This window comes from Podarcis muralis, chromosome 1 (assembly GCF_964188315.1).
Source record: "Podarcis muralis chromosome 1, rPodMur119.hap1.1, whole genome shotgun sequence".
Lineage (NCBI taxonomy): Eukaryota > Metazoa > Chordata > Lepidosauria > Squamata > Lacertidae > Podarcis > Podarcis muralis.
In genome coordinates this window covers 46821929-46880357 of record NC_135655.1, presented here as the reverse complement: position 1 = coordinate 46880357, position 58429 = coordinate 46821929, and the positions used below count along the sequence as shown (strand labels likewise).

General features: G+C 46.2%; 1 protein-coding gene and 1 long non-coding RNA gene across 2 annotated transcripts; one reads left to right on the top strand and one right to left on the bottom strand.

Moving 5' to 3' along the window:
- Nucleotides 1-4414: 4414 nt before the first annotated feature.
- Nucleotides 4415-54389, bottom strand: LOC114594860 (deubiquitinase DESI2-like). The gene is made up of 5 exons (XM_028725049.2): nt 53955-54389; nt 15244-15316; nt 14383-14476; nt 12642-12783; nt 4415-5359 (listed from the first exon to the last, which is right to left on the bottom strand). Exons 1-5 carry the CDS (start codon nt 53991-53993, stop codon nt 5117-5119), a joined length of 591 nt encoding a protein of 196 aa, XP_028580882.1. The 5' UTR covers nt 53994-54389; the 3' UTR covers nt 4415-5116.
- An 809-nt stretch (nt 54390-55198) lies between these two features.
- Nucleotides 55199-56872, top strand: LOC114594879 (uncharacterized). The gene is made up of 2 exons (XR_003706103.2): nt 55199-55304; nt 56565-56872. It is a non-coding gene; the product is annotated as an uncharacterized LOC114594879 (long non-coding RNA).
- The last annotated feature ends 1557 nt before the right edge of the window (nt 56873-58429 follow it).

The following is a 58429-nucleotide window of genomic DNA, read 5'->3' as shown; positions in this document are numbered from 1 at the left end:
TTCCGAAGCCGGGCGGCGGCGGGAGGTGTTCCCGCCCCGCCGCCCGGCTTCGGAGGAGCCTTCCGAAGCCGGGCGGCGACGGGAGGTGTTCCTGCCCCGCTGCCCGGCTTCAGAGCATCCTTCTGAAGCCGAGCGGCGGGAGGAGGCGTTCCTGCCCCGCCGCCCGGCTTCGGAGGAGGTCCGAGGACAGTGGGGAAGACGCACTGCGCTTCCCCGCTGTCCTGGAGATTTCCCTATGGGCTTTCGTCTTGCGAAGGAAGCCCATAGGGAAATTCGTTTTGCGAAGCGCCTCCAAAACGGAAAACCCTTTCGTCTAGCGGGCTTTCCGTCTTGCGAGGCGTTCGTCTTGCGGGGCACCACTGTATATGCATTTTTGCTTGGAGAACTGCATTACAAAATTTGGAGAAGTGTGAATTTCAAAGCACACTTGCGCTTTTGTTTGTGTGTTGATTCAAAGTATGCTAATTAGGTGGTTGCTCATCAAAATGCAAACAAAATCAAATTTCCACTCCATCCCTACTTATGAGTAAGTTATACTGCAACACTGCCAAGATCAGGCTACGGGAGTTGAAGCCCATGAGCACGTGAATTTCCACCTATCTCCAGAACCGACTTCCTGGAAATTCTTCCTGGGACCAATTTAAGGTGTTTATGTTGACATTTAAGGCCCTAAATGACTTGGTCCTCAAATATCTGAAAGAATGGCTCCTTCTAGACCAGACATCCCCAACCTTTGGCCCTCCAAATGTTTTGGACTACAATTCCCATCATCCCTGCTCACTGGTCCTGTTAGCTAGGGATCATGGGAGTTGTAGGCCAAAAACCTGGAGGGCCGCAGGTTGGGGGTACCTGTTCTAGACCAACCTGCCCAGAGACCTCCAGGGAAAGCCCTGAAAGTGGTTCCTGCATGTAATGAGGTTTGTGGTGAAGGCCTGCTGGTGAATTTTCTTTGCAGTGACCTTTGGAGCGGCCTCCCTCTGAGGAGTGCCTCATCCCCACAATGATTTTCATTTGGCACCCAGTGAGGACGCACCTCTTTGCCCAGGTTCTTTGGGCAGGGTTGCGGTGAATTGGGCATGCTTATGTTTTTGCCGCCACTATTATATTTCATTTATCTTTTGAACTGTGCCTTCTTGTTGTTTTACGTTTTCAGTTTTTGAAGTTAGTGGCATCAATGAGTCCCATTAGCAGAAGCTCTGTGGAAGGACTTCTACTTGCACTTCAGGGTTCCCCCCCCCTTCTCCTCCCACTCTGTGCCCCACAAAATCCATAGAATCCTAGAATTGTAGAGTTGCAAAGGACCCTGAGGGTCATCTAGTCCAACCCCTTCAATGCAGGAATCTCATCTAAAGCATCAATGACAGATGACCATCCAACCTCTACTGAAAAACCCTCCGATGGTTCAAGGGGATCAGGAAAGCCCCCAGAACAGGACTTAAGAGGCAGAAGAGGGGGATTGTTCCATCAGGCCAGCTGAAATGTTTCTTTCTCACAAGTTGAAAAGCCTAACAGTGTGTGTGTGTGTGTGTGTGTGTGTGTGTGTGTGTGTGTGTGTGTGTATTTCCACTTCGGAACCTGTGGTTGGATTAAAAGTATTAAAAATATTTTTTTCAATTAAAAAATCCCAGTCCGCCATCAAGATTCATCTGTCATTTTTTTGACACACCTCGTACTACAAAGAGAAGCTTTAGGATTTATGAACATAGGAAGCTGTGTTATACCGAGGCAGATCACCTAAGCTCAGTTCAGTGGTTCCTTGGGTTACGAACTTAATTCGTTCCGGAGGTCCGTTCTTAAACTGAAACCGTTCTTAACCTGAGGCGCGCTTTCGCTAATGGGGCCTCCCGCTGCCGCCACCATGCCGCCGTGTGATTTCCATTCTCATCCTGGGGCAAAGTTTGCAACCTGGAGCAACTACTTTGGGGTTAGCGGAGTTTGTAACCCACAGCGTTTGTAACCCACAGCATTTGTAACCCAAGGTACTACTGTATTGTCTACACTGTCAGTGGCTCTCCAGGTTTCAGACAGGATGTCTCTCTCAGCCCTACCTGGAGATGCCAGAGATTGAACCTGGGACCTTGTATGGAATGCATATGCCCCAGGGCTGAGCAATGGCCCTTTTCTAAGCATCAGAACCTGAGCAATAACTGATGTCTGCACTCAGGGGCTAGTGTGCACTCAGGCTGAAACCCCTTTATTGGGTTGCCATATTTCAAAAAGTAATAATAATAATAATAAAACCATCATGAATTTCTTAAGGAAATTCACCAAAATCTACACTTTCGACATAGGTTGCGATTTTCACCAGGACATGTTTCCAATGGGAAATTCTGGACATATGGAAACCCTACCTTTACCACTAGGAAAGAAAATGAAGCTTGTACAGGCTTGTATTTAATGCAGCAGCACTGAGTAAGAACCCTGTCAGTGCACGAATTTACGCTGGAGCAATTAGACTTCTCTGCATCCTGCCCCCTCCCCAGATTTAGGGGAGCGTGACCATTTCATCCTCACTGGGTATCAAGCTAAGAGGGCACTGCAAGGAGTGCTGCAACAATGAAAAACCACAGAAGATGAAAGGCGGCTGGAGGGTAGGATTTGGTGTTGCACAGGGTGCCGCTGAAATTAAAAAACCCAAGGTCTGCCACTGCCCCACACATGCAGAGGAAGATGAACTGATGCAAGGCAGCTTACTTTGTTCCTATCTAGCCTGGGCTGCCTTGGACCAATCTTGCCACTCCTCCACTGCATCTCAACCTATGGGCTCTTGTTAGCATTTGAAGATTTAATTTGGGGGGGGGGGAAATGGGAGTCTTCACATAAGACGTCTCAGTGGTGTAACTAGCAGTGGAGACCAAGAGGTCTTGCCCACAGAGCTGCTACATAGACGGCATTTTCTCTCGCTTAAAGCACTTTGCCAAAGAACGAGATATTGGGGGGGGGTCACAGTACAAAGCTCACGGAAAAGGACATTTTGGAATGCTGGGAATGAACAAAAACCATGCTAGGTATGATTAGGGAAAGGATTGGAAGGAAGGAACCAACACGTCATTATATAAATCAGGGGTGGGGAGCCTTCGGCTTGGGGGCTAAATGTGGCCTTCTAGGTCTGTCTGTTCAGCTCTCAGGGCCCTCCCCAGGAGCCATGCTGCACACTCTCTTCAAGGGCTTTTGCCTGGCTGGAATGTGCCCTGGAACTGTGATGCTGCCTCTTCCTTCCTGGATGGAGGGTGGTGATGCATGCATGAGTGCATATACCGGTATATATGAAACCTATGGCTTTTGCATGACTGGCAGGTAACCTGCTGTAGAAGAAGAAGAGTTTGGATTTGATATCCCGCTTTATCACAACCCTAAGGAGTCTCAAAGCAGCTAACATTCTCCTTTCCCTTCCTCCCCCACAACAAACACTCTGTGAGGTGAGTGAGGCTGAGAGACTTCAGAGAAGTGTGACTGGCCCAAGGTCAGCTGCATGTGGAGGAGCGGAGACGCGAACCCGGTTCCCCAGATTACAAGTCCACCGCTCTTAACCACTACACCACACTGGCTCTCTGTACACAGGCACTGCCCACCTTTGCCTCTGGAATGTACAGTTCCATTTGCCTTACCTTTTTTTTAAAAAAAAAAGCCAAACCTAACCTATTTTCAGCTGCTTTCAGCCCATTGGTATAGCCACCTCAGTACAGTGGTACCTTGGTTGTCGAACAGCTTGAGTGTCAAACAAATCAGCTCCCGAACGCAGCAAAACCGGAAGTGAGTGTTCCAGTTTGCGAACGTTTTTTGGAAGCCGAACGTCTGGCGTGGCTTCCACAGCTTCCGCTTGAGTGCAGGAAGCTCCTGCAGCCAATCGGAAGCCGCACCTTGGTTTTCAAACTGTTCCGGGAGTCGAATGGACTCCCGAAACGAAATAAGTTCGACAACTAAGGTACCACTGTATAGTGTATTCTGACTGCCAGTCTTAGACAGAGGTCTTTACTAAATGGATATGCCAGGGATTGAATTTTGGACCTGATTGTGTGGGGAGTGCAGATGGAGCAACATTTCCCTATGAAGACAGTCTTAAGAAGTGGTGCTTTTGTTCTGTTGTGAGCACCGGCCTCCGCTTAGGTACGTATTCAGGACAGCTCTATGCTGGGCGCAGGCTGAAGGCTTCATGAGAGCCTATCTCAGAAGTTACTATATTGCAGTCATCCTCAGTCGGAGGCTTAAATAGGAGCTGTGACTCTGTTTTGGTAGCTAGCTCTGCACTGGCAGTTATAATCCAGCCACAGATAGAGGGACACAGGTTCCTGGATTAATGACCTGAGATTAAACCCCTGGATTTAAAGGCCTGAGAACCTCTGCTCAGAAAGGAGTTACAAACTTGACAATTTTTTGTCCTCTCACTTGCTCTAATAAATAAATAAAAAGTCAGACTCACACATTCTTTTTTTTTTTTTAGATTAATTTTGCTATTGTAGTTGAAGGGTAACAAGTCCTTCGGTCTCTTATACAATATTCTAACTCACAAAATAATCATAATAATCATAATCATAATCTGTGGCGGTAGAAGGGCAGCACCTTTCATTTATCCTTCAGATGGTTTTTAGAACCTAGTGATGACAAAAAGAAAGAAAACTGAGGAGATAAGAGAATTAACTGGAGCTTGTTGCTGGTCTTGGGGTGAGAAAGGTAAGCTCTGATTTTGGTACTTAAAAGAGGTGCACTATGGGTAAGTTGCCACCTCAGAAAAACAGGAGAGAAGGTGTTTTTGTGGTCACTGCTGGAGGAGGCAGGGGATTAAAAGAGTCCCAGGTAAGGGACTTCTCCGTGTGGCTTCCCTTCAGGCCTGCTGTGCCACATCCCCATGATTCCAGCAGTTTTTGTTTTGTTTTGTGTATTTAAAATCAAAGAGTACCACCTAGCCTCAGGAGCCTAAACCCCACACTCTTTGACGGAGTTCTGGAGTGACGCGGCTGAGAAAGAAGCTGTCCTTTAAAAAAGAGGCAAGGGTGTTCATCTTCTCCTTGAGAGGCAAGACTGTCCAGTGTCCTTGGAGAAGGATGTCAATGGCAAGTGACCAGGCAATGGGGCAGCAGAGGCAGAGGCTCAGCAGGGCAGCTCAGCCAGGCACAGTTCAGACTCTTGTGTGTCTGCAGGTCCGTGAAGGGCCTGAGGCGGAGGCCGCTGCGGAAGTGGATGGGGATTCCTCGTCGGTGGTGTCTCCCTGCTCTTCCTTGTGGAGGCCGAGGCTGATGTGGCTCTGCAGGGCTGCTGGAGTCAGCCATTCCTTGGGCAGGCAGCTTTGCAGGAAGGGAATACAGGAGCTGAAGTAGGCCAGGCGGTTCACCCAGCGGGGGATTTCCTTCCCACACAGGATCTGGGGGAAATGGACAGAACAACAACAACATCAACAACAACAACAACAACAACAACAACAACAACAGGTAACCGTTATATCATAGGTGCCTGGTGAAAGGTGATTGCTCCTCACATGGTTACCACGCCATGCCTGTTCATGTTTCCAGGGGTGGGGAGCATAGCTGTCAACTTTTCCCTTTTCTTGCAAGGAATCCTGTTCAGAATAAGGGAATTTCCCTTAAAAAAAGGAAAACGTTGACAGCTATGGTGGGGAGGCGGGAGAGAAATGATGCCACGTATCACTGCAATGTTCTATTGTGGCAGTGAAGCACACAGACCACGCGGAAGGTCACATAAACCCCGAAAGCAAAGGGAAAAACACTTGGCAAGTTGGCATTTGTGATTGGGGGTGCAGTCAGGTAATTTGAGACTTTGGACTTAATGGTTTCATGGGGGGCACTCTTTAGATCAGGAGATCTAACCTTTGATTTGTGAGTCTCCCCCACTCATAAGATTTTTTTTCTGGACACCCCCCCCCCCACCGCAAGACCCTGCTGACTTTGGCGACAGCAACTGCAAAAAGATTTTAACGAAAGCAGACGCTGTGCTGGAGTGAGTGGGATGCAGCAACCTGATGAGCATACAGCTTACCCTTCCTGGTCATTAGATAGATCACGTCATGAGCAGAGCGAAGGTAATAACCATAACCCCCTCCTCAGCGTAGCTGCATGCTTCAGTTGAGGAATGGGTGGCTGTCTGTCTGTCTCTGTGTGTGTGCATGTGAGGGTGATTGTGCCATAGCTGCCAACTTACAGATTTGAAAATAGGGGACCAGCAGCCTCGAAAATAAGGGATCAGCAGCCCAAATAAGGGATCTTCCGGGCACAGGTATGTTCAACTTCTGAGCCCCTCCAAGCCAAAGGCAGAAAGCCCAGCCAGCAGCCAAATGAAGCCTCATCAATAAGGGACAGCAGCGGGACATGGCACTGGGATAAGGGACTGTCCCGCCAAATAAGGGACACTTGACAGCTATGGCTTGTGCAAGAGTTCTATGTCCACCCTTGCAACTGGCATGTGGACTCCCGAAGGTTGGCCAAAGGTGAAAGTGGCCTTCAGGCCAGGAAAGGTTCAGTACTCCTGTTTGGGAGTGTGTGTACTGCTTCTCTTATTTTAAATGGGCACTGCTTGCCCTGTTGTGTTAGGGGGCCTTCCTGCTCAGTTTGCTGAGCAGGGCTCTGGACTTTACAGTTTTGTCCTCGCAAAACCAAAACTGTGTAATCCCCTTATATGGAAGATTCCCGAGAAATAAAGCGTATTCATCACTTTGTTGAAATATGAACATGCCCACATACCACCAGAATACAGGTCTAAAGCTGGATTTGTTCTACATCTACTGCAGGCAGTGGGGTCAAGGAAGGGAAGACCATGCACTTCCCTGAAGAGGGAAACAGAAGGCCTACAAGAAGCAGCAAAACAAACTAGGCAAGTGGCAACAGGCCATAAAATCCATTCTACACACAAGCTCTAGGGACAGAACGGCCTTCATCTTGCAGCGCTGGGAGAGCCTAGATGAGCATGGCAAATGAGCAGGAGTGGAGAGGCAAGCCCTGCAGTGCCTGCTGTGAAACAAGATCCCACGGCGAGAAAGGGAGAACTAGAAAGCTTCTGAAACCAAGCCAACAGTAGCTGGCCTAGAGACCTCTGCAGTCATCTGACTTTCTGCTTGGAAGTTGATCTAAAGAAGGTAACATCTCTGCCTGTTCTAGGACTGTGATTTTGTGGAACTAACGTAGGCGTGCCAGATCACCTCCTGGCTGGGGCTTCAGTTTCTATAGAACAGGCCTGAACAACTTCTTAACCAAAGCTAAAGCATCTGACCAGTCATGCCTTGTGGTCTGTGTGACACAGAACATAGGTCAGAAGCAGAAATACTTCTGAATACTAGTTGTTGGAAACCATGGCAGAGAAGAGAGTCCTCTTGGGCTCAGGGTCTGCATATGGATTTCCCACAGGCATCTGGTTGGCTGGCTGCTGTGAGACCAGGATAGTGGACTACATGGGCTATTGGCCTGATCCAGCAGGCTCTTATGTTCTTATTGTGAGGTGTCATACACCAAACCAGACCATTTCTCCATTGAGCTCAGTATTTTCTTCAATGACAAGTAGTGGCTCTCCAAAGTTCCAGACAGAGGCCTAACTTGGCCCTCTCTGGAGATTCCACAGATTTAACTTGGGACATTTAGCGGGAAAAGCATGTGCAACAACATGTCTCAAACATGCCGCCTGGTAAGCTATGGGGGGCTTTGTAGGGCAAATGTTGTGAAGGCCTAGTCTAGATTGTAAGAAGAAGCGCTAAATGGCTTAGAACCAGGTTACCTCAAAAACTGCCTGCTCCCCTACAAAACCAGACTTGGAGACCTTGCTCTCTGTCCCATCCACACAGGAGGGTGGATACAAGAGGCAGAGCCTTCTCAGCAGTGGCCCCACTCAGCAGCAATTCACTAGGCTCCCTCCCTGTCTTTCCGCACTTTGAAGGGGAGCCAGCTTTTAATAGGTGATCGCTGTTTTCTTTGGATGTTTGATGATGTTCTTGCTGAAGTTTTAATGTTATTGCTTTAATGATTGCTGTTTTTATGTGTATTTCCCCCCCCCTTACCTTGTTTTTTCACTGTAAGTTTCTTCGATTATTAGTTTTTAAAAGTAGAATGGGTATAAATTCAAGTAGACTGCTGTGGTGAGTCAAAGTTCTTCAGGCTCTGGGCTCCAAAAATTTAAACCTGCCCCTCTGAATAGAGCAGGGAAGCTCACCAATGTGAATAACTGCAGCTTAACCCAACCTTCCTCAGCCTGGTGTCCTCCAGATGTTTTAGACTACAACTCCCATCACCCCGGAGCATTGGCCATGTTGGCTGGGACTGATGGGAGCTGGAATTCAAAACACCTTGAAGACACCAGGCTGGGGAAGGCTAGTCTAGCCAATAAGGGCTCAGAGAAGCAAGCCTGACACCCTTGCAATATGTATGAGTCCCAACATTTCTGCGATCCAAAGAGCTTCGTTCTTTGGTTGAAATGCAGTTCTGCTTTTTAATGCATGAAAGTCCTTGAGATGAAGATTTTTAAGTACAGGGAGCAGCTGCAGGATGACAGGGAAAGTAACAAGTGGCTCTCTGGGGAAGGCTTGGTTATAATTAAGACTAAGATTACTGGTGACACTTGAGAATAATGGCTTTCACTCTGAATGGATGAACAACGGTAAGTCATCTTACAGTAAGCTGCAAGTTTACTGCATTGGCAGAAAATGGATTTCCCCCCCCCCCATCCCAGTAGGTGTTGCTACATGGCCACTGTCAGAACAGCCACAATTAATGGCTAAAGGAGTATTATGATTACACTGTGCTAGATATAAGATGTTATGTATTACAGCTCGGTACTGACCTTGAACAAGTGATGTGGGAAAAGCTGATCTGGCACCTATTGGCCTAGTGCTTACCAAACTGTATTAAAAACAAGGCCTGTAACTCTTCTAGATATAATAATGCAGCTGAAGTTCAGAACTGGAGAGTGCAGAATATGAACTTTCCCAGTTTGGAACTTCCAGATAATCCCAAACCCTTCCAACATTCAGGCTTAGTTCATAATTACATTAGCATCAATCACGCTCATTGCTGCAGCTGCCCCCTTCCCTTGGCCACTGAAACTTTGCTGGCAGTGGTGGCAGCAAGACTTCTGTGTCAGCTGTCATTAGGCCACAGCACCATGTTAGGAACCATATCCACAGCAAAGTGCCATTTCCCAGGGCTTCTGATTCCTTTCCTATTGCTGCCACCACCACACCAGTGGGACACAGCACATGATTCCGGGATTGTCCCAGGAATATTGGGCCACTTGGAGAGCATGAGAGGGCCCTCATACAGGATTCGGCTGCAAAAGTGAAACCTCCCAGCTTGTCTTTTAGAGAGACATTGCACAACAAAGTAGGTGGAAATTGGGTACCACAACTTGCATGAGTGAAACTGCTTTCTGCTCATGCAAAACTACTACAGAGTAGTATGGCTAGTGCCCATTGAGACTGGTGGAGCGGAAGGCAAGGAGGCCAACAGTAGGTGGAGCCAGAGCCAATGACAGCAGAGCCAGCTAATTCTAGTTTTTCATAGACCAAAAGCACCATGTAGTCCAACCCCCTGCAATGCAGGAGACATTTGCCCAGCGTGGGGCTTGAACCAACGATCCTGAGATTATGAGTCTATTGACTGAGCTTGTCTCCATCCTCTTCATCGTTGGGTTCTGCAAGGGCAAGTGTGACACTAAGGAAGAGGGAACTGACAGCACTGGCCACCCTCTGGACTGGAAGTAAATAAAAAGGTAGGCATGTGGCTGAGGACAAACTCATGGACCAATCTTCACTGCTATCACAACGGATAAAGTAAAGGTAAAGGGACCCCTGACTCTTAGGTCCAGTCGTGACCGACTCTGGGGTTGCGGTGCTCATCTCACTTTATTGGCTGAGGGAGCCAGCGTACAGCTTCCGGGTCATGTGGCCAGCCTGACTAAGCCGCTTCTGGCGAACCAGAGCAGCACACGGAAACGCCGTTTACCTTCCTGCTGGAAGGTATCTACTTGCACTTTGACGTGCTTTCAAACTGCTAGGTTGGCAGGAGCCAGTGGCGTAGCGTGGGTTGTCAGCACCCAGGGCAAGGCAAGTAATTTGCGCCCCCTAACCCATGGATTTGCGCCCCCTAACCCGTGGATTTGCGCCCCCTAACCTGTGGATTTGCCCTAACCCCAGATTTTGCGCCCGGTGCGGCCGGCCCCCCCTGCACCCCCCACGCTACGCCACTGGCAGGAGCAGGGACTGAGCAACAGGCGCTCACCCTGTCACGGGGATTCGAACCGCCGATCTTCTGATCGGCAAGTCCTAGGCTCTGTGGTTTAACCCACAGCGCCACCCGCGTCCCTATCACAATGGATACAACTCCCAAAATGAGAAAGATGCCAGTGCCATAGGAAGAGAAGTGGCTCTAATTGCTAAGATGCAAATACTTTCCACAAGTCACTCTATCAATCAAATCCGAGAAGACAATGTGGGGGAAAGGAAGCTTCAAAATAATAATTGCACTTGAATCCTGGCCTGAAATATAATCACTTCCAACTTAAAATGCATCTACTTGGTTTGAGAGAGATGATATGGCAATTTATAAAATGCCTCGAGATGCTTAACGTTCTGAATCGACATCCCACAGAGTCCGGGAAGAAAAGAACACATCACACGCCTACACAGCCCATTTCCCCTCTCAAAGACTTTGGAGGAAATGCAGCTCAGGTATACCTGAGTAATTTGACTTATTAAACTACACAGCTAAGCTGCACCCACATGGAATGAAACCCTACCAACCCCTTTTCCACTGCAAAGTGCCTTTGGGGAGGGGACTATGCATCTAGCAGGGAAGCAGGTGATTAACCCTTTCCCCTCTCAGTTGCCTTCCTTCTGCAGCCCTCTCCAGTTGCAGTAACTCTCCAACAGTTTGACTTCACCCCTGAAGGCACACTGTTCCATTGCCTCCTAAGACAGATGGATGCCAGCCAACCCACCAGTGTCCCAAACCTTGTTTGCCTTGCAAGTATGAGTTTAAAACCTCATAGGACTAAAAGTGGGGGGGAGGGGGAGCAGGGAGATACCAGTGGAAAAGTGATGGCAGGAGAAGGGTTAAGCAGAAGGGACCACCAGACTTCATTATTCACAGCTACAGTGTGACAAGCAATATACCCAACTGTCAGAAGTTTTGCAATTCTTTCACCTGTAGCCCTAGAGGCTGCCGAAGAGGTCGGAATGACTGATTCGGCCTTTTCCTCTCTGCCTCTTTCATTATGTTAAAAAAAAATGTAGAACAGTTTTATAGCAGTCAGGAGACACATAAATAGCTCAGGGAATGGGGAGTTGCTGTGTGATAACAGCAGTTTATGACCTTTTCTATGACACCTCATATGGATTGCACATACAAATCTGAAAGATATCACAGTTGAGAGCAGAGCCATGTTGGATTTTTTCCCCCTTTTGAAAGTGGAAAGTACAGTAGCAGTTCTTTTAGTGAGATCAGCTCTACTCTGTGATTTCAAGAAGGATGCCTTTCAAACAAAGCAAGTTTGTGGCTCCTAATCAATTTCCTAATTATGGACACTTCATCTCAAGGATGCATTGCCAAGGAGAGCAGCTGGGAGCAGCAATCAGGAGGAACTGATGAGTAATCAGCGTTAATTTGTGCAACTACAAAAGGGAGCAGGGGAAACATCAGCTGATCGCCAAGTGCCTTTCTGGTCAAAGGTCTTGTGCCGAGGGGTTTCGGGTTTCATTCCTAGTGCAAAGGAGGAATACCGAAGGATTTGCATGGTGAAGACTGGGGCCCCAAATGGCATATCCATTCTGGAGCAGAGCAGCCATGAAAAAAGCTGAGCCTGTGCTGCTGTTTCAAACTTTTCTGGGCTATGGATGACCTGATACTAATGGGAGTCCCCTCCCCTCAAGGCTAATTGCCTCCCCGCCCCCATTCCTAATGGCAGGCCTGTTTTGAGAAGTTTTTAATGTTTGATGCTGTATTTTGTTGTAAGCCACCCAGAGTGACAGGGGCAACCCAGTCAGATGGGCGGGGTATAAGAATTACTACTACTACTACTACTACTACTACTACTACTACTACTACTACGCCAAAGGCCCTATAATGTAATGTAAGGGTACAACTCACTGTTCTCTTGCAAGTCAAGTGAGATCAAGGCACCATTGTGCTGATTGATAGGGTAACCAATGAGAAGTATGGCTATCGTATTTGCAATGCAAACAGGCAGAGAATAGGAAGCAGCGGTACAGAGCGGTACAGAAGTAACTCAACTCAAGGCCTGTCCATACTTTGGCTTAATGTGGATTGTGAATCCCTTGTGACTCCTTTAATTGCCCTTCATCCACGCAGTGCTCTCCTCCAGCTACTGCTGTCCCATACCTTTTCCTCCCTAAATCTGGAGATTCCCTATGCATTGAACGTCCGAATAGGAGAGCTACATTGATTGTGTCTTTCTACTTGTACATAGATACATTATGGCCACCCTCATAGCTGCCTAATTACCCATTGTAGACCAACTACCACTCAGTGCTATGCTTGTAATAGCTCTCAAAGGGTAAATGCCCATCAGGCTAGTGCGAAGGGTGATTGAAGGACAATGTTCTGATCAGAGACCTGTTCACGGCTGGAGGCGTGTTGGCCAAAGTGTCATGCAAGTACACTACACAGAAATAGAATGGAAGATGAACCAACCTCTGCCAGAGCAGCTGAAAAGTGATTGCAATTCTTGTGCATGAGATGGTAGGCATTGCCCTTGTACTCCTTGCCCAGTTCCTCCATGATTTTATCCACATCTTCTTCTGTAAAGTCTGTAGTGCCCAAGGCAATGGATTCTCTGGGTTAAGCAAAGGTAAGCATCAAAAGCAGGGAATATTCAGTAAGATAATCATGAAAGATGTTAAAGCAGCCCAGGAGAGACACACTGTAGTACAGATATATTTTACCTGGCAGATAGAGCCAAGGATGGAGTGCTTATGGAATGTTGGAACAGAGTAATGCTACAGACTTAAACAGCTTAGAAAGTAATTCAGATAGTTCTCAGCTTAAAAACAACACAATAACCTCACACAATTAATTAAAAACCATTCTTGCCATGCACACAGGATCTAGTTACTAGCGTAATCTATTTTTATATTCTCTTTTAAAAGAAAAAGAGAGAGGAAAATATGCTAAACAGAGTGTAGGTTTGAGCTCTACTGATATAGTTTCGGGTTTAAACTTCACATACTTTAAAAATGTTTAATGGTACATGCAACAGGGCTGAGTTTGTAATATTTTTTGTAAGATCTCCATCCTTGAGCCTCTGCATCAGAAACATAGGCACCAGAAAACCAATGGGGGGGGGGAATTAAGGAGATGATTTGGGTAGTCAAGACCCCCTCTGGAAATGCAAAAGCCTGGCTCATTTTCATAAGCCTGCCTCAATGTGCACTTTTCTAAATTTACACTCTAGCTTTAAAATTTGACGTGAGAGATAGATTTTTAAATGGAACTGAGGTCTATACCATATAGGGTTTTGTACATGAATGAAGCATTGGACTGGATGTAGTGACATATCTGTTTAAGAGGACACGATAGTGGAAGTTTGGGGGACTATACAAAAACACTCTGGCTCTTGTATTCCCTGCTGGTGCTGCCTTTAGCAGATGGATTCATCATGCTACATGGCACAACTTGCTTGGGTAACATTTATGTATATAAATTGTGATTGCACACAAAAATGTGTGATTACAACAGATTGCCCCAATATTTTTTGTCTCTTGGGCCAAAGTCCTTGGCACATTCATTTCTGTTCATTCTACTTGGCAATAAATGTCCTGGCCCATGGACAGTAATGTGAGAAGTCGCAGACCATTTGGAGGAGAATCCCATGCTATAGTTGCACCCCGAGCCAGTGCCATCCCAAAGTCATAGATGAAGGATGCTGGCATGGGGCAAAGCTGCAGCATGGGCTCCTCACATGTGGCGCAGGGGGGAAAACAGTGCAGCAAGTGGTGTCAGCATGAGTAGGAACAACAAACTCCAATTCCTGGCTTTGTATTACATCTGAAAACCAGAAGCTGAGTTTTCATTCATTCCAAACAAACTATATTGAGAAGCCAAGGTTTGATCTTGGTTTACCAAGCATGGTTTGTTTGAGGGAAACAAACCATAAACTGTGATATACTGTGATGTGCAGGCTGAGCCAGTGTGTACATAAACCTGCAAGGAGGTGATATGCTGGGAAGACTTTTGTTGCTGTCCATCTTGTGTATTTAATGACATAATTTAAACAGCAAAGTGGGAGTCATTCACACATTCATTAACTATGGTTTACTGGGATGTGGGAATGCTGCCACCAGTTGTCAGGTGCTCCCCTAAAAATGCATTGCTCTTTTGAGAAATCATGGGCTTCAGGACAGCAGATGTTGAGAGGAGAAGGAAAGGCCCTTACTTGAATTTAAAGGTCTCGCCAAGCTCCACAGCACTGCCTGGTGTGATTTCGAAAATCCCGCTGAAAGGGTAGGGATGCCCTCCATAGGCGAACTCTGGCAAGGAAAGAAAAAGACTGTAAGAAAGGATAAGACCAAAGTTGCATCTGAAAAATGCTACAACTGTCTACATGGCTCAGTGTTAGTATTTAAGTCAAATATCTTCCCATAACTGGTTTCATATGGGCTTCAACTCTGCCCTTCCTCTATAAAGAACATCGTGACAACCATAAGAATGTAATAACAGCCCTGATGGATCAGGCCATGGACCACCTAGTCCAGCATCCTGTTCTCACAGTGGCAGAGGCGTCAAGTTGTGCCCCAGATTGGGCAGCGTCACACGTGTGTGTGACATCACACGTGTGCCATGTATGTGTGACATCACCCATGCAATGCTGGGTTCTGCACTCAGCCCAATGATGTATGCACGATGCAACATCCTGACATCACATGTACGATGTTGGCATGTTGTGCGTGCGAAGTCACATGATGCGTACCGTCCCCTTCTTAGTCAGAAGCTGCCACACGTGATAGTGTCTCCAAAGAAGTTGCTTTGCTTAAAATCCTGCCTTGATGCAAAGAGTTTGACCACATGGCTACCTCCAATCTTAGACTTATTTGAATCTGTGTGTGTGTTTAAGGCTGGCAGATGCAAACTGTGCACTGGAGCACAGCAACTGCGCATGCATGGATGCCACACTCCTCAGAAGGCAAGTTTCCCATCCGCGATGAGCAGCAAAACAGAGAAGTTCTCAGCCTTCAATTTTGGGACCCAGCAGAAGGTTATACTCATTTCCAGGCACAACTAGCAGAAAGCTTCCTACCTCTGCCATAGATCTCAATCCCAGAGTGAAAGACTCCAATGCCCAACGTAGAAGTGTATTCATTTATCCAGTACTAGAGAAAGGGGGGGGGGGGGAAAGAGATTTGAAAGTATTAATGACACAAACATTGCTTGGACAGTTTTATATTTATGCATCATTTTACGTAGCTATTGCATCTCACTTCATCCTGAAGGCTCTGGATAGGTAGCAAAACATTTAGCATAGAAAAGCAAGCCTGTAAAATATGTCTCATAGGGGTGGGGGAATCAGATGTAAAATTGCACGAAACCCAACAAATATAATAATAATAGCTCAAGCACAGCTTAACCTCAGCCCACGTATATTTACCAGTAGGAGAATATGTTCAAGTGCTGCTAGAACGATCACCCCCCTGGCTCTGAATGCTTTGAAACATTTTTGCATCATGGCTGACTCTGACCTGCAGAACTGAGTCAGAACACGAGGAGCTGTGGAATGTGTCAAAGCAACCCCAGAAGTGGTCTTCCCACTTGGTGGATGCATCACAGGGGAAGCTCATGCTAGCAAAAGGAGGTGAGTCCACAGAAAATCTTCAGCTGTCAACCCAAGATAGAACAGGCTTGAATGGGGATTTCCCCAAAATTTTGGAAACCAGTGTTATCAAGCAGTTTTCTTAACTACAATGAGAGTGGGAAGAGACAGAGAATACCCCCATTGGCTGAAATAGCCAATAATGCTCAAAGACAGCTGAACGCTGAAAGTTTCAGGACAGACAAAAGGAAGTATTTTTTCACACTGCTCGTTGTTACACTGTGGAAATTGCTTTCACAAGAGGACGTGATGGCCAGCCACTTGGATGTCTTCAAAACAGGATCTGACAAATTCTGGGAAGATAAGGCTATCCACCCTGATGATTACATTCTACCTCCACTGTCAGAGGTAATATGCTTCTGAATATCAGTTGCCGGAAAAGGCAGTGCTCTCCAGAGGCACCTTGTTTGCCACTACAAAAGCACAATGCTGAACTAGAAAGGCCATTGGCTTGATGTAGCAAGACTCTTACTCTGTTGGGAGACCCCAAAAGGTAAGATTGGAGGCCAGTGGAAAGCACTGGCTAAGCTTTCTTTCCAAGGCAGGGGCTCAGGTGGGAAAGAAGCATCAACATGACAAAAGGTGTTGATGGCCCATCTGAGAGAAGTTGCCATGGTGATGGGGTGGGGTTCAAAGTGACAGGAAAAGAGCAAGGTGTGCTGGGAAGAACGGAGATTAAAAAAAAAAGACTGAGATCCATCTTGGGCAGGCTGGTTGGGAGAGTTGCCTTTGACTCCAGTGCTGCACTGCTGTGGGGAACAAGTCCTGCATGAGATGACCATGCTGTGTGAGCTGGACTCCCTACACGCGGAATGAAGGTGTAAATAGGTGAATAAACCACATTTCTTAAAGCAACGACAGTCTCCGCCACATCTTCAATCCGCCAAAGGAACACAGATGTTGGGTTAACTCCCTGGAGTTTTTCTACTGCTTGGCAGGGGGTAGCACCCACTATTGTAACATTATGTTATGTTATGACATCACAGTTTAACTTCCCTGTTACTGCTTAAGAAAAAATCTGCATTTTTGGGGAAGAGTTTTCCCCCTTAAGGTCCAGAAACTTGAGGGGTTTAAAAAATAATAATTCTTAGGATACAGAGTTCAAATTCTGCCTTTATGTACTTGAGCCACAGAACCCACAATGCCATAGTGATGATGAACTAACTGGTCAGCAACTCTCTCTTTCTCTTCTCTCAGCTAAGTTGCTTTCCGCAAGGCCCTCTGCTTCATTCTCTTCAGTGGTATTTTTCTGCCATCTGGCCTTTATAGACCCACCTGTCTCTGGGTGGCCCTGATATGTAGTAGTATCAACTAGTGTGCTCCTAGTGGATATACTTAATCCACTTTCCTTGCCTCCGCCCTTGCATTATTGATGATTCTGCCAGTCCTATTAGCTCCCTAAGTATCTGGAGATGCATTTTGAATGAACACTCAAGTTCCATATAAAATCAGAGTTGCCTTATTATTCAAGAGAGGAATCCCAACGGTGACTGGAAGGAGGGAGGCTCAACCCAAATAGCATCAGCTCCTAATTCCAAAGTGCCTTGCCAGCAATTTTCCTCCGCTTTACAAGCCTGCTCCCCTGCCAGAAAGCCCCTTAATGTTCCTTGGACTCCAGCTAGAAACTAATGCTCCCATTGTAGGGAAAAGCCTCGCATCAGATCTGAGCCTCTGTGGCCCCCGACCCATCTGCCATATCTTCCACTATGCTTCTAATCCCAGTATGTCCCTTATTAAGCAGGCATTTCCCAATCTGAGCAGTGCAGAGCCCTGTGCATATGAAAGCAAAGGAAGGGAGCTAAGATGTCAGAGAATCATGGAATTGAAGAACTAGGGTCATCTAGTTCAACCCCATGCAATGCATGAAACCGTGTGTGCACACAGACACACACACGCTCTTTTCTGGAGCAGTCATTATGGTTTATGTCTGTTAGAGTCAAGAAAGCAGAAACACACACACACACACAGAGAGAGAGAGAGAGAGAGAGAGAGAGAGAGAGAGAGATCTTCATTTCAGTGGGCTCTGGCTAGGTGAAAGGGACAGAATCATTATAGTGCAATTTCCAGCTAAAGTAGAAATCAGCTGGGTCAGCATTGATTCGTAAAAGCAGGGATGAAGGACCTTTTCAGCTTGAGGACTGCATTCCCCTCACAGGCATACATGAAGGGGCTGCATGCCAGTGGTGGCCAAAGCCAGAGGCAAAAGTACACAGAGCAACAGATACGACTTTTCCTTTTTGGACAGCAGCCTGCACACACTCCCGACACACTCTTTTCCATCTAGGCAAGCAAGAGGTGTCATCGCAGTTCAAGATCACATCCCAGCCAGGCAAAAGCACTCAAGGACAAGGCCTGTACAGGGTGTGGCATAGAGAGAGGAGGTGTGGCCATTTAGAGAGGGCTGGAGGGCCCACCCCCACTTTAAAATGTGTGCAGCACTGGCCAACCAAGGTGATCCTATCCAGGGCTTTTTTTCAGCCAGGGCTCGCCAGAATGCAGCTCCAGCACCTCTCAGGTAGGCGCCATTGCCATTGTAAGAGAACGAGGGAGGTGTTCATGGTGAGTTCCGGCACCTGTTTTTCTAGAAAAATAGCACTGATCCCATACCTCTTCCCTCCAAGCACCAAAGATCTATAGTGACCTGTTTTGGACAGAGTTGGATCATAAGAGGTATAGTATGGCAATATCCACTTGGAAAATACTGTAGTCTGAGTAGGGCATATGGCTCTATACATTGACCCCAAGGCTATGTACATGTTAGTGGCTTTAAAAGTAGCAAGGTCACACACACTCCAATGTTTCAAGCCACATTTGCATGTTGCTGCACACAAACCAGTGAGAGGGCAGGGATGTCTTCACCTCATGTACACCTGATGTTTGGTTTCTTTGCCCCTGCAACCCCTATTCATGAAGCTGTCATCTGCACACGCACTGTCATCTGCACATGTGCAATGAGTGTCTCAAATGTACACTTCAGGCTTTAACTGCAAAGTGAATGTGGCTTCAGTTTTGCTTTTGGAGTGAAGCCAGTTTGAAGGGGAATGCGTCAAATAGCAGCATTTCTCAAGAAACTACACAATAGCTCTGCATTGTGGGTAATATCATGTGTTAAGGTAAAGGGACCCCTGACTGTTAGGTCCAGTCGCGGATGGGGTTGCAGCGCTCATCTCGCTTTACTGGCCAAAGGAGCCGGTGTACAGCTTCTGGGTCATGTGGCCAGCATGACTAAGCCACCAAACCAGAGCAGTGCACGGAAACGCCGTTTACCTTCCCGCTGGAGTGGTACCTATTTATTGACTTGCACTGCATGCTTTCGAACTGCTAGGTGGGCAGGAGCAGGGACCGAGCAACGGGAGCTCACCCCGTCGCGGGGATTCAAACCGCTGACCTTCTGATCGGCAAGCCCTAGGCTCTGTGGTTTAACCCACAGCGCCACCCGCGTCCCCAATATTATGTATACACAGATTCAAAGCCAGCAGTGGACGTGCACTGGAGCCAGAATAACGGGTAATGTGTAAACAAACTAAGTTTTCTGGTAAACGGCCTATAAATTACTCAGCTTTCTATACTGTATATCATCAGTGAAACTTGTAGCAGAGAACGTCCTAAGAAAAGGAAAAGGAAAATAACACACATATACCATTGAAATGTACATCCCAGAACTAATTTGGGAGTAATTCTCATTGATTTCAGCAGAACTTGTGTCAGGAAGTAGCTATGCTTACTATGTCAGCCTTATTCTTCCTTTGTGGCTTTATCTCACTTTCAGATCACAGATCTACAAATTCTGTGAGATAATAATCAAACATCAATTTCTCACAAAGGACTAGAGCTTGTCTGAGGGTAAGCTTGCTCACAAGACAAGTGGGAATTTACCCCAGCATAACAATACAGACTTTGAATCAGTGTCTCCACATATTTCATGGACATATAGCAGTATAATGCCTAACTATACCATTTATTTGCTTGTTGGCTAATTCTTTCCCATCAGTTTGGCTCCACTGAGCCCTCTGGGAACCTAATTAAATAATATAGAATCACATTATGGACCATGATGATGATGAAAGAATTTGCCCTCTGCATCACCAGGAGTCCTCATGGCAGCTAACAATGATACAAACTTAACACAATAAAACACAAGCACAGGGAAGCATCAGTGCAAAACTCCAATCCCTTTTTTAAAATTGAAAATTTATTTGTGTGCATGTGGACGTACCACAGTCTCTAAGTGGTGAGAAACCTCACAGCATTATCACTACAACAGATATTATTCCAACCCTTTTAGGTTTCTAGGTTACCCACCTTCCAAATTCATAGCTTTGGTTCCAACACAGAGAGCTATTCAGGTGTAAGTGTATTCCATGCTAGCCCCGATCTACTGTTCTCCTGGCCTTAAGATGATGGGGCCTCCGGCCAGACGAAGGAAGGAAAGCTGGCCTCATCCTTCTGGTAGCATTGCTGGCTTAGCTGTTGCTAAGGCAACAGACCTGCTCTTGACCAACTCCTTAGACATGCTGAAGGGGGCCATTAACAAAGAAACTGGCTTGATCACTTCAGCAGTTCCCTCTACTACAGAACCCCATCATACAGCTATAAAACCACATGTTCTTCCCCTTGAAGAGGCCTGGCCCAGACCTACAAAGAAACAACAGAATCACAACTTTCCTTGTAAAGTAATAGCAGCGCCTGGCACAAAAAAGCATGTGTGATCAAAAGCACATAGTCATAGCATGGTTATGTCATTAACCATGCCAGCTGGCTGAAGAAAGCAGGAATCCAATAATGTCTGGGTGGTCCACACGTTCTCCACCTTTGCAGCATGAGAACCATAAAGGCATTTAAAGGATTTTTATTTTTATTTTGGCCTAAAAATGATTGTATCACAGCATCTTCTAATGTCTGGCACAAACCAGCACTCATTGAATATTTATTTTATTATTAAATTTGTATTTAATCATTTGCAGATCTCAGACAATGACAAATTGGAAATAAATGTGCCTCAGCTACTCTGAGCGTGCAGGTCTCTGCCACCTTCCTAATGTATTTTATTTTATTTCGATTGTTGAAAGCAATCATTTTGCATTTTGCTTGACCTACCTTTTCATTTTTAAAAAGTGAGCTCTCAAAAGTGAGATGCATACACACACACAAACAAACAAACTTAACCACAAAATAATGCTCTCATCATTAAGCGAGAGGGAATGGTGTTGCTTGTTTGTAGGATGAACCAAGGACATTTGGGGGGGGGTCAGGACCCCCAGCCTGAGCAGTGATGAGCAGCGACAGCACAGGTCCCAGGGTCACAGCTTAAGGAAGGGCACTGCCCTTAGGGGGAAGCAAATGAGGCTTGTTGTGTCTCCCTCAAAAGCATGAGATTCCCTTTGAAGTTCAGCAAGGAAGCTAAAAGCAAAGCAGATGAATCAAAGCATCCACTTTGTCCTCCCTTCACCTTCATCTCCAGAGAGCTGCAGGAGGAGTTCAGGGGTGTGCATGACTAAACTGTGCAAACAACTCATGGCTCTTAGGAACAACCCCCGGTATATCTGTAAGGGCAGCTGCTCTGTCACTGTATATACAACCACACAGTTGCTTAGTGAGCTGGAAAAAGAATGGAGACTCCTTTTTAGAAACCCACAGACACATGGCTGCTTCGACGGCCCAAAGAAGTGTAAGAGCAAAATGTGGCAGCACAGTTAAATAGAGGGACCTCAGTGCTTTGCTGCTCTCTTCATAACACTTTCTCAGGTCAGGTGACTGTCAGAGCCTGGAATCCTGCACAGAATTTGGACTCCTCCTGTGGGCCTCTCAACTTCCATGTTTTGATTGGTGCATGTGGCTAGCCCTGGTGGTTTCAAAGCAGAAGCAACAAGTTCCACCCAACATTGGGGGGGGGGGCCTCATCGCATGCGTGTGATGTCACAAGTGGTAGGTGCATGTGATGTCACAAGTGAGACACACATGTGACGTCACGGGCATTGGGAAACCTAACAAGGCCCACCACCAGGAGGCCAGCAAGGCCCTCAAGATTGGAGAGGGGCCCATCCCCACATACTTTGGGGGGAGGGGCTGCCCATACATTTGGCGCCTATGTTTCAAAGACAAACCTGGAAACCTGCCCAACTTGATTTTGTGATTCTTTCTCCTGAAGGCTTTGCATTTCTTAATGCAAAGCAGCCTTAGAAGTTGTGATCAAGAGCTTGCAACAGCAGGGTGGGATGTGGGTGAAGAATGAAGAAACAGGGGCTGCTTAACCCTTCCCCCTCCAGTTATTTCCCATACTCGAAATTATTCTCCAAGCTGCTTTCTCACCTGTGAGATGAAAAAGTCATGTACCTAGGGAGTGTGATCTAACATAAGAGAGTTTAGGCTGTTGCACAAGTGGTTGTACAAACAGTAGTGCAAGTGGTAGCATGCAAAGCTTAACTGTCATCAGCACAATGATGGCCGTTACCCCAGAGGTTTCACACCATCTTTTGCAAGTGCAGTGCACCTATTGGATTCAGCTGTTACTAAGAAGAGGGCTCCCCTTTGCAGAATGCCACTTGTATGGGTGAGCTGCCACAATTGCGTATTGCCCAGTATATTTTCCCTCGCAGGTAGAAAAGCTCTGCTGAGAGTGATTTTTAAGAGGAAAAATTGCCAGAGATGAAAGAGTTAAGCAATCCCTCCCCCTGTCACTCTTTTCACTCTCAAGCACACTCCCCAAGGTTGCTTTGCATTTGGAAAGAAAATATATTGGGGGGGGGGGGTGAGAGAGAATCACACAGCTGAGGATCATGTGTAGTTTCAGCCTCAGCCCTGGCTGCAATTTAGCAATGCTGAACAGCTTGGAAATGAGCAACACCGAACATGTGGGAAACATTCCATCAGATCTTTCAAAACCACAGATGTATCACACACGGAACATTTGAAAGCAAGGGTACAGCTGGAGCCCAATAAAATGGTTTGGGGACATTGTGTTTCTGGTTTTTGATTCAGCTGAGCCAACGAAGGAAGTAAATGCTGCAAATAGGATATGGGTTTAGATTTGGATTCCAAATACATCTATGAGTTCCCGTTTCAGTATGTTGGCTCCACACTAGCAGCTAAGGCTCAGAGTCCAGGAGCATCGCTTATTATTTTGTTAAGGGCCAGTACGCTTAACATTTTCCATCTGTGTTATACTTCAACAGGCTAGGAGCCAAGGCTAACTTGAGTGGCAGCTGGCACTCGGTTTGCTTTCCAAAGATGCATTGTTGGACTGAATTAGTCAGCCTCTGAACAGTCACATCGTGCCTGGATGTACTCTCTGTGCTGATCATGAGAGCCGTGTTCATGGCAGTGCATTCTTCTTGGGGTCTTGTACAGAGGGAGAAATCCCGAGTCTCCATAGGGAGGTGCATAAGCCATCTCTGCAAGGGGGGCACATGCATCTTCCCAGGGCAGACATGCATGATTTGCCCCACCCTACAAGATGTCTAGGAAAAAGTTCCCACGAAGCTAGAACAGCTAGAGGGAGCGCTGCGCAGGGCTCCCTCTAGCTATTCTGGCTTTTGGATAGCCCCCGCGAAGCCTCCGTAGGGCAGTGGGATGAAGGCTCCCCGCTGCCCTGAGGAGGCTTCGTGTGGCTCTTGTGGGAAGTGGGGGGAAGGGACAGAGCATGCGGCTCTGTCCCTTTCCCCACCTCCCAGAAAAGCCCCCAAGAACTGCGCTCCCTTTAAAGAGTGCACGGTTCTTGCGGGAGATGGGGGAAGGGACACAGGGCAGCCTCTTCCAGGCAGGGGGAGCCTTCATCCCGCTGCCCAGGAGAGGCTTCAGCGGCTATCCCAGAAGCCAGAACAGCAAGAGGCTATCCCAGAAGCCAGATCCCTCTTGCTGTTCTGGCTTCTGGGATTCAGAATTCCCCCCCCCCCCATGTTTCCTCTCCCCCAAACTAGGTGCGTCTTATCGTCTGGTGCGTCCTATAGAGCGAAAAATATGGTAGATAGATAGATGATAGATGATAAATAGATGATGATAGATAGATAGATAGATAGATAGATAGATAGATAGATAGATAGATGATAGATGATAGATAGATAGATGATAGATAGATAGATAGATAGATAGATAGATAGATAGATAGATGATAGATAGATAGATAGATAGATAGATAGATAGATAGATAGATGATGATAGATAGATAGATAGATAGATGATAGATAGATAGATGATAGATAGATAGATAGATAGATAGATAGATGATAGATGATAGATAGATAGATGATAGATAGATAGATAGATGATAGATAGATAGATAGATAGATGATAGATGATAGATAGATAGATGATAGATAGATAGATGATAGATAGATAGATAGATAGATGATAGATAGATAGATAGATAGATAGATAGATAGATAGATGATAGATAGATAGATAGTTAGATAGATAGATGATAGATAGATGATAGATAGTGTCAGGGGCTCAGGAGCAGAGGCACAGGGGAGAGAGGAAATGGAGAGCGAGGGGGAGGAATCTGAGGGCAGCGGAGGGCAGAATGACAGTGACCCGAGAGATTCCATGAGCCTCTCCAGTGAATCAGAAGATTCCCAGAAGGGGGCGCCGATGGCCAGGGCAAGGGGGGTCCCAGGGGGGACACACCAGAAGCAGGGGGCCAGCGGAGACTCCCAAAGCAGCAGCTGGAAATCAGGACCAGCTTCCCCACCAGAGCGTAGTGGGGGGGAAGAGCCCCATAGGTCAGAGTCAGCGTCTCCTCCGGCAAGCAGGGAGGAGGAGTCAGGCCCAGCTAGCATCCCCGAAGAGGGAAGCAGCAACAGGAGCAGTATAACGGTCAGAAGGAAGGTGGGAGGCTGGGCGCGCGCGCCAAGTTCAAGTGTACAGGCGCGCGGGACAGCAGAAAACCCGGATTGGGAACCAGGTCCTAAAGCCCGCCGGAGGGAGGGGGAAGACTCAGGGGACTCAGCGTCAGAAGAGTCTAGGAAGGGCAAGACCTCGGTGGACAGGCGGACCCAGAGGAGGAGGGAACAGAGGAAGAGGTGGAGCAAAGCTAGAGTCTTAAACTGGTGTCTGGGGGGAGGAGACTCAGACGGATCTTCGGCGGTCTAGGGTTTAAGACGTAGAGCTGCGCGCCGTGGCTGTAAATGAGAAACTGAACTTCAATAAAGACTATTTTATATAACAACGGACTGGCGTTGGTCCTCTGTGAGCTGGGACCTGAGGCAGCTCTGACAGATAGATAGATAGATAGATAGATAGATAGATAGATAGATAGATAGATAGATAGATAGATATTCACATGTTTATCCTGTATTATCTTGAATTTATTCATAAACTGTCCTGGAAGCTCTGCTGAAGAATGTCATTGCTTTCCATCTATAATCTGAAAGGGCTGACCTGAAATTCCTCCTAAAATTCTTGATTGGCTATCTGGCGATACTATGTGATGACAAAGCATTACCACGATGCCAGTTAGAGGGACAGTAGTGCTTTCTGCCCTCACTCTTAAAAGTGTTGAAAGGAAAAAATAGTGGAAGGTAGCTGCAGAGATTTTGGGAAGCACCATCATCCCCATAACCTTGAAACAGGTGTTGGCAGTGGGAAATGGTAATCTGGTTGTGTATGGAGGGATATTTGCTCCCTTCCCACCTGAGCCCCCAAATTGGGGGCATATTTTTGTAAAAGAGCTTTCAGCTCAGCCCAGGTTTGGCGTGGTACAGTCCAGGATCATGTTTATTTTTTATTATTTGCTGCTTATGCAGAATACTTGTCACTCCTTTTCATTTTGTGTTGAGAAAAGTGTTGAAGGAAGGTTTTGACCCAATCCTGTATTATGGACAAAAATGTTGGTTGAAAACATTTGTACACCAACTTTCGTAAAATATTGATTCCAGTGTTTATGCATGAGAACATGTTTGAAGAAGGCAGATGTAGCTGCAAACACATAGCTACATAATTCATGCGAAACATGGGAAAATCCATTCATGATATCAAGGTTGAAAAGGAGCCAAAATCATTATTAGAGCCAGAGCCATATTGATTGAAGCAGTTGGCTTCAGGCATGAAAACGGGAGGTCGGGGTGGGAAGAAGGTGAAGTACAGTCTCGACATTAACTTCTTGGGTTGTATTGATCCTGATGTGAAAAATGAGATCATGGCAAAGGGGAAGGGAGCTACAATATTTTCAGAAAAACAACAACAGTGAAATTGTCTAGCAGTTTTCTCTCGCCACCCCTCACCTAACACTAATACTTACTTGAGCCTAAGGCAAATTGTAAACAAGTGAAACCTGTTACAAAATTCTGCAGCGTGGAGTTCTCAAGTTTAAAGTTACAGCCAGCCATGTCCTCTTTTGGAATATTCCATTCCATTGTGCTCCCAATAGGCCCTCAATATTATATGGCCACTGAGCATCCTCATTCCCCACTGGGCTGTTTTGGGAGTCACCCCCACCTGTTCCGATTCCATCAGTCACACACACAGTTGATGGAATTTGCATTTTAAAAATTGCATTTTAAAAATCCTGCACATCTGATTCAAAGAGTCTTGGTGTAATTTGGCCCTCACCTATAGTATAAGACAAACGGTTAGAGAGATTTCGCTATTGTTGCCTCTCTCCCACCACTTCTGTGACTGATAACATTCACCAGCACTACTTCACTTTAGAAATGTGATAGACAACATTTCACAGTTGCAAATCAATCTAATGACACATGTTGGGCTTGGTGTTGTTGTTTTTTTAAAAAAATTCGAGTGGGAGTCAAGTCACAATTACAACAGGGGGAAAAAGTGAGACCAAACTAAATTATTAAAGATTATCTATTTTTTTCATTGTTGGGAGATTCTGCAGTTATCCGGGGAATGCAAAACAGGCTGAAAATGAACATAAAACCATATTCTGTGGCCCAGGTTTTTTTTTTTATCTCCCCAACTACTCCAAGTAAACCTTGTGCCATATTCTCTGGTGGCAGCAATAATGGGAAGCTATTGACAAAAAGCAGCTGTTTCTTTCTCGCAATGAGAACTATTTGCTAAAAGAGGCAATTGGCACTTAAAAATTGCCATGTTACTGTTACTGGGGAAATTTCATGGCTAAGTGCTGCACATGGAGGGATTATCACAGCAGTGAGATGGCCGGCGAGAGGAGAGATCAGCCAGAAAACACTTTGTTGAATAGAGCATATTGTGGCACAAATCATAGTTTGCAGAGGGAGACGATGCAAGAATATAAATGCTGCCCAAAAAGTATTGTAACACCTTGCGCCATTGGTTTTCTGAATAGCTGAGGTATTCATGATGTGGTAGAATATGGGTTGGCATTAAACCTGTTAGTGGATGCATATCCTAAATCCTCTATGTTTGAGTAACATGTGAAGAGGGGAAATTTGCTGAAAAGTTCCTCTGGGCTGCCCATTTAGCCCAACCCAAAGTTATAATAATACAAATACTAATATTTCTATTCCGTCCCTCTGACTGGGTGGCTCCTGTCACTCTGGGCAGGTTTCAACAAATTAAAACAGGGGTAGGCAACCTAAGGCCTGGAGGCCGGATGCGGCCCAATTGCCTTCTCAATCCGGCCCGCGGACGGTCCAGGAATCAGTGTGTTTTTACATGAGTAGAATGTGTGCTTTAATTTAAAATGCATCTCTGGGTTATTTGTGGGGGATAGGAATTTGTTCATTTTTTTCTTCAAAATATAGTCTGGTCCACCACATGGTCTGAGGGACGGTGGACCAGCCCCCTGCTGAAAAAAGTTTGATGACCCCTGAATTAAAATATCAAACACAGCTCCTCCTGCCCCCATCATTTTCACTGTCACACTGAGAGCAATTATTTGCCACAGAGAGCCATCTTTCTCCTTGTGAGGAGGCTCCCCAAATGATTTAGAATCCTGGTTTACCAGGGTTCATCTTTTCAGCCAGCCCATGGTAACTGAGCCCATTTTTTCAACTTCCCACATCACAGACCCAGGGGACAATCTCAACATGTGGCAAATACTCAGAAGTAGTTTACCAGGTGGGGAGAGCTCCTGAGGTCACTAAGGCAACACAGAGAAAATTTCACGATAGAGCTAATTCCATGCAGGTCTTCCTCCCAGGGCTTCCATTTCTGTGCTAGAATAGGCGCATAAGAAGGTGCTTTTGAGGGGAGCAGGGGTGTCAAAGCTCTGTGGAAGAGCACATCCTTTGCACACAAAAGGACCCGGGTTCAGTCACCAGTCTTTTCAGGCAAAGACACTTTGCTGAAAAGCTTGGAGAACCATGGCCATTCAGCCTCGACAATCCTGGCTACATGGATCAATGGTCTGACTTCAATTCCCTTGGACATTTTTATTTCAATAAGTTTTAAACATTTATATTTAAATGCTTTTATCACAGAGCATGTTTTCAAATACATATGTAGATACTAATGTATCTCCAGACTGCAATGTGCTCTACAAAGGGCTGCCCTAGAAGCTGCAGGTGGTGCAAAATTCGGCAGCTCAACTGCTCTCTGCAGGGGAATCTTACCATCATATTAGGCCAGTTGAAGGAATTGCACTGGCTGCCAATTGGCTACTGGGTTAGGTTCAAGGTTAGAACCAGGATACCTAAAATCTCATCTCTTCCCCTGCATGCCCAACCAATCCCAGCATTCTGCAGGAGAGGGCATCTTGCAGATACAGTGGTACCTCGGGTTACAGATGCTTCAGGTTACAGACGCTTCAGGTTACAGACTCCACTAACCCAGAAATAGTTGAGAAATTTGCTTTGGGATGAGAATAGAAATCGTGCTCCGCAGCGCGGTGGCAGCGGGAGGCCCCATTAGCTAAAGTGGTACCTCAGGTTAAGAACAGTTTCAGGTTAAGAACGGACCTCCAGAACAAATTAAGTTCTTAACCCGAGGTACCACTGTACCATCCTACCAGGAGGTCTGCTCCACACAATGTCAAAATCAAACACAGAGTGTAGCAGCACCTACCCTTTGGAACTCCTTGCCACTGCATATTAGACACATGCCTTTTCAGTGCCTGCTAAAGTAGCCTTTCAAGAAGCCTTCTAAAACCTTTACCCCAGTTGGTATCCATCTTTGAATTGAATTGAATTGAAATGAGTGTGTGTGTGTGTGTTGTACTTGCTTTAAACTGTTTTTATATTTATAATTTTTCAAAAATTGTTTTTATATATGCAATTCATTTTAAGTGTATTTTTGAGATGCAACTGTTTTATATCTGTTATTCTAAATTTGCTTTAGGATGCCTCATGGAAAGTCATTCAAAATAATGCTTTATCTCAATGTGCACACTTGTAAAGATATTTTATTCTGAAATATGTATTTGTAGTGCATTTTGGTATTTTTGAGCTGAGAAGTGTATCACAAAATTCAGAGAACTGCAAAAACCGGGAGCTGCAAATCAAGATGGTTTGCATCAGAATTAACAGATACTGAATTCCTCAAGCGTCACTATTAGACTTGGCACAGACGATGCACAAAGAGTCCGTTGATGGACTTTTTTACAATGGGGAGGGGGGCACCAATTGGCACACTGAGACCCTGCTCACTTGGATTTGCATCCAAGTTGCATGGGCCATTAAATGCCATGTTGTATAGCTAGGGAGAATCAACACTTAGCAGTCACTGTAGGTCTCTGGTCCTGATCCAGTAAGTGATATGCATTAGGAAACCTGTTTCCATGCACAGCCATGCTTTGCTGGATCAGGTAAGGAAACGGTGGAATTAAGGGGAAAGCCTTCTCTTTGATCATCTCCCTTCTTCTTCTTCTGGAGTGGCATATAATAGAGCGAAAGGCAGGAAAAAATTATGCAAAACACATTCTCCCCTGCCCTTCACCAGCCCAGGTCTACACTCATACGGTATAAATATATAACTCTCTTCAAAGTCTCCCACTGTGACATGCAATTACTTTGCAGCATATTCTTCTACACGTACTGCTTAAGTATACATTTCCAGGATCTTTAAAGCCATTACCAGCGAGGGGAGAATGCATATGGAAATGTAAAAAAATAAAAATAGAATTGCATACACTCAATACTTTTTTGTTCCCCTCCGTCTCCACCCATTTTTGCCTGCAGGAATTTATAAAGGAATTGATTTAATGTCTCAATTATTCCTAGTGAAGTCTCACTCACAGTCTTGTCTCATTTAAGTAGAAAGCAAAGTGTAGAATCATATCTGCTCTGTTCCCAGTGGCTAATTTCTTTGTACTTACTGATCAAATGTGTCCAGCAAGAATTAACTAATAAATGAAAATATTTAGAGAAGACATTAAGCATAATGATGACCTATGTAAATCCCTAAGGGAACGTAAGTCTGGATCTCACATGCTTGCTCATCACTTGATGACTGCAGCATCAAGCCATCAAGAGTGTGTTAACTAATAATCATGTGTAAAAAAATATATCACCTCATCTCTGACACAATGCTTTGTAATAGATTCATTTCATGCATTAAGAACATAAGAAGAGCTCTGCTAGATCTGGCCAATGACCCATAATAGTCAAGTATCGTGGTCTCACAGTGGCCAAGCAGAAGCCTATGGGAAGCCCACAATCAGCAGTGGCAAACTCTGGGCTTTAAAATTTCATTGGCACAGTGTGCAATGCCAAAATTGGTCAGGCATAGCCAGTGGTCAAGCATGGTGACAGCTGAGGTCTGGGTCACAGTCTGAAGTCCCCTTCACTGTTTTAAAGCCGTCTAAAGGCCATCACGGGACGCGGGTGGCGCTGTGGGTAAAAGCCTCAGCGCCTAGGGCTTGCCGATCGAAAGGTCGGCGGTTCGAATCCCCGCGGCGGGGTGCGCTCCCGTTGCTCGGTCCCAGCACCTGCCAACCTAGCAGTTCGAAAGCACCCCTAAGTGCAAGTAGATAAATAGGGACCGCTTACTGGCGGGAAGGTAAACAGCGTTTCCGTGTGCTGTGCTGGCTCGCCAGATGCAGCTTTGTTACGCTGGCCACGTGACCCGGAAGTGTTTCCGGACAGCGCTGGCCCCTGGCCTCTTAAGTGAGATGGGCGCACAACCCCAGAGTCTGTCAAGACTGGCCCGTACGGGCAGGGGTACCTTTACCTTTACCTTTAAAGGCCATCACTGCATCTTATGGCAGCAAAGACAATAACTTAATGATGCATTAGGTATGTAAAACAGGGGCAGTGCTCTTTTCCTCTTTCCAGAGGCACCCAAGGGTTGAAAGAATGCTATTGCATAATGTGCTGAAGGAGAGAAGTATTTTCTGCATGTAAAAATAGCTGCACAATTTACATTAATTTTCCTAAGGGAGTAAATCCACTGACCACTCACATGTGGACACTTCTGTCCTCGTCAGAGAATGAGTGAACCATGCTAATTTTGCAAGGCACACCGTTTATTGATGCGTTTTTATCATTTCATTTATATATTAATCTTAATTTCTTTTTTTCTTTTTGAGTAACAGACTGGTTTACAGGCAATAACATAGAATACACAACCACAACAACTAATAAGAACAATATTATTAAATCTTTTAAAAATAATTTAAAAAAAACAGCTTATAAACTCCAGATTCATTCCATTTGCCTCTGGATCAGCAATGGATACCTTTTTGGTTGTGGTTTGCTCTTATTAGACACATGGACCTCTGGTGTTGGCATTGCCCTGATTGTTGTCCTTCCTTTTTTTGCACCCTTGAGGCTACAGCATCTTAATTTTCACAAGCAAGTTAAAAAGTGAGAAAAAAATGGAAGTATGAGACTTGGGTGGCACTTCTCACTGTCTAGGAAGAGTATTTCCACACTTCCACTGAAGTGTGCACAGACGTCAGTGGCATCAGCAGGGCAAGACCTTGGGGTAGAAATTTAAGGCCCCTCTCAGCAGACTGGGGGTGAGGGCAAATACAGCAGACCTGGCTTGCCACCATTTGGACCATAGAAAAGCTGCCTTACATGGAGTCAAACCACTCATCCATCTAGCTCAAGACTGTCTACACTGCATGACAGCGTTTCAGACAGACATCTCTCCTGCTTCTACCTGGGCAAGTACAAGATTGAACCTGAGACCTTCTGCATGCAAAGCAGTTGCCCTACCACTCTGGCCCTTCCCCATGTAAGAAGAAGAAGAGTTTGGATTTGATATCCCGCTTTATCACTACCCTAAGGAGTCTCAAAACCCTAACATTCTCCTTTCCCTTCCTCCCCCACAACAAACACTCTGTGAGGTGAGTGGGGCTGAGAGACTTCAGAGAAGTGTGACTGGCCCAAGGTCACCCAGCAGCTGCATGTGGAAGAGAGGAGACGCGAACCCGGTTCACCAGATTACGAGTCTACCGCTCTTAACTACTACACCACACTGACTCTCAAGCAATGACCCTATCAAGAGCACCCATCTCACCATTAGACCACTAACCCCAGACTCTCTAAAAGGATCTAGCTGCACCCATGGAGAGAGAAGTGAAGAGCTCTATTTAATATTATTGTTTACTGGGCCCCGTCAGGTGGCACTCACTTCAGCCAGGGCTCCCTCCAGCCCCTGCTCCTTATGGAGCATTGCTGTTAGAAGTTTTCTTGGGTCACAAAAGTACATCCTGTTTTCAAATCAGAAAGTCCTTCGTACAGGTCAGTGGCCTTCAGTGTGAGACCTTACTGTTGTAGGCAATATGGGGCTGAAGGGAAAGAGCAGTGGGGAGGAAAAGGAGGGAGGGGAGGCCGTAAACTTTCGTCCTTTTACATAGTGCGTGAGCAGAGCTTTTGTGTCAAGGTCAGGTAAATAGGTATCTTATGGGCCACTGTGGATCCTCTCTGGCCAGCCTTCGTCCCTCACCTCCCCCTGCCATATTTCCAAGCCCCCCACCCCGCTGAGCTTTGTAGAGAAAGGATCTGTCTGTTAAAATCCCCTTCCGAAGGCAATTAGGAGCTGCCACTCAGCCTGTCCCCTCCGAAGCCCTCCAGCCGCCCTCGGGGGCAAGGAAGGGGACAGCGGGAGAGGCAGCTGTGCCCCTGGCCTCCAGGCTTTATGCTTGATTCCCCTTTGTTCCAGCTCCCTCGAAAAGTGGTTCCCTTTTATTCTCAGGGGACTGGCTTTGCTAGGAACTGGCCCACGCACCTGTTCTCGGCCTTTGTCTCCGTCAAGTATTTAGCCGCCGCGGAGAGCGATTCCCCGAGGCGCAGAGCTGCCGCTGCCGCAGCCTTTGTGACAAGGGAAATGTGATTGCAGAGAACTCTCTGCATCTAACCTGCCGTTTTCTAAACGGGGTGTTTTTTTGAGGGTGGGGGCAAACTCACTTTTTCTGTTCTACAGCCCAGCAGCTCCCAACAGAAAGCGAAGGGCAAGGCACAATGTCTGCGGGTCTTCGGCAAGGGTTTCATGCAGGACAGAGCTTTCAAGAGATGTCATTAAATATGGCCTTTCTCTGTAGTTGGGCCTTTCCCTGCCTGAAAGTGGCAGGCAGATTTCTGACTTGTCAGGTTGATTTTGGTTTGCCCACTCCACCACAACCTCAACAGCTCCCAGCCAGAGCTAGGTGCTAAAGTCTTCTGGTCAGAACGAAAGCACATTCTGAATTTGTTTCCCTAAGACAACTGAAGAGAGCTCACAGACCACTCCCAAGTCTTTCCCACACCATACATTTAAAGCACATGGCTACCCTCAAAGAATCCTGGGAACTGTAGCTTCCCCTCGCCAATCTACAATTCTCAGCACCCTCGGAAAATGACAGTTCCCAGGATCCTTTTGGGGGGAGCTGCATGCTTTGCGCATGCTTTAGATGTGCTTGTGATGGCCTGGGATTCGGACTCAGAGGCTGAACCTGAGGATTCCCAGCCTGCACAGGAGTCCCCACCTCCAGAACCAGCTGAGCAGGGGCCTGAGCCTGAAGGGTCTTCACCTGTGCTGGATCCTCAGGTGCAGGCACCAGCTGAGTCTGCTCTGGCCCCTGAGGTGATGGAGGACCCATTGCCTGCAGGTGCTCCACTCTCAGCCCCGTCAGGGGAAGAGGGGGTTGCCTCTGGGTCCGGTAACCCTCCAGCCTCTCCTGAGATGCAGAGGCTCAAGGCAGAGAGGCGGAAGGAACCAAGTTCCTGCAGGAGGAGTGTCACCTCCAGGCCAGGAGAGGTGAGTCACCTGTGGACCGGGGCCGCCCTATGCCTCGGGGCAGATAAAAGCCAGTCAGCCCCAGTCCCAGGTTGTGGGAGCAACGTTGTTGCTAGCCTGTTCCTGCACCCTGTCCTGCTCTTCTGCCAGAGTTCCTGACCCCACCTGACTCCCCACCTTGGACCCAGCTACAGCTTAGACGGACAGCCTCCATACCGCACCATTGATCTCGGACTGGACTCAGACCTCGCCTCTCGGTTAGCCCCCGGGACTAGCACAGTGCTTTGAAATGATTGTGTGTTGTGGATGCTACTAAGCATTCTTGATTTCAACTGCCTAATTTAGATGTTTTGTTTTTGCAGGTGGTGAAATGGTATATGATACCTAAATGCTGTGTAAAGAAATCGTCTCCCCTTAGTTTGCAGCTGGGCAGCTTGTTGCTGAGAGAAACTTCATTGTCCTTTTTATTGTCCTCTTCACTCTTCTCTTTTCTCCTCCTCCCTCCCTCTGTTCCACCTGCTTCCGCCTGTCTCATGCCTCCATTCCAGCCAGCTGCAATCTGCCTTTGGCTGAGGCCAATTTGTTGTTTTGTGCAGACTGGGCTGCTCATAGAGCAGCCAAGATTTTGTTTCTGCCTGCCAGGCCTACCTTACAAGGCTGTCGTAAAGTCTACAAAGATAATGTATGTCGAGTGTGTGAACCAACCAATGCCCTGTGAGGAAATCATTTATAGTTTGTATAATGAAACTTTGACTGCACTGATTGGCGTCTGCTTACCTGCCTTCCGAGATTCTGTAATTAGATGAATTAAAAGGACTGTCATTCAGAGAGCTCCTTGCTGGTGACCAAAGATAATATCAGTTTGTTGTTAATTTAAATTCCACAGGCTCAAATAGGCTCACACCTTCAAAATATTATGCACCTAGGTACACACGTACTGGATATCATCTCCCCCTTCTGATACTCTCTGGAAACACACTGACATACTGTGTTGTGCATAGAAGATGGGATAAACTTGGAAAGGAACTGAGCCATCAATAGTACATTGGTTTTTAGCTACTGAAAAACACCAAAGATATTATAACCTTGACAGGTGGTAGCAGGGTGGAAGGAAGGACTGGGCCTGTTGACTGTGTGGGTGGTAAAAATAATAATCCTCCTCCTCCAAGTGAATTGAAAAAGCAAATCCAGGAGAGGATTTAGATTTTTCTCCAACAGACAACGGACAAATGCAAGCAAATGCCTTTCTGCACACTATGTCTAATTGGTCAATAGTGCAAAACCTTGCAATGGAATGTATGGTGGTTGGAATTAATATACAACCTTCTTGTATATTATTGTTATTAATAGAATAACCTTCTTGTTAGGTCAGACATGCGGTCTGTCTATCTTAGAAGTACATCAAAAAAGGAAATGGCTACAGTCGTGGGTGCATTAACAGATTGCTCCATTCCTTGCTATTTACTGCTCCAGTCCTCACCCATCCTTTCCTCCACAAGTCTCATTTCCGAAGCAAGATTCATAAATTAAGCACCTGCATGTTTATGTTTAAGCACCTGGAAAGTAGCTTGCAGCCAACAGCAGTGGTTTCCTACTGGGAAATCCAAACTGCTACAGAAGACTTCTTTGGATATTTTTAAGCAGAGGTTGGATGGCCACCTGTTATTGGTGCTTCAGGGTTCCTTTCAACTCTGCTATTCTACGAGTCCATGAGCTACTTGCAAAGGACAGAATATGGGCTTTATTTACCTGCAGACTTGGAAGAAACAATATCAAAGGCCATTTGTCTTCCACAGACTAACAAGCCTTCTACTTTCACCAGAGGCACAGGGGGTTCAAAAGATGCAGGAACATGCAGGGGCCATGACACCTCTGCATTCTGCACATCCTCTAGCACAGTGCTACCCTGTCTAATTGGCTCTATAGGTAGCCAGATGCAAAAAATAAATAAAAGCAGGGCTGCTCTGTTTTGAATAGTTGTGCAGAGGAGGGCATTTCAGCTGGTGTAGATTGCTGAAATGCCTTCTTCTGTACAACTATGGAAGGGGGGGTGCCATCCCCTTCTGCACCTACTCATCTGAGGTATAAAGAAGCAGATTTTGCAATGATGCAGGCTACTTTGGCTTCTATAGGATTTCAGCAGCCTAAATTTGTACAAGATTGTAGCCCTTCTGGAATGTCCCTTTTAATTGATTAATTAAGCTCCCTATTGCTCCTATTTCCCTTTCCCCACATTGCCTGTAGAGCATAAACCTCTAGGCAGGACTCTTTATATTTCCCACCCAGTTATTCCCCCCCCCCATTTTTTCCCAAAGTTTCAAAAATAAAACACAGTTTTTTACACACACACACACACACACCCACACACCCCACAATCAATCTGTACCTTTACGGGGCTCCCTGAACCTCAGGACTCCCCCCCCCCCGGCTCCCAATGTTTTTCCTCTTTTAACTGCCTCTTATTAATTTACCAGTTATAAGTACTTTGTTGCTATTGTTGCTTTATTGTTAGGGCCTCTTATTAATAACAATATTTATAGCCTACCTTTTCTGCCAAAGGGAATTCAAGGTGCTTACACCTGTTTTTGTATATTTCAGATGTAAGTGATACATCGACCTTTTATTAGTGAGTATATAAAGCATTCCCTCTTTTGAGTGCTTTTCTTTGGGGAAGCAAAGTATTTAGAACATAGGAAGTGCCCTGCTAAATTGGACCAAGCACCCATCTAGTCCAGCATCTTGTTCTCACAGTGGCCAACCACTGCTATGAGGATGATGAGGATGATGACAGCCAGACGCCTACAGAAAGCTGGCAATGAGCATGGAAAGATGACCTGAGCATGAGAGCACTCTCTCCATTTGTGATTTTCAGCAACAGGTACACAAAAGCAAACTGCCTCTGATGGTGGAGGTGGAACATTGCCCTTATGGCTAGTTTGAAACCAATAGTTTCATCCTCTATGAATTTGTCCAATCCTCTTTTAAAGCCCTCCAGGTTGGTGGCTATCACTACATTTGCAGAAGAAGCATCCACAGAAATTGTTCCTTATATTTGTGGGAGGCCCAGAATGGCTGCAGTTTTTCAAAAGTCCCCAAGAAGAAGAAATATAGTAATTTGTGGGTGCTGATCCTATTTGTGAGCTCTTATTTTATCTCCGTTTCTGCACATCACATAGTGATTTTGCTCAGATAACAGCAGAAAAATAGCCTGGGAAATGAGTGTAATCACTGTCTAGAGTTAGACGCCATCCACTTGCTTTCTTTTTTGAACATTTCTTTACATTTGGAAAATCTGAAATAAGTAGAGTACGCATTCAGGAAAGCATTTTGTTAAATTGCTAATATTGCTGTTGTGATTCGCCATGCCCCAGTTATTTGTAATTTTGTATGTAATTTTAGTTATTGGTCATTAGTCCACTGAGGGCTTTTTTGGCTGTCTAGCTTAGAATAAAAAGAAATAATAAAATACTAAGGGAACAGATAGTAAATCAGTGTACATTTTGAAATTTATTCCAAGCTGGTAAAAGTCACTCCTAGCTTTTGGGGTCACTTGGATTTTTAACGACAGAGGTGGCTCCCAAAGCACCCCTATACTATGAACCTGCTCCTTCAGGCAATTGCCAACTATATGGACTCAGAAACCACCTACTCAGAGAGCCTCTGTCTTGCCAAGATTCAGAGACACTTTCTTGGCCCTCATCCAGCCACCACTGAGTCCAGGCACCAGTCCAGGGCTTGCACAGCCTCTCCTGATTTGGATGTCACAGAGAAATAGATTTAGGTGCCATCAGCACACTGATGACGCCTCACCTCAAATCTCCTAATGATGTTAAACAGCACTGGAAACAAGATGGTACCCTGTGCTCCTCACAGCACAACTCTCCGGAAGCCAAAATAAAACCACCCAATGCTCTTCTCTGCAACTGACCCCGGAGATAGGATTGGAACTACAGTAAAAAAATAAAAAAGTGCTTCCAATACCAATCTCACCAGGAGGAGATCATGGTCAATGGTATCAAAAGTCACCGAGAGATCAAGAAAGACTAACAGGGCTGCACACACCCTCTCCTTCTCCTGATAAAGGGCGACCAAGGCTGATTTAGTCCCATAGCCAGGCCTGAACCTGGATGGGGATGGGTCAAGATAACTACAGTAGTTCCATCCAATAAAACTTGCAGTTGTTGTGCATTTCAGCCCCATTCAAATCATTACATCCAAACATACAACCGGGATACAAACACATGTCTACCTCTCTACAGGGCTAACCTAAAACATTTTGTTGCCCAAGGCGAAGATGAGATGTTCAGTTGAATCTGACTTTAATGCTGGCTTGGATGGTATCTTTCTCCATACCAGAGGGCAGCAGACTAGTTCTGGCGGGTGAAGAGCAAGGTGCATGATCCACACTGGTCTGGCCTCTAGCAGGGGGGGACAGCTGGGCTGCCCCTCACATCGATTGCCTGAGGCAATCCCCCCACTCTGCCTAACAGTAGGGCCGGTCCTGCATATGTGCAAGCAACAGAGGTTAGCTTTTATATATAAGCGTTTGACCCTATATAACTATATATACCTACGTATATACATACAGTAGGTAGAAAATGCTTCTTTACTTACAAAAGAAAAAAGCAAATCAAGGAGCAGTGCGCAGCTTCTTGAAGGATGACCATGTACATTGCTACATGTCTACGCATTTGTCTGGCCACCACCCAAGCAGGCAAAGCAATTCATGCTTGCATAGACTGAGACAGCAAGCCTGGGGGTCCTATACTCTAAAGTGGCCCACAGTACACTACGCTGCAAATGACCGTAATATCTAATTCTCTTTTAGCAGAAGTGATATTCCTGCAACGCATGACGCTGTGATTGGTTGCCAGGCGATGTTGCTAAGCATAATCTCTCCATCAGTGACAGAAGAGGCTCTGGATGGTATTATGCAGCCACCCACGCAATGTAGCTCATTAAATCCAGCAAGGGTTGCATTTATATCTCGCTATCTCCCCATGTTTGAAACACACTAACGACACACCAGCGTCATCTTCAGTGAGAATCTTCCAGTTCCTTTCTGTATTTATTAATCAGTTTTTTATTTTGGGGGAGGGAGGGGGATAGTGTCATAGTTTGTTCTCAGTAGTGATATATCTCGTAATTAGAGATGGGCAGTGACTGAGACTTCCAAAATGCTTGTGGTTTAGCATTGCCCCCATTTGTCTTAAAGTGGATTAGGGTGCCCTTTGGCTGCTTTGCCCTTAGCAGCCGAAACAAGTTTGGCTTAATGTTATTCCCCAAGCAATGACCAGAGGGAAACCTGCCAGCTCTCGGATAATAGGTGTCCATAACAACCACATGCCATGACCGATGGGCTGATGGCACTGCAGTCAAGAGCACGGGCTGTGCAAAGCCAAAAGCTGAACATACCCCTGAGGGAAATGTTATTTGGAGGAAGATATTGTAGATTTGTTTTCAGTCTCATGGGGCTGTCAATTCCCAGAAAAGGTAGGATTGATCCATTTGAGGGCGACACAAACATCAGTTGAAGCTTTAGCCATTTCACCTCCCTAGTGTTGCAGCTCTACACCCATCACCAAGGACTCTTTGTCATGTGATGACTTCAAGACAGGAACATAGGAAGATGCCTACACAGAGCCAGGCCACTGGTCCATCTAGCTCAATATGGTCTCAGTTGACTGGCCATGGATCTCCAGAGTTTGCAGCAGGGGTCTTTCCAGCCCCACCTGCAGATGCCAGGAACTGACTCTCACATCGCTTGAATGGGGTCTTTTGAGGAAGGGCATGATTGGGCCAGCATACAATCCATTGGAATGAATAGCGCTTTTCAGAATCAGATTTAAAACTTAACGTTCCTGGTTCTGGCAGCATAACAACCACATTGTCATATTAGGAACCCAAATTACAACCCTAAATTAGTTAAACAGTCATAGGTCCCACATTCACTTTGTGGAGGACTAACTTCACACCCGGATAGCTCAGTTGGTTAAAGCATGGTGCTGATAATGCCAAGGTTGCATGTTCGATCCCTGTATGGGAGAGTTGTGTATTCCTGCATTGCAGGGGGTCGGACTAGATGATGCTGAGGATCCCTTCAAACTCTATGATTCTATGATTCTATGACTCTTTATTTAACATACCTGAGTCTCTCATACAATTAGAATTCTCTCTTGCCTTCCTCCTTCCTCCAGCATAGACTTACCCAAAATGTCCTGGAGATTACAGACTAAATTCCCCGCATGGTGGATGATCTGGCAAACCTTCCACTTTGGACCACAGGATGGGGCTCACATGACTTAATGTGTGTGTGTGTGTGTGTGTGTGTGTGCACGCGTGCGTGTGCGTGCATGCGCTTAGAAACATAGTAAGGTAAACTGTGGACTAGACTCTGTCTCCTTGACAGTTATGTTTCCTTTGCACAGGGCTTTTCTCTCCTTTCAGTCATGTGAACACTATCCTGCCATTCAAAGTGGTACACTCCAGAACTCAGGTTTACCCCCAAACTGAGCATCATCAGTGCAATTCAATGGCCATTGTTGTTTGCTCGTGCTAATTATATTGTAGGTGGTTCAGTGAGTCCTGATCAATGAGCAAATCACTCATGTGTTGTGCCAGGAAAAGAAATTAAAGTAGGTCATAAAATCACTGTGTGTTACTTTTCCATTGATCCTTCATATTGGAGGACACCAGAAAGCTAAGCCATCTAGAGTGAAGCTGCTAATGTTTTTAAAAGTGTACAACCACTCAAACACCTCTTAATTGTTTTAAGGTAAGAAAGAATAAGAGGCAAACCCCTCAAAAGACACCCACCTCTCAAAAATACAAAACTAATATGAATTTTGGAGTTTCAGTACAATTCTGGCAGAAAATATAATGAGCCACAGATTTTTCTTTGTTTTTTCAAAATTAAAAATTAAAGGTGTCATACATTCACACCAGAGATAGTTGCCTGTAATTTGGCAGGCTACTTCAATCCACTCTAGAATGGCTCCTGTGTCTGCAAATTTTATCTCCTTTTGCCAAAAGTGAACATTTTAAAGCTTCTCATAAAAGTGAATGGGGAACACACAGCACAGAGTGACTCAGTAACATATCAGATTTTTTTTTTAAAAAGCACAACTACAGATACAATATAACTTCTACAATATACCAGTATGAAACATATTCACTATAAACAGTTTCTTATAGGAATGACTGCCTGGTGCCATATAAATTTGCCTTATTTGAATATCATCTTTGGAGGCCCTGACCTAGGTTCCCCTGCCATTGGAGACTGAAAGGGTAGAGACTGGGGATAATAATTTTCTGTAGTGATGCCCCTACTGTGGAACAGTATATCCCCAAGGATATTCACTTGGCAGTCCTGATGAGCTATAGGTGCCAGGTTAAAACTATTCAATATGCCCATAAATTATCATTGATGGTTTTTACTGCCACTTCTGTATTTTATTGCTATGTGGTTTTATGATAATGTTACCATTGCTTTCTGCTGGTTTATTGATCTGCTGTAGTATTGGATTTGATTGTGTTTTTATGATGTTTTTTGTCTATTTTAATTGGAAGTCACCTCAAGAGATTTGTTTTGTTTTAATTGAAAGGTAGCATATTAAACAAAACACCAACCCAAGCTGGTTATACCACTTACTATAAGGATATATGGTTTGTCCAAACTTTGTTTCAAGTCCAAAGAAACACACAATTCCTGGCTAGCAGAGATTGACATTGTCATGAAGAGGTGCAGCTCTTCAAAATAATTCCTGCTATTAGATCGGAGTTTAGTGAAAGCTAAGGGCATTTTTAAAATCTAGACTGAGATGATTTGAGTCACAAGAAGGCATGACAAGTACTCAAGTCTTCAAAATCTGAAATATTTTAAAATACAAATATGTAGTTGACCAATCAGATAATAATAATATATTGTCCTTTCTTCCAAAGGAGCCCAGGGCAGCAAATACACAAATATCAAAACATCTTAAAACACCTAAAAACCATTCAAGTACAGATGCAGACTGGGATAGATCTCTACTTCAAAGGCTTGTTGGAAAAGGACAGTTTGCTATAATCTCTATAACTACAAATCCCATTCTCCCTGATTGGACACAACACTCAGAAGTGTCCTTTCCAATGAAGGAGGAAAAAATCCTCTCCACTGCTAAGTCCTCTTCACTACTGATTGCCTCCTGCCCCTTATTGAAGATAACTTGCTTTGCTTGGAGAGCATTTAGGATGAATGGCTGGTGGGGGGCCACATTTTGAGGTGAATCCAAATTCCAAGGGGGCTGGGCTGGCTAAAAAATGGACAGAGGCTTTTTGAACTTGGGGAGTTTGTATTCTGAATCTTCTCCCCCTGAACCACTCAGTGCAAATTTGCCCCATCACTATTTGCTATTATAGCTGTTATCCATATTACACTAGATAGGCCCTTAGGTCTGTGAATTAGGCTTTATTTTAGGCAGGCTTGAATCCTGACAGCTCCCTGACTGACAACTGATTGCTATTCCATGCACTACCTACTGCTGAGAATTATTTCTTTCTTTTAAACCCAAACTTCCCTAGCTGGATATGAATTGCTTTCTTGGGCTGGCAGGAGCAACTGAAGCTACCAGACCTTCAGAGTCCAGGGATTTTCTTTTCATTTGCCTTCTGTCTCGGCAGCCACAGGTTAACCATTAAAAGAAATCTTCAGAGAATTTTAGATTCGGGTTGATCCAGTTGGAGACAAAAAGGCCATTGTTAAGCCCACAATTTCAATTAGCCACCCAATGAATCACCTGTTCCCCATCCTTCACAGGTTTCTTGTCTGCACAGGAAACTTAATATGCTCTTCTCCTACATTGCCTTATTTAAGTAAAGGAAAGGTGAGTGGTTGCGAGTTCTTACTTGATGTGACAGGAAAAAAATATTACAGGTGTCATTTGTTAACATTTCATTAAAGATGTGGCATTTCATTCTTGTATATGTCCGGCACAATGAAGATAAACAGTTAGAATCCTTGAATAGACAAGACATCAGGGCTTCATGAAGCGGCTATTTCATATGTGCACAGAGGCCATTAATTGAACTTTTGTCCTTAGGCTATGCTTTCCTGTGGCTCAAGTGCTCCCCTGTTACACAGTCAAGTGATATTCTTTCTCAGGCAAGACAGAGCTTTAAATTCATGTTAATTGCTATCCCTAGATGTCAACCTGCCTCCAACAGTCACTGTTACACTACTAAGCAGTTACTCTTTTGTAACTGTTGTTTCACAGCTTTTCCCAGTCCAAAGATATATGTCTGCCATGATACCTGATCATTGTGTATCAATTAGGAGTATGTGCTGAATATAAGATTCAGTTCAGATCCTGCCTGGAAAGAGGGTTGAATCAACTTGGACCAACTTGGATCTGAATCAGAAACTTGGCATTTCCAAGCTACGTACCTAGGCCATTAGAGGAAGCGTCCATAATGGCAACTAGTGTATATTCTCCATGTGGGAGCCACTTACCCATAGAACCTCCACTTCCCCTGATTCAAACTCAGTTTATTGCATTCAGTCCACCACTGTGTTAAGGCACTGAGCCAGGGCTTGTCCAGTTTCTCCTGAATCAGATGTTAGCTGCGTGTCATGCTTCAGTATCCCTACTGGCCATTCCCAACGGTTTCATATACTGTAGATGTTAAATAACATTCAGGACAAAATGGTGCCCTGAGGAATTCTGTAGTTGAAGGGGCAGTGTTACCTTGCTATTTGTAACAATCTGGAGGCAAAACACATAACTAGGCTTCAGCATTTATGTCAGGGAACTGCCATCGGAAGGACAGGAGGTGCAAAGGCTCCCTCAGGTTGAAAGAGACGGAGCAGCTGAAGAGGGAACCAGTAGGGGGCGAGCAGGAACTTCCAGGGAAAGTGAGTCGGAGGGGTGGCTCAGAGACGTTTCCAGCGAAAACAGTGGAGAGGTCTCAGGACCTCCTATAGGGACACCCACGCCTCGCCGGAAACTGTCACGCAGAGAGTCCAGAAGACGTGTTTCCGTGAAAGAGCTTTTATGTTGGAAACGTTTCCGAAAGCAACCACTTTCGGATTCTACTAGCGATTGACGCAGCCATGCCGGAGGGGCTCCGTCACAGGCAGAGGTTTGAAAACCTGATCAAACTCTGAGGGACTTGCATTTTACGCACAAGCAGCTCATCATCCCACCACAGCAATCCGAAAGTCTCTGAAAGCCAGCTTGTGCAAGCAGCGGCATCATGAGCGACCCAGCCGGAACCGGAGGAGCAGGAGCAGCTGGAGGAGGTCCAAGCCTGGAAGAAAGGTACAGGGCGTTGGAGATCCAGCTGGCCATGCAAACGGCGAGGCTTGAGGAGAGGAGGGCTCAGGATGCAGAAAAGGGAAAGGAGAAAACCACCTCGATAGCCAGAAAGGTGCCAGGATTGGTGCAGAAATTCGGGGGAGATCCCAGAAACTATCATGCCTTTAGAACTGAGATGCAATACGCTCTCAATCTGCAGTATGATGACTTCCCCGACGAGGAATCGCGAGTGGCTTTTGTAATTGGCCATCTCGAAGGGGGGGCGAAGGATTGGGTTCGACCCCTGATGGCAGTGAATAATGAGATACTAAAGGACACGAGGAAGTTTTTTCGTGCCATGGACCTGATGTTTTCCAGTGACATTGAGCAGGGGGTGGTACGAAGGCAGTTAATGGCTTGCAAACAGGGGAGCCGATCTGTCCGTGAGTACTGGACTGAGTTTACTATGCTGATTCATAAATTGGGGTGGGACCTATCAGCGGAACCCATCCAAATGCTTTTTGAAGAGGGGCTTTCTTCGGCCGTTAAAGATGAACTTTCCCGGGGGCCAAGGGCGGAGTCTATGGACCAGCTGACCAAATCCGCGCTGGCCATAGGAGCGCGCCAGGAAGCGAGAGCTTTGGAAAGGCGGGAAGGGAAAGGAGAACGTTGGAGGGAACTGCGCATTCCGGACATTCCAGAGCCACCTTTCCCGCCGGCAGAGCCGATGGAAGTTGGAACAGCGCGGGCGCGCGCAGTTTCAAATCCCAGTGAAGGGCGGAAGAAGGAGGGAAAGAGCGCCAAGAAATGTTATCTCTGCCAACAGCCAGGGCACTTTGCCAGAGTCTGCCCACAAAGAAAGGAATGGCAAGGGATGGCAGGAGCTGTGGGGGAAAGGGAGGAGGAAAACAAGGAGCAAGTAAAAGCCAACGCCTGGCTGCCACCGTCGGGGCACAGCAGCCAGGCCAAAGAGCAGTGAAAGTGCCCACGCCAGAACCACCCAGACCTGCTTTAGTGATAGAAGTGTTACTAGAGCTGCCAAATGGACACCCCCTACAGGTCAAGGCGCTTTTGGATTCAGGCAGCTCCTGTAATTTTATGAGTAAGGAGTTTGCAGCTGAGCACCAGATACAGACCATCCCTTTAAGTAATCCCTTGCAGGTGACCACGATTGATGGCAGAGAGCTGTTGGGAGGAGAAGTTAGCCAACAGACTGTCCCGATGATAATGAGGGTGGCAAGGCACACCGAACGGATAGCGTTTAATGTGGCCACCTTGGGAGGAGCTCCCATCATCTTGGGGATGAGCTGGCTGGCGCTACACGATCCGCTAGTGGGCTGGCATCAGAGGGTGGTCTCCTTTGGGTCAGCGCATTGCCTAGAACACTGCAAGCAGGGGAAGGTTCAGGGCGGAGACAGAGTCACCCTAGCCGGGATGGAAGTAATGGGCAGAGGGAAGGTGCCCCCGCAATACGCAGATCTGAGCAACGTATTCAGCGAAAGGGAAGCAGACAAACTGCCGCCGCATAGACCCTTTGACTGTCAAATCAACCTACTCCCTGGGGCCCAACTCCCAGTGGGCAAGCTGTACGCCATGTCCGACAGGGAGATGCAGGAGCTGAGGGAGTTCATTGACAAAAACCTGAAGCGAGGTTTCATCAGAGAGTCCCGAGCGGTGGGGGGCAGCCCAGTGTTTTTTGTGGACAAAAAAAACACAGATAAGCCGAGACTTGTGTGTGACTTCAGGGCCTTGAATGCAGTGTCGGAACCCCTGGCTTTCCCTATGCCCCGAATTGATGACATTTTGACCAGGGTAAGGAAGGGAAAGATTTTTACAAAGCTGGACCTGCGGGGGGCGTACAATCTGATACGCATAAGGAAGGGAGATGAATGGAAGACCACCATGTTCACCCCTTTGGGAGCCTTTGAATACCTCGTTATGCCCTTCGGTCTACAAGGAGGCTCCGCGTGCTTTCAAGCGTTTATTAACCACGTTCTGGGGCCTTTGCTCTACAAGAACTGTGTGGCCTTTTTAGACGACGTGTTGGTGTATTCGGAGGATGAGGAGCAGCATGTGAGGGACGTTCGAGAAGTGTTGGGCAGGCTGCAAGCCAACCAGCTGTGGGTGAAACTGGAGAAGTGCCAGTTTCATACCAAGGAGGTGGAATTCCTGGGGTACCGCTTGTCAGACAAGGGATTGGCCATGGATCCAGGCAAGGTCCAAGCGGTACTGGAATGGAAGACACCGAAGACCAAGAAGGATGTGCAAAGATTCTTGGGGTTTGGGAACTTTTATCGGAAGTTCATCAAGAACTTTGCCCACTTGACGGCGCCCATCACCGACTGCCTCAGCAGCAAGAAGAAATTTGTTTGGACGGCGGAGGCGGAGCGAGCATTTGAAGAACTGAAAAGGGCTTTCGCCTCGGAAGAACAACTTCTGCATGTGGATTTACGAAAACCCATGAGAGTGGAAACCGATGCGTCCGACCGGGCGGTAGGGGCGGTACTTCTTCAACCGGGGAGGAGTATGTCAGAGTGGAGACCGTGTGCCTTCTTCTCGCGGAAGCTGAATAAATCCGAGAGGAACTACACGGTGTATGACAGGGAACTACTTGCCATTCACGAAGCGTTCCGGAGGTGGAGACATTTATTAATTGGGGCGCAACACAAGGTGCAAGTGTGCACCGACCACAAGAATTTAGAGTATTGGAGAACAGCTCGAGTGCTCAACCAACGACAAGTGAGATGGGCACAGGAATTCTCTAAATTCAACTTTGAAATTTGTTATGTGCCAGGTCCAGAAAACGTCAGGGCGGACGCTCTCTCACGCAAACCAGAGTATTGGGAGGGGGAGGGGGCGATTGAAGAGAGACATGTCATCCCTGAGGACCGCTGGGTGTGTGGGGCGGCGCTGGTGGGGCAACGAGAACTGGTAGAGGAAACGGAAAATGATGAATATGCCCAGGATAAGCTCAGAGGACTCAGGGGGGAGGGCGAGAGCCCCGAAGGTTTTGAGGAAAGAAATGGGGCATTGTATTACAAAGGGGCACTGTATATACCCGAAGGTGAATTGAGGGGGAGAGTACTCAAGCAGTTGCACGATAGCCCCACGGCGGGACATTTTGGGCAACACAAGACCATGTGGTTGGTTACCAGGGAATTCTGGTGGCCCAAGGTGAGGGAAGATGTAAGGGAGTATGTAAGAGGGTGTGACCAATGTCAGCGAGCCAAAGGGGAAAGACGGGCGCCGGCAGGGTTATTAGAACCATTACCCACACCAGAACGGCCTTGGGAAGCGGTATCAATAGATTTTATGACGGATCTGCCGAAGTCCAAGGGGAAAACAGCCATCATGGTAGTAGTAGACCTGTTAACAAAGATGTGCCACTTTGTAGCATGCTCACATGCAGTCACAGCGGAAGAAACAGCGAAGTTGTTTGTAGAACACATCTTTAGGTTGCACGGGGCTCCCTTGAGGGTGATCTCGGACCGCGGCAAACAATTTACTTCCAGGTTCTGGAGGAAGCTCATGAGCTTGCTGCACGTGGAAGTCAATTTTTCAACGGCCCGGCACCCTGAAACCAACGGGCAGGCGGAAAGAGCAAATGGCATTCTTCAACAATATCTGAGGTGTTATGTCAATGACAGAGAGAACGATTGGGTCGAAAAGTTGGCGCTGGCAGAATTTGCCTACAATAATGCGGAGAATGTGTCCACAGGGATGAGCCCCTTTTTGGCTAATTACGGGTGTCACCCCAGGGCATTTCCAGGGGAGGGAGGGGAGAGATGGAGCGTTCCAGCGGCTGAACATTTTGTAGAAGAGATGGAAGCGATCCATCATCAGCTCCAGCTCAACTTAGAAAGGGCCAAGGCACAATATAAGAAGCAGGCAGACAAGAACAGAAGGGAAGGTGAAACCATAAGGGTGGGGGATCAAGTGTGGCTGTCAACCCAAGGGTTGCCGTTCAAAGGGGGTTGTAAGAAATTGAGGCCCAGAAGATTGGGACCCTTTGAGGTCATTCAGCAGGTCAACCCGGTGGCTTTCAAACTCCGGTTACCCAACCACATGAAATTGCACCCAGTGTTCCACAGGTCGTTACTGTCACCATACAGGGGGGGACGTGAAGGGGAGCACGTCAGGGGACCAGCCTTGGAAGAGAGGGAACGCAGCAACCATGTAGCGGAAATCCTCGATTCCAGGTGGAAGGGAAATCAGGTAGAGTATTTGGTGGCGTGGGAAGGGGAACCGGAGTCAGAAAACACCTGGGTGACTGCAGGGGAGGTCAATGACGAGGTTTTAACAGAAACGTTCCACCAAAGATTCCCTAGGAAACCACAGCCGGTAGAAAGGTTTAGGAGGGAGTACTTCGGCACCACCGACGAGGAACAGGAAATGGAAGGATTCACGGAGTCGGAGTTGGAAGAGGGAATAGACTCCGAAGACGAGGAGTATCGAGAGACGAGGGACAGTAGCAGGTGGAGGGAAGTGTTCGAAACTTCGGACGATGAGGAAGGTTCTTTCAGGGGTTTTACTTCCTCCCAGCCCGGAGGGGAGGAGACGGGAGGGGGTGAAGGGGGCCCTGGAGGGGAGGTGGATGTCAGGGAACTGCCATCGGAAGGACAGGAGGTGCAAAGGCTCCCTCAGGTTGAAAGAGACGGAGCAGCTGAAGAGGGAACCAGTAGGGGGCGAGCAGGAACTTCCAGGGAAAGTGAGTCGGAGGGGTGGCTCAGAGACGTTTCCAGCGAAAACAGTGGAGAGGTCTCAGGACCTCCTATAGGGACACCCACGCCTCGCCGGAAACTGTCACGCAGAGAGTCCAGAAGACGTGTTTCCGTGAAAGAGCTTTTATGTTGGAAACGTTTCCGAAAGCAACCACTTTCGGATTCTACTAGCGATTGACGCAGCCATGCCGGAGGGGCTCCGTCACAGGCAGAGGTTTGAAAACCTGATCAAACTCTGAGGGACTTGCATTTTACGCACAAGCAGCTCATCATCCCACCACAATTTACTACTACTGCTACCAGTCTCACACCTGAGGGAACCATTACCTTTGTAAAAAAACAAAAAACAAAGAAGCAATTAATATAGTAGTAAAATGAATCCATCTGGAAAGCATACTATTAATTCCAGAACAATTAACTGTTGATTTTAAAAAAAAAATTAAGGGGGTGGAAATCTAAGGAAGGAATAGCAAGCAAAATTCAGAGCAAGCCACATTCTGCTCTTACTATATTAAACATTAAGGCTGCAATCCTATACCCCCATACATGGGAGTAAGCCCCACTGAACTTAATGGGACTCACATAAATGGGATTTATTTACTTATTTTACAGATTTATAAACTGTGCCACACAAAAGCTACTAAAGTGGTGTACAATAAGACAAAAAGAGATAAAATATAAACGATACAGATTATTAAAAATGGAAAAAACCACAAATTATTACAACTGTGCAATTCATATGCCATAAAATGACTGAGTCATACTTCAGGAAAAGCCTTCTAAAACAAAAATATCTTCAGTGGCTACTAAAATGTCAAGATACTAGGCCCCAGTCTAATTTCAGCTGGTAACTGGTTGTAGAGGGCTGGAGTTGCAACACTAAAAGTTCAGTTTATAGTACAAACTAAGTGACCTCTCAGCAGTGTCCCACATGAGGATTGCAGTTGCAAGGAAGCGATATGTGGAGTGAGCCAGTCCCTTAGGTAACTTGGTCCCAAGTTGTTTAGGGACTGCATTTGGGCAGATCAATCCTGAAATGGGAATGGTGGGTGATTCTGTGGCAGAGAAACAACCACTCATTAAGCTTTCAGGGCATGCCCATGAGGTGCAAGGTAAGGAAAGTAGCTTCTTTTTTCTTTTTCTTTTTCTTTTTTTTGCTGTGGTCAAGTTTAAAAAAACCCAAAACCCTCCCATTGATCACTTTGGGCTCTATCTAACTAACCACTGAAATGAGCAGATGTAAGCCAGCCATGCCTATTAGTTTCAAGGGGTCTACTTTGAGCAGGACTAACATTGGATACAATGTAATAAATAATCTAAACCAGCTCCAGAACTGGTGTAGTTTTGCGACCAGTTTGGGGGAGTGTGATGGAAACAAGGAGACTTAGGAACCTGCAGATCCATGGCCTCCTCTGATACACCCTGTTTTGGCCGCCACCATTGCCCATGGAACAGTGATGGCAGTGAAGTTGTCCACCAGGAGACTCCCAGCAACAGACCTCTCTTCTCTGTATGTAAACCTCCCTCTCCTGCTGTGGAAGACATCAATGGGATCCAACAGCTCCTCAGCTGATCTTCCCAGGAGCTTCCTAAAGCTACAGTTTTAAACACAATTAATAGGGAGCAAACTTAATTGAGTACACAAGTGTTTATTTCTCACTAAACACTAAACGTAAGATTTGTATTTCATTTCGCAAAAAATTATAAATCATTCTCTTTATTAATGACCAATATTGCAAATAAGTATATTTTAAAAGCATTTGTTGCAGTAATTTCTCAAGTACCTCCTAAAAAATCGAGACGAGAAGCTCCTAATGTGTTCCTTTGGCTTAAAATGGGAGATGGGGCTTGAGTTAACCCTTGAAAATAAATCACACTTTCTGGGTGCAGTTTCCAACTGGAAGGGCACAAACAATGCAAGAGAAAGGGGAAACAACATGATTTGAGAAGCTAACATTTAAAACAATGGGAGCATTGAGACAGACAGATATTGACATGACACATACTGCTCTTCAGGCCAAGTTAGTCTGGTGGGAGCCCCTAAGTACGTCCTGAAAATAACAATGTATTAAAATGGCACAGAATTTTTATCTGATTCTGGTTATGGCCAACAAAAAGAAGAGATGAGTAAGCAAGACTGCTTTCTTTAGAAATGTTTACTTATATCTGCAATGGTTTTTTTAAAGAGGGTTCAGTGCCCTGCTAGGTGGGCACTTTGAAGTGTGTAAGCCCAAATATCACTAGATAGATAGCTAGATAGATAGCTAGATAGATAGATAGATAGATAGATATAGAAAATAAACATACGCGCGCGCACACACGCTCCTGCCGTTTATAAACCCAACACATGGTGAGCCTTTAAATGTCTGGAACAATTTCAAAACAAAACACTGCCTTACAGATGGCTTTGTGGACACAGTTATAGCAACATAACAGATCTGGCGGAAGAGAGCTTCCAGGGAGAGACTGCTCTTTATAAAGGTTAAGGCATCCAGAACTGCCACAGATATAGGCTGTAACTTTAAGAACCTGTTCTTGAACTTGCTTGTCACTCCTTCCTTTCTTTTCCCTTGTGTATCCTGTGTTTTCATATTGTGACCCTGAGGGAAAGGACCACCACAGAGGTGATTTTTGTAAGTTGTTCTAAGAGGTTTATTGGCTAAAGGGGGGTGGGGTATAAGTAAATTATAAATAAATACCAGAACCTGTAAAATGCAAATTATCAAAATGTTGAAACGGTAACCAAACTAAAGTGGCCACCGACACCACAGAACACTGGCCCTGAAAGACCTACATTGGCTCTCAGTACACTTCTGAGCAAAGTTCAAAGTGTTGATGCTGACCTTTAAAGCCCTAAATGGCCTCGGCCCAGTATACCTGAAGGAGCGTCTCCACCCCCATCGTTCAGCCTGGACACTGAGGTCCAGCGCTGCCAGTTCCCTCACTGCGCGAAATAAGGTTACAGGGAACCAGGGAGAGGGACTTCTCGGTAGTGGCACCCACCCTGTGGAATGCTCTCCCATCAGATGTCAAGGAAATAAACAACTATCTGACTTTTAGAAGACACCTGAAAGCAGCCCTGTTTAGGGAAGTTTTTAATGTTTGATGGTTTATCATGTTTTTAATATTCTGTTGGGAGCCACCCAGAATGGCTGGTGGAAACCCAGCCAGATCGGTGGGGTATAAATAAGAAATAATTATTATTATTAAAGTTCAGAATAGAAAATTATTTAATATCAAATACTAACCAATTGTCCACATTGTAATCACTCTAATTCAGTGGTGTCCAAACTTTTTTCAAAGAGGGCCAGATTTGATGAAGTGAAGGGCCATGAGGGCCAACCAAAGGGCCAACCCAAGTTGTTATCCTTTTTTTACAGTTGAAGTTGTTGAGCTTTTTTAAGGATTTTACCCCAGGAAATAAACTGTCACAGGGGCTGAATTGAACCGACCAGTGGGCCAGATTAAGCCCCCAAAACGGACTTCGGATATGCCTGCTCTGATTGGAATTCCTGAAAAACCTTTTATCATCATTCTTTAATGAGGGCTTTGTGACTTGTTGCTACAATTTAGCTTTCATTAGTGTAACAGATCCTTCATAAATTTTTCAGAGGTGAAAATGAGCATTTACCAAAAAAAAAGCTGCTGGGCCTAATTTGACAATAAAATTGGATGATGTTTTGTGACGTCTGACAAACATTTGAGTATTAGATTAGAAAATGCAGGGGGGAGATCACTGAAAGAGGTACTGGCTATATACCACAGCCAAGCCTATTCTTATAAGAGAGAAATATATTAAGTCATCCTTGAGAGTCCATGAGAAACTGTACATTAAATACCCCCTATTCCTTGATATCTCATTTTAAAAATAGGGCTTAATCAAAATTATTTCCATCATCACCAGGAGAGGACTGCACAGAAAAACAACAAAAGATCAAAGTTAACAGCAAAGGGAGTTTCAAAATCCCCAACTGGGTAAAATCTGAAGAGAGTGTTTCTCATAGGCACCACTGCCTGAGAAAGTGCTTTATTATAAAACCTATACAGAGCCTGCTGAATCAGGCCAATGGCAAATCTAGTCCAGCATCCTGTTCTCACAGTGGCCAACTAGATGCCTGTGGGAAACCTGCAAGCAGGACCTGAGCACAAGAACATTCTCCTCTCCTGCAATTTCTGGCAACTGGTATTCAGAAGCATTACTGGCTCTGACCAGTAGCCATTGATATACCCTTCTCTTCCATGAATTTGTCTCATCCTCTTTTAGTCATCTAAAGGCCATCAGTGCCTCCTGGGGGAGTGAGTTCCATAGCTTAACCATGTACTGTGTGAAGAGGAATTTTCTTTTATCCGTCCTGAATCATCCAACATTTGGCTTCATTAGATGCATATGAGTTCTAGTGTTGTGAGACAAGGTGATGAATTCTGAGGACCCAGTGATAGAGGCTTTGCTACTTAAAATAGGGTATTCCTCTAGTGACAATATTCATCTTCAAATATACCCAGCTACCATTCGATCAAGGTGTCCGCACCGACTTCACTCATGCTCCTGAGGTCCTAATGTGGAATGTGAACATGAAGGCTGCAGTCCTCTGCACACTTACATGGGAGTAAACTTCATTGACCTCTGTTGTATTTTTTTTCCACACATGATCAGGTTTCAAGAGGGTCTGACATATTAAATCTCTTTCCCCATTCCTCTAGACTACTAGAGTGTTTAATCGCCTTGAATGTCAAGGGCATCTAGCTATGAAAACAGGCTATTCTGTCACAACTCTCCCGCTGCCTCCCCCCCATCCCCAGTTGGGCTTTTGAAAATTAAAGAGGATGGATGAAAAGCCTTTCCAAGGTACTATCCCCCAAAATTTCCTGTCATCTTTTTACCTTGAGCTTGCTCTGACAGGCTGTGAAAAAGCAAAGAAGCAAGTGTCGGCGCCAGCATCCCTGTCACACCAATGGCTGTGAAAATCTAGCCCGGCCAGTGCTGTGAGTTCTGCTGCTTGGCTCATCATAATAGAATCTCTTGTCCAATCAACATCCTGGAATCGTCTTCCTCACCGCCCCCCCCAACCACCACCACCCCAACAGAGGCATCAGATTGTTTCTTACTCACCATGTCATAAACATTCAAAATCACTGGTTCATTTGCCATTGTGGATTGCAGCGAAGGCTGGATTTTAAGCCTTTAAATCCCTGCCAGATGTGGCAATGCCCAAAGGGATGGGGGTCTTTCTTTCTTTCACTCTTAGCTGCACAGGGAAGAAATGCTTGTGTGAAGAATAGTCAGTTGTGATGGGGATGGCCAAGAAGGGCTTCCCCCGCCCTTTGATGCCAATTTTTTTTGGTGAAGATGCTCCCCTTTCACCTCCGAACAGAACATTCAGTCTTTTGCTTGCTTTCGTCTTTTAATACTGCAGCTGATTGATGTGGCAGCGTTTGTACAGCATGCTCAAGCCAGACCCCGTCCGGCCTCTCTCCTAACTGCAAATCCCAAACAGCACCAAAGGGCTGGATTGTTTGCGTTGTGGATGAACCCTTGTCCTAAATCTCTCAGAATGGGGGGGACCACAGAAGGGAGACGAGAGGATTAAAGGCTGGGTGGGGGGAAGAATCCGGAGCAGACTTTCAGCCAAAGTATAAATATTTATAATGAAGTTCAAAGTGTGGAGTGACATTGGGAGCGGGGAGGTGCTCTAGTAAAGAGTAAAAAAATAATAATAAAACACCTTAAAGTGAAGCTTAGCACCAGGTTTCTAGACTAGAACAGCTCTCTGACAAGCATTGCACACAAAATAAGAGCTCATCTATGCAACACAGAGAGCCTTTAAATTCAGCTAGGGAGAAAGCAGTAACACAACACTGCTTCCTAGGGGTCTCTTCTCTGTTCCCAAAGTTTCGGCACCTGCGGGAGCTCTCCAGGGTCCTGAGAGTTACGTCTTAACACCTTGGCTCTTCAAGGGATGTGTAGCAAACAAGCCATCTCATAATATTTCTTTGTAAAAAGCAAGAAAAGGCTGGGATAACTCTTTGAGGCTCTGGTGGTGGGGACGACCCATACTCAGTAGGGGGATGAGTTTTCTTAAAGGGAAGCTGGACGTGAGCAAAAGCATTTAGTTCAGCCTCTGGAGCGGTTCGTCGGAGGAGCTGTCCAGAGTGCTGAAGTCCCTCGCGCCGTCCATTCCACGGAGCCGCACTCTGGAGACCCGTTGACGAGAATCGCGTGCAAAGAGCTCTCCAGATGCTGACGAGAGGACAGCAGTGACCCGGAAAATCCTGAGCGCAAAGACTTTGCTCTTCTCAGCACTTTGCACTGGAGGCTCAGACCCCTGATTTCTGCGCCAGCTCGCCTCAACAGAAACATCCCTTGGTGGCTGGAAAGAGCAGAAGAGTTCCACTCCATCTTCTCCGAAGATGATGCATCTCCGAAGGGAGACGATTCGACAACCAGGAGCTGGCGAAGGAGGTCAGTCACAGCAGCTGAGACTTCTCGCAGAGGGAGGTGGGGAGGGGGAGGGAGGGTGTTGTGGACTTTCTCCTATCCCGTCGCTAGTTAGGGCTGCGGGGCTGTAGCGGGACTGTGCATCCTTGCCGGAGACTCGCAAATCCCGTTCAAATTGGACCTGGAGGCCAGAGTAAAGTATGAATCCATTGCGGTATATTTCTTCCTGTGATCGCCCCTCCCTCCCCTTCCCAAAAAAACATAGTGGGATGTGCAATCAAGAGATAGGGAAGGGAAAGGGGGGGGTAAGGAAAGAGGGTGGTCTTTCTGTGTCCGGTGAATTTCAGGGAGGGGAGTAAGCTGACCTGAAAGCTGGGGAAGCGCAGATCCTGCTTGGAGTAGCCAAAAAAGGGAGCTGGGATTACCTCATCTGAGTTGGAGGCGTAGCTGAGGCTGGCTGCCAGCTTGCAGCCAACCACATCTGAATGAAAATTGCAGAGAGCCTGTTACATCAGCATAGCCCAGCATTCCCTGGTCTTTCGCAGGCAACAGCTGAATGCTTTCCCCCAGCTGCATGCGGACCATTCAACAGAAGAGAGAGAGAGAGAGAGAGAGAGAGAGAGAGAGAGAGAGAGAGAGAGAGAGAGCCTTCCTACCTTCCATTTGAGGAATGGCAAGATCCAGCAGGCATATTGATGCTGAGGATAAAAGGTCCGGCTCACCTGCCTAAGCCCCCCCCCCCCGCCCTTCTCTGTTCTGAACGAGGGGAGACCCATTTTATTCTTCTGCAGTTTTTTCTACAGAGAGGGCACATTTCAGTGGATTTATCAGGATGATGGAGATAATTTTATGCACCACTACTTAAAAAAAAAAGGAGGGGTGTTCTGAATTAGAATACAGGACTGACAGGGACTCATTAATCCAAATGAATGCTTAGAATGTATAAGATGCAAGGACGTGCTTCATGGGATGTACGAGGAGGTCTCTCTCTCTCTCTCTCTCTCTCTCTCTCTCTCTCTCTGTGTGTGTGTGTGTGTGTGTGTGTGTGTGTGTGTTTGTGTACAGCCTACATCCCATCTGTTGGGTTACTCATTAAATCCAAGGATGCAATCCTGCTCCTGCTGAGCTCAATGGCAAAACTCCCTAGCTTACAATGGAGATGGCTTGGATCCCAAACTCCTAGTGTTGTGATTGATTGATTGATTGATTGTAATATCCTATGTAACATCATACTCTCTTGGACTGAATAATTTTGACCTAACATTTTTTTGTTTCTGCTCCCAGCCCCTTTTCCTTCTGCAGCAAAAGTTGTTTTGTGAAATATCGTCTTCAGGGTGACAGCACAGGATCTTTGAGTGCCATCCAAGAGTGAAATACGACTGGAGAACCTGGGAAATGTGGATTCTACAACCATCCATCCTGCCCCCTTGAGATTGCAGAGGAACAGCTCAGTCTAACCACTGCAAGCCACTCAGTCCACCCAGCCACTTTCTTTGATGCTCTGTCAGGTTAATGCAGGCTGCAATAGGCAGCACTGGTTTGAATTAATGGGAATAATAAAGGCTGGCGCAGGCTATGTGCATTGGAATTCTCACTGGAGCAGACTTTCGTCTGAGGTTTGGTGGGAGAGGCTGAAGAGGGGTGAATATCACTCCCTCACCCCCAGCCCTCACTTCAAATCTGGAAGCTGGGGAAAATCTCAGGCAGAGTCAGCAAGCTTCTGAATGCCAGTTGCAGGAAAGCACTGGAGGGCAGAGTACAGTCATACCTCGGGTTACAGACGCTTCAGGTTGAACATTTTTGGGTTGCGCACTGTGCCGAACCCAGAAGTACTGGAACGGGTTACTTCCAGGTTTTGGTGCTCGTGCATGCGCAGAAGCGCCGAATTGCGACCCGTGTGTGCGCAGATGCAGCGCTGCAGGTTGTGAACACTGGGGGTTGCGAACGTGCCTCCTGCACGGATCACGTTCGCAACCTGAGCGTCCACTGTACTCTTGTGCTTGAATCCTGCTTGCTAGTTTCTCACAGGCATCTGGTTGGCTACTGTGAGAACAGGATACTGGACTAGATGTGCTATTGTCCTGATTTAGCACGCTCTTCTTATGTTCTTATAGAAGCTGGATAAAAATCTCAGTTGGGCAGGGGAAGCAGGGAAGACATAAGAAAGTGCCTTACACCAAGTCAGACCATTGATCTAGCACAGTCCTATCAACACAAGCTGGCAGCTGTCCGGGTTTTCAGACAGGGAACATTACCACTCCTACCTGGAAATGTCAGGGAAGTGGTGCTACTACACTAGCTTCCCAGGCAATGGGTTGCTGTTACTTACTGGGAGAGAGCTGGGGTGGTGGTGAAGAGGAAGCTAGGTAAAGGTAAAGGTACCCCTGCCCGTACGGGCCAGTCTTGACAGACTCTAGGGTTGTGCGCCGATCTCAGTCAAGAGGGCAGGGCCAGCGCTGTCCGGAGACACTTCCGGGTCACGTGGCCAGCGTGACATCGCTGCTCTGGCGAGCCAGAGCCGCACACGGAAACGGCGTTTACCTTCCCACTAGTAAGCGGTCCCTATTTATCTACTTGCACCCGGGGGTGCTTTCGAACTGCTAGGTTGGCAGGCGCTGGGACCGAACGATGGGAGCGCACCCCGCCGCAGGGAGAAGAGGAAGCTGGTGCAGTGCAAATGCACCAGCAGAGCCGCCAATCTGGTGCTTCTGCTAATGTATTTCCACTGCACTGAACTCCTCAACACCTCTATAGCAACCCACTGTTGGGAGGCTGCTCCACCCAGTGAGCTGCTTCTGTTTTCACCATCCCTAGCCATTCACCATGCTCTCTGGGGCTAATGAAACTTACATTCTAATGATCTCTGGAGGGCATCGGGTTGGGCTCTGATTTGGTTGTAATCTAATGGCAGTGTACCGCCCTTGAAGTGTGCTTCAAGGACTTCGAACTGAAAGCCTTGATTTCAAGTTGCATCTCAGTATCTATTTATTTGTTGCATTTACATTCTGAGTACTAGGGTAAAACTCTGTGAATAAAATGTCAACAAAAACACATCCATTAAACAACAAAACATTAAAACAAGATAACTAAATTGATGCCTAAAACTTCCACAATCAAAATACGAAAACTATCAGTTAAATGTCAAGTAG

Excerpts from the sequence above, each read along its gene's own strand:
- LOC114594860 (XM_028725049.2), bottom strand. The coding sequence starts at position 53,993 with ATGGCAAATGAACCAGTGATTTTGAATGTTTATGACATG. Across the intron at positions 15,317-53,954 it reads TTTTGAATGTTTATGACATG|TACTGGATAAATGAATACAC; the intron begins GTGAGTAAGAAA and ends CCCTTTCTCTAG. Across the intron at positions 5,360-12,641 it reads TTTCAGCTGCTCTGGCAGAG|ATCCTGTGTGGGAAGGAAAT; the intron begins GTTGGTTCATCT and ends CATTTCCCCCAG.